This window comes from Vicugna pacos, chromosome 8 (assembly GCF_048564905.1).
Source record: "Vicugna pacos chromosome 8, VicPac4, whole genome shotgun sequence".
Classification (NCBI taxonomy): domain Eukaryota; kingdom Metazoa; phylum Chordata; class Mammalia; order Artiodactyla; family Camelidae; genus Vicugna; species Vicugna pacos.
This window is the reverse complement of record NC_132994.1, coordinates 51,478,985-51,551,073: the sequence shown is the minus strand read 5'-3', so window position 1 is coordinate 51,551,073 and position 72,089 is coordinate 51,478,985. Positions and strand designations below refer to the sequence as shown.

General features: G+C 38.5%; 2 protein-coding genes across 3 annotated transcripts; one reads left to right on the top strand and one right to left on the bottom strand.

Moving 5' to 3' along the window:
- Positions 1-1,447: 1,447 nt before the first annotated feature.
- TAAR9 (trace amine associated receptor 9) lies at positions 1,448-2,507 on the bottom strand. The gene has a single exon (XM_006200124.2). It carries the CDS (start codon positions 2,492-2,494, stop codon positions 1,448-1,450), a length of 1,047 nt encoding a protein of 348 aa, XP_006200186.1. The 5' UTR covers positions 2,495-2,507.
- A 27,036-nt stretch (positions 2,508-29,543) lies between these two features.
- Positions 29,544-70,334, top strand: STX7 (syntaxin 7). Of its 2 annotated transcripts, none has more exons than XM_006200057.4 (10): positions 29,544-29,667; positions 36,296-36,445; positions 58,929-58,998; positions 60,967-61,060; positions 61,742-61,879; positions 62,652-62,704; positions 63,246-63,342; positions 64,570-64,642; positions 66,359-66,441; positions 68,970-70,334. In XM_006200057.4, the coding sequence occupies exons 2-10, from the start codon at positions 36,361-36,363 to the stop codon at positions 69,060-69,062; spliced, it is 786 nt and encodes a 261-aa protein (XP_006200119.1). In that variant the 5' UTR covers positions 29,544-29,667; positions 36,296-36,360; the 3' UTR covers positions 69,063-70,334. The 2 variants fall into 2 exon arrangements, with proteins under 2 accessions (XP_006200119.1, XP_072821986.1); XM_072965885.1 differs by having other exon boundaries at positions 29,568-29,661.
- Positions 70,335-72,089: the final 1,755 nt, after the last annotated feature.

Below are 72,089 nucleotides of genomic sequence, written 5' to 3'. Positions count from 1 at the left end.
ATGCAACAACACTACTGACTCACCATTAAAGGAACACAAGCGTCGAGCTCTTCTTAGAGAGTGAGAGTGAGGGACCTTAATTTTCATCATTTGAAAGGTGGTCCATAGACCTGCTCTGTGACATGATGGTCTGAACCACACAGTTATTCTGCTGTGAAGACTTCCATATTCCTTTCATGCTCTTTTATCTTTAGATTTGTTTCCCTCCTAAATACTATCAGCTCTACTTGAAAGATGTTAATGTACAAATGTTAAACAGCTTACTCTCATGTAAACTATTTTTAAACTGGTCCATTTATAAAACATATAACAAGTAATGTTTACGTAACTCTATTTACTTAGTTATTTCTTCTTTTCATTTCATAAAACAAATTTGTTCCAGAATAGTCTGTGAAAAATCTGCTACCTAAACAAAGATTTGAGGCTGTGATTAAAGACTTGAGAAGGCAAATCACCCTATTATTAGTTTTTTTTCAAATGTTTACTCTATCTTAAAACATTCAATGTATATTTTAATTAAAATGAATTAAAATTCAGGTGACTAATAAGATATATTATCAGAGAGAAAACTGAATCTATTTCTAGAGTGTATTATACCAGCTTGGGTATTTGTTATTTTGAAATAATCCTTGATTATATTTGGGTTATTCAGCTTTATATTTGCAATGCCCAATACAGTGTCTAGTACATACAGCAAACTTAAAAATGAAAAAAATGTTAATTTGAATTAGCTTTTATACAAAATTCGTATTTTACTTCAAATTACTAAAAAAAAGTACAGAAACCATCTTTTTGTAGATGTGTTCATTTGACTGTGATAAATTATGTTCTCCAACAGTAAAATGTAGTGTAATCATGTAACTTTGTGGACACAGTGTCTGTAAACTGGAGAGGAGGCAGAGCCAGGGTTTTGGAAAACACAGAGCGTTAGTATTTTTCAGTTTTTAATTCACTAGGAAGGTTCACATTGCAGCTTTTTAAAAAGTCCCTTTAGGTTAACAAAAACTTCCAGAATTTATAATGCTGTATTTACTCTTCAAACAAAATATAGTTTAAAGATTTTTGTCCCAAAGAATCTAATTGCAAGTTGGGCAGGAGTTTTTTTTTCCCGTCTCTAATATTTTGGACTACTGAACATTGATAATAAGTGTAGAAGAAACTAAAAAATTCAAATTATTTGGAGAAACAAGGAGAAATTTCAGAGACAAAGAAAAGCAGAGAATCAGAAAAGCATTAAAAAATACTAAATGGGAAGTAATCAGCAAATCTTATTCATCTATCGCTAAAGTCTTAAAAAATGCCAAAATATAGGAAGACGACAAATACTTTAGAACAACTAACTGTTGAATGTAACGTCATGATCACACTTGCCTCTCTAGATCCAAGTGCTTAATTTTGCGCTTGACCTTAATCCCACGTTAGTTTTAAAATCCCTGTGGTAATTGCGTCAACCGATGTCCGCTTCCTCAGAAAACAAATTAATTGTTGATGAATCCCTTCTTAAGACTTTGCCACTCACGATAAGTTTGATTGCCTTCCTAAACCATGGATAAAAGAAAGCATATATCAAGGGGTTCATAGCTGAATTGTAGTACACACACCACACTAAAATCTCATAAACATAAGGAGGAGTTATAAAATTCATGTAAGCATCAACCACAGCATCAATAATGTACGGGAGCCAAGAGACCAGGAAAGCAGCCATAGCGATGCCCAGAGTTTTAGCAGCTTTTCTCTCTCTCTTTGCTACTCTTTCCGTGTAACTCTCTAAGGAGGACTGAGCTTGGCTGGCTGTGCTTTCTATCTTCCTGGCCTGATGTTTAGCCACCAAAAATATCTTCCCGTATAAAAACACCATGGCAACAGTGGGTATAAAGAAGAGAAGAAAGCAAAGCAGAACCCAATTTTGATTCAGAGGAGCCTGACAGCCTCCTACACAGGTGAGAGCAACGACTAGTTCCTCAATCCCTTCCTCATTGGCCCCCGTGTAAAAGATAGAAAAGCTGTACGTGACAGAGAAGAACCAAGAGAGAACAATGCATGTTCCTGACACAGAGACAGTAAACTTGGTTGGATAGGTCAGAGGGTCGGTAACAGCAATATATCTATCGATAGAGATACAGCATAAATGAAATAAAGAAGCAAAACAGAAGGAAGTATCGAAACATGTGTGAAATTTACAGTAACTCTCCCCAAAGTACCAGCAGCTCTCCACAGACCTCACCGTGCTGAAGGGCATCACAGTCACTCCCACCAAGAAGTCCGCACAGGCTAGCGATGCGATCAGAAGGTTTGTAGGTGTGTGCAGCTGTCTGAAGTGAAGAATAGCAATAATGACCAGTAAGTTTCCAAACACGGCCAGCACGGCCCCGAAACCAAGGACCGCATACAGAACTGCTCGAGGACCTGGGGAGTAAGGAGTTTTAACACAGGATCCATTCACGTTCTCATAGCAGAGCGCCACAGCTTCAGCTTGGGAGAAACTGTTCACCATTGCCCTCTTATTTGAATTAAAGTTCTCAGATTCCTTATTTCAAGCAATTTAAAACAAGGAGATGGCAATTTCAAAAGCTTCTGGAAGAGAAAAAAAAATCTAGTTAAAAATGAAAGATGGTAACTTTTCTACCATTTTAGGGGGACATATTAACTACTATCGCTGGGTCTTTCCAAAAGTGTTCCCAAGCTTTTAATATATTTAGAGTGGGAACTTGTTGCAGAAAGTCATTAAAATTATAGTCAAATTTAGTGTTAGATAAATGGCTGACAATATACTTAGTCCAATGATATATTTTATAGAATGTAATTAGCTAATTACTAGAAAAATCCCTTTTTTGTGTTACTGTACTTTTTGAAACCTTCACCTGTAACCACCTGAGTTGAGAACTAACTAGGCTACCAAAGGCTGAGTTTTATTTACTAAGTGATCTCCCTCGAGTAGTCCCTTCCACAGTAATGACAAACGGCACTTTATTTTTTCAAGAAGGGAGAAATAAATTACATCTCCTTCAAATTATAGCCTCAAAAATCCCTACAGTATAGAGTGTAAAGACTGAGGAAACATTTACTCATTATAACCTGCCAAACTTATTTGGGGAATATATTTCTCCTATTGCTTGTATTCTCAGAGTTTCTAGGGTTTCTTTTTCCTCCTGTATTTCTTCATGTTGGATAACTTGAGATGATTTAGAGAACTATTCTTACCAAATTGATAATAATATATAATCAGTGTGTAAGTCTTTTCCTGGCTAATAGCCAGATGTCTTAAATGTCTCAAATTGATGATGGGTTAAAATAAGCAACAACTTACCTCCCTCACCTTCCCATCCTTAAAAAAAAAAAACCACAAAGTACATTTTTAAATCTACCAGAGAGGAACAAGCGACGCTTAGGATGGTCTTGGGGGTGGTGTTGGGAGCGGGGTGTGTTTCTAGATTAGTCATGTCTCCTGTGGGAATGGTTTCACACTAAGTCATCCAAAGTTCAAGTAGACACCAAGCTGATTTCTCCAGGTTTTTGTTTTTGTTTTTGTTTATTTCTTTCTTTTTATAGTGGGGATACAGTCTTCAGACAGTTTGCAGAGTTCACCAACAATAGTTAGTTACTAATTATTTTCCTACTTCATTTAACCATGGAAAGGTGCAGCCTTGCAACCAAATCTTAATTGAGCTATTGACTAGACTACTTTTATTGCCATTTATCTCACATCATAGGTCTGGCCTCTGTTGAAAGTGCAGGATGCTAAAAGAAAAGCTACGTACATACACATGTGTATCTTTTATCTAAATATCTGTACTCTCTAGTTAATAGGCTTCACTAGCCTGAATTTTAAATGTTTATGTATGCGTGTATAAAACACCCATGGTATTTTCAGGATTCTCTAGTCTGTGAGTTTTAAATCAATTCATTTTTACTTTTATTTCTCAAATTTATAGTTAACTTAAGCCCTTACTGGTTTAATGGCCTAAATCCAAGTCTCCTTACTTACTCTAGGGATTCCCCAGATGGGTGTGTCCATGTGCTCACAAGTCAGCCTTTTGACATCCCCCATGGTTTCTATTTCTGCCCCCGCTCTCCTGATAATGTCCACTACATTCCTTGGTTTACTCCCGAGCTGGCTCAAGGAATTTCACTGCCATCATCGATGGTGCCCTGCCTCAGAGTCTGAGTGTCTATGTAAGGGGTGCCATCTCCCCTCAAGCTCTAGATGCCCCACTTTGCTGGTGCCCAAGTAAAGCTGCTGCTGTGCAAAAGGAGAGTGACCCCTTTCTCAGGTCTTTATACGTAGGCCCTAAAATAGCAGCCTTCAGTCTTACAGACTGTCTTAAAACTTGCCCTTCACTAGAAGCAAAGACACTTGAGCAGTAATGAACACTCCTAAGACCCACATCTTGGTGCTTAATACTTTACACCAGCAAAAGGAGCTAGAGTTTCTCAAAGAAATGATTCATCCAACCCATGGACAGGGAAAGTACAGGAAGAAGCTGGAACATATTTTTATATCAGAAACTGAGGGAGAGAATTTTTTCTTTCATGTTAGAGCATTTCATAAGGACACTGTTACAACATGAATAGGATCCCACTGGCCAAATGTGGGACAATTTGAGTGCTAAAATAATTAGAGAGAGTAAAAAAAAAATTATAAGTCATTAGAAGAAAATGGGAATCTGTGACGCTACACTGATTAGAGAAAAAGGTACAATGATGATGGATAGACAGACAGACAGATATAGATAAAGGGCTCTTTATTACAGTAGAAAACCAAGTGCCAGCTGATACATATGGAGAGAGCGCTACAGCGGAAACATCATCATTTTGGAACCATCACATTAGTATTGATTTGGGCGAGAATCATCCATGGATACAAAATCTGGTGGGATGGGAAGGGAACTTTGATGAGTATCAGGTATTTATGTGGTTTAAAGTGTTCTCTCCCAGAGATTACTTATTCAAAGAAAGAAAAAATAATAGCTACACAGGGGATAAATCAAACAAGACCTTGACATACAATCCAAATCCGCATCACCAATGAAGGTAAGCTGGCCAAGCACGCCTCTGGATAGATACCCTGAGAGGCAGACAGTATTCTAGCCAGGAATGCATAACTGGAATCTAGTCGTGAAGAAATTTTAGACAAACTTAAATTGAGAAACATTCTGTTTTTAAAAGGTGGGAAGGTTATAGTCTTTCAAAAATGTCTATGTCATAAAAGACTGAAGATTCCAAGAATAAAGGAGAATAAAGGGCAAGAAAATGAAAGGAAATATGCAACTCTACAATGGAATAAGTTATCAGGTCAACTGATAAAATAGTAGTTGCTAAAATATTGTATTGATGTTGAGTTACTGAAATATTTAGGGCCATGATATATTCAGCTTACCCGCAGATGGTTCAAAAAAAATCATACATACACAGATAGAGAGAGAAAAAAAAGTCAAAGCGAACACAGAGAAAAATTTTAATAGGTGAATCTGGGTAAAGAGTATAAAATCGTGGTTTTTCACGTTTTTTTTTCTGTTCTATAATCTTATTCCTCTTTTCCTAGAGCTGCAATTACACAATGTTAAACCATGGGATATTATCTAACAATTCTCTGAGTTCTTTTTTTTCAATCTTCTTATCCCTGTATGTTCTTAATATTGGATAATTTCTCATGATTTATCTCCAACTTCAACTACTTGTTTTCTCTGTAACTTCCCTTTGGCTAAGTCCATCTAGCAATCTTTTATTTCAAATACTATACTTTTGTCTGTTCTAGAATTTTCACTTGGCGTTTTACTGCTTTCAATTCTCTGCTGAGATTCCCCACGTCTCATTTGTGGGTGGCATATTTTGTTTTACTTCACTGAGGGTAATTAAAAACAACTGCCTTAAAATCCTTGTCTCCTAGTTCATGTTTGTCATCTCAGGGTTGGTCTCAATTGATTTTCTTCTTTCTTGAGAACATTGTCCCATGTTCCTGGATTTTTGTTTGTTGGATAATTTTGGATTGTATTCTAGACATTTAGAATATTACGTTCTGGAGACTCGTTAAAAGTTTAGAAATAGCAGAAGTAAAGCCAACAAATTATCAAAGCAGTGATTAGGAAAAGTTTCTTGTGCACACACCAAAAGACATTTCATAAACAAAAGGCACTCAGATCAAAACTTGGCATAAAGCTCAGGAGTATATTTTTATAAAGCCCCTTATTGAGAAGGCAGTGACTTTATTCTTCACAGTGATTGTTATAATAGAATGTCCTTAAATGATAAGGGAATTGGTTAGTGGTTACTTCACATGAATTTTGGAAATAGTTCAAGTTTTGCTTATTATTTCTACAGGCATAGGGAAGAAAGACCCAGGTCAGGTTAGTCTTGCAAAATAAGCTAAATTAAGCTTTGTTTGTGTGACTAAACTGGTTTTATCTGCTCGGGGAATTTTCAAGGCTGGTCTCCATTTGGTTCTGAGTTACTTTCTCTGATAAGGATTATCTCTTTTTATTTTAGTAGACTATATTTCCTGGATGGTAGCTCCTCTTAACTTAGGTCCATTGCCTTTATGTAAACTATTTCAGTCTGCTTGGCATATGTGTCATTCAGGAGTCAATCAGAGCTGTAGGTGGACAGAATTTAGGGATCCCCCAATCTGGCTCTTTTCTTTCTGATGTTCCCACACTCTCCCCAGTGACCACAATTACCCTGGATTTCCAGGCCAAAAGGACTGAGTTTTCCCACGAGTACCCCAGCCAACCCATATCCTTCATGCATGTTCTTCCTACCACAATCTGTCTGCTTCTGTTCACCCTCCACTGCCTTCAGGTAGTTGCCTTTTGATTATGTCCAAAATTTATAGTTGTTTTATGTGAAGCAGTCAGACCTGTTGGATCTTGCCCAGTAACTAGAAGCACGGCAGTCACGTGTTAATTTCAAAGCACGTGCCCACACTACCCAATTTTACCTTTATTATTGCAGCTCACTCTTGTTCTATTTATGCAGTTCACACTGGACTCTCCCTAGGACCACAAATAAAAATTACATGAAGATCTTATGTTCTTATATTCTGTATGCTATTTGTGCTCTTCCTTGGTTTAGCTGCCCTGTTTGCTCACCTTGTTCATTTTCTTTCCTTTTATTAACTCCTCAGTGATCTAGGATCACACAACCAGAATTTATATTCAGCTCTGTCACATGCATAACATGCTCTCTAGTCTGGACTGCCTTCTGTACTGGATGTGGAATCCCCCACATATCTGCTGTTAGTCATCTTTGGAGAGGGTAGAAAAGAAGATAAAACTTCAAACACAAAGACATGAATTAAAATCATGCAAAAAGTATAGGAAAAAGGAACACAGTTAACAGCTGAAAGAGCAAACATTTCAAGAACAATATGACCACAAACTATTGTTACCTACCATCTTACTCCTTTTTATTTTCTTGGATTTTGTGGGACCCAAGCAACCTTCTTATGCTTCCTGGTTTCCTTCAGCTGAGAAAAGGTGACACAGTGAAGTGATGAGGAGAATATTTGGGTCACATTGAAGAGGAACTCCTCACTGTAAATGTATTTGCCCCACCTCCTGTGCAATGTGAAGTCTGCAGCTTGACCCTGGCTGGCTGACTTGGAGCATGGAAGGGTCTGTGAAAAGGAAGAGCCTGTAGGATGAATAACAAGTCCCAGGTAAGAGTAAGTCAGAAGAGCAAGGAAAGATCAAAGCATAAAGGCCAAACTGTAGGCTAAGAGTAAGCATTAGAATGAAAGCGAAGTGCTGGTAGACCACACTGGAGGTGAACAGGTCGGGGCAGATGAAGAGGGGGCTGGTGGAAGAACAATGCAGATGCCAGCGCTCTGCACGGAGAACTGTTTCCTGTGTCAGATTCATGCATCCTCATCATATGGTGCCTGAGAGGCTGAGCTGTGAATCACAGGGGAACTTAGGAAGCCAGAAAAAGGGAAATAGTGATTGTGTCTTTGCCCCAAATTAATTAACTCAGAAGTGGTTTGGGGGTGCCCAGAGTATATCCTACACCTACAGAACCAGAATCTCATGTAAGGAGCCCAAGTGGTATTGGCTTGTTCAGTGACCATAGAGAAAGCCATAAGCAATTGCCAAAATTCAAACAAATGTCATTTTAATATCTATAAAATTTGAGACAATACCAGAAAAGAAAAGAACACATGAAGAAGGCAGAATGAGGTTCAAAGATGTAAAAATCTAGATGAGACATTCACGGTCAGGATCTTTCTTTAGGAAAAAGATCTGAAATTACAAAAACAAAATTAGTTATGTACATGAAGTTGAGAAAAGAAATCACAAGTTTCTCAGTGTCTAGTTAAGAAACTAGGCAGACTTGAGCCTGAGGATCTATCTTATTATCAAGCATCTGATGGGTGAGAGACCTCCTGTAACTATGCACTTGAAAAATTTTCCTTTCTGTAATAGTAACTGTGGCCTCTGTTGGTTTAGAGATTTATCATCCAGTAGAAAAATGCTTCCATATTGATTTCAAAGAAATTGATGAACAATTTCATTGAATTTGAAGCTGATATTATCTGGGCATTTTGAGCTGCAAATGCTATTGGGAAAAATAGGCATAAAAGGAGGTTAGGATATTTACTGCTTCAACAGTAATCCTGGATTGCTGCTAGAGGATGTGGCTAGAACCCCTTGATCGGTGCTAAAGGAATTTAACAATCCATTAAAGGTAGGATTTCTAAAGGCTCTGTTTTCTCAGAAATGGGACACCCTGCCCAGTAGCCTAATGGCTGAGGTGCCGGCTGAAGGCAAAAGGAAGATGGAATAGGTAGTAGGAAAGAAAAGACAAGCATTAGCTCCCAGCCCACCTAGAGAAAGAGGAGTGTTTCATTTAACCTAATTTTCCCTATTTTCTAAATTTAACATTTGAATAGTAAAATTACTTTTTCCATTGCTCTTGTATCCCTCTATTTCACTACTTTATACAGGGTGTATTAGTGGCATTTAACTTTAGAGTTTAGTCTGTAAGTTACTGAATATTTACAGAGGATTGAATATCACCCAGAAATCGTGAACTTGGAGCTGGCAGCAATAATTGGGAGGACTGAGCTGCCCCTTGGTGTGAATGTGTTTGGGGCTATATAAAAAATATTATACAAAGAGAAAAAGAGGCACTTCGAAGTTGAAGCATGGGGCAGACTGTTGACTGCTGGGGACATGTATTACTTGGAGTGCCCAATATTCAAATGTTCTCATTGTGAAGAATACCACGCAAGAGGAAATCTGGACCCATATTATGACCCTCTCCCTGCGCCTTTTCTCCCCAGTGTCCAAAGCATGAATGCACCTGCCCATTCATTATTTGAGCTGAAGATTCTCCAGCTGCAGAGGAGTCTGAAGAGCTTCAGTGATGCTGTCCCATGTTCAGGGTGACAGAGGTTAGGGAGGAATAAAAGTTCATGTCGTGGTTTCTAGGTAAACCACTCTGTGGTGAAATCTTCTTTTGGTTTCTTTCTGACCCTGGTTCTCTTGCCTTTCTGTAGATTTGGGGATCTATTTTAAACCTTTCTAATAAGTTAAATTTCTGCATAAAACAACCTACAAATGGATTCAATGTTGTGAATGAGAAAGAAAAAATTCCAGGATGCTTCCTTGCTTTCTGGCCTCAATAACCAGATGGAGGGAAAAGTTTGGGTACAGTGTGGAGAGGGGAGTGGATTTCCAGGTGGGACATGTTGAATTTGAGATGTTTAGGAACAATCAAACTGGGAACCATCCAGTGAACAAATGGATAAATCTGTGTAGAGCTCAAAAGACTAGAAAGAGTTATTCGGGGGCCATCATCATATGTCACAATCATCCAGGGAACTAATAGTGTTAAGGGAATGATTATTTATCATGAATGTATGTCAGGTACCTACTAATAGCCACTATAACACAATAAAATTGCTTTTCTCAGGTCACATGCAAGTTATTAATGACTTTACAATTCTAGACTATGGCCTGAATAAAATTTTCCAAAATGCTAGATTTATTTTACAAAGCACAGAATAAATTAGGTATATTAATGGTTCTGAAATTTCTATTATTAATTCTTTCTTAACTAAAATTTATTGATACAATATTCTCCATCACGTACTTTAAATGATGCAGTTTTTTTCCCCAACAATTTAAAAAATTTCCACTGCTTGACATGCCAGTGTCAGAACACAGCTTCAATTGGGATAGTTTCTTTGGTTTTAAGGAAAAATGTCAGGGAAGGGTAATAGCTAAGTGGTAGAGTGTATGCTCAGCATGAACGAGGTTCTAGGTTCAATCCTCAGTACCTTCATAAAAAAAAAGAAAACGAAAAATGTGTTCTAAACACTATTTTCTTGGTCTTGAGGGGACTTAATTCATAACTGAGAAATCATTTACTTAACAAAAATATAAATTATGATGTTGAAAATAAAATGTCTAAAATAGTAGGTAAAAGTATGAAGGGGATCGGGGCATCTTAACTACTATTTCTGGGCATGTCTTTCTTACTGATCTATTTCAGAGGTAAAATGTCCCCATTCTGTTTTCCCAGACCCTTTCATTTTCCCCCCGTACTCTGCTGCCCCCTCGTGGTCACTCTAAACAACACTGGGCTGACCACACACAAGCTAATTAGGTAAAAGCTCAGAAATGAAGTGTCTGTTCAAAAATGAGCCACCACCACCACCTCCCCCAAAATGAGCATCGATCATTTGAAAGCACACCAATTAAGTAACTATATACTCTCTCCCTTCCAAGCTACCCCTCCATACAAACAACTCAAAGAAAGATTTTTGAACTTCATTAGAATCACATGAGGTGCTTAAGATTTTCAGGCCCTGCCCCAGCAGTTCTAATCTCTAGCTAGGACTGAAATGAAATGTGCTTTTCTAAATCAAGCACCTCAAATGATTCTGGCATTCCACAGAACACTTTTTGAGAAGCACTGCCCTAGGGGAAGTAGCACTGTTATGGTGGAAAGTGCTTTGAACTTAGAAAAATAGAGTCCATTCATTCCACTCACACTTGGTAAGCACATTCTAGTGCCAGGCATCCATGCTGGTGCTAAGAATACAGATAAAACCAAAATCTCCCAAACTAGACTATGAGTAAGTTCATAGTCTAGTTTGGGAGAGGCCGAGTAAACACTTACAGTGCCCTGAGATAAGAACTCTGGAAAGAAAGTGGAGAGGGCTCTGGGGGATGAGGAGGGGGTGAGGGACCAGCCTTGGGAGAGCCAAGTTGATGGTATTTATTGTAGAAAGTTCTCCAAAGAAACTCTGAAGTGAGTTAGGAGGGACAAGATTGCATTCAAATTCTGAACACACCTTAAAACTCTCCGAGTTTCATTATTGGTATAAGAAAGACAGATTACACACATGTGGGTTTATACATTTGGTTATATCCATGTTGGGCTATTCCTGGTGCCTTTCACTTTTACTTGGCAGAGGGCTTACAGATCACACGAGTTACAGTGTTTGCAATAGTCAAAATAACTGACCTCAAGATGTTATTCAGTGACTCCAAACAGCTCCCACCCGATGTTTTATGGTCCTATTTATATATGTTATTTAGATAAAGAACAGTTGGCTGTTCTTCCAGCTAAAACAGGTGAGGTCCTAACTGCTCATTGAATTTCATTAATAATTCACAATAATCTATCAAACAGAAATTTATCATGGTTTTTATTTAGTCTTGTCATTGATCGTGGAACTTCAGTTAAACCCAAGAAAGGTCCAAATGGAAAAATAGGATCAGATAACCTGAGAGGAAAGGAGATGGGATCAACAGATAGAGGTAGAGAGAAAGGCAAAGGACAGACAGACAAAGGAAAGGATGGAAGGAAACTGAGAAAGAGAGAAGTGATTCCCATACCCCCTCCACATTTCAGTAATTCTCCTTTTCACAGCCCAGCATCACAAAAACCTCCTCCTTCCGGGGTCCTTCCCGAAGTAAGTCACCATCTATGCATGGTGATTTCATCCTGCCCATGACTCCTATAATAGTGAGAACTAACACTTGGTTGGGGAGGTGGGGGTGCAGCTTAGTGGTGGGGATACAGCTCAGTGATAGAGCGCATGCTTAGCATTCACAAGGTCCTGGATTCAATCCCCAGTACCTCCATTAAAAAATAAATAAGTAAATAAATAAGCCTAATTACCCCCTCAACCCCCCAAAACAAAAGAAAAACATTTAATGAGCACTTACCCTGTGCTAGGTACTGTTACCAATGTTTTACATCATTAATTCATTTAATCATCGCAACTGTATGAGGGAATATTGTAATTTCTACTTGACATGTTAAAACTGAGTGTCACAGACTTTGAGTAACTTTCTCAAATTCACAGAAGTGGCAGAACTAGGATTTGAACAAAACTGTCTTTGTCTTCTACTCTTTCTGTAAGCTATTTGAAGACAGATTTTAAGTTCCCTCTTTTCTCCAGCTTCCTCAATTCAGTGGCTTGTGAAAAGTGAGGAACCAAAATTATACTGATGAATTTAAGAATGAAAAAAATAACTTGGAGGGGGAGTGGTTTAGCAAGTTTTAAGGAGAACACCGATTGAAAGTCATAACTAGGAATATTCAAAGCCAAGGCTCAGCTGATTACCTCTTAAATTGTAGATTAGCTGATTAACTGTTGTAGGGAGCTCTTCAATATTTTTAATACTTACACTTTTTTTGCACTCTTCGATAATCTTCAACTCCAATTAACACCAGATTTTTAAATGGATATAATTACCATGTAACATTTTTAGTTTTACATGTAGAACATAATGGTTTGGTATATATATATATACTGTGAAATAATTAACAGAAGTTTGGTTAACATTCATCATTACACACAGTTGCATTATTTTTCCTGCAATGAGAACTTTTAAGACCAACTCACAGCAATTTTCAAATATACAGTATAGTATTGTTAACAATAGTCAGCGTGCTGTACATTACACTTCCAGGACTTTATTTTATAACTGGAAGTTTGTAGCTTTTGACACCTTCACCCATTTTGCTCAATCCCCATCCCCTGCCTCTGGCAACCACCAATCTGTTTTCTGTATCTATGAGTTGTTCTTATTAAATTTAATTTATTTTCATTTTTTGAGGGGGAGGGAGGTAATTAGGTTTATTTATTTCTTTATTTTTAGAGGAGGTACTGGGGATTGGACCCAGGACCTCGTGCATGATAAGCATGCCTTCTACTACTTGAGCTGTACCCTCCCCCTTTGGTTGTTGTTTTTAGATTCCACATATAAGTGGGATAACACATTATTTGTCTTTCTTTATCTGATTTATTTTATTTAGTATAATGCTCTCATGATCTACCCATGTTGTTGCAAATGACAAGACTTCCTTCTTTTTTGGGGTGGGGGGTGAGGTGGTAATTAGGTTTCTTTATTTCTTTACTTTCAGAGGAGGTACAGGGGATTGAACCCAGGACCTCATGCATGCTAAGCATGCTCTCTACCACTTGAGCTACACCCTGCCCCTAAGACTTCCTTCTTTTCTACGACTGAATTAATATCCTATAGTATACGTATACCACAGTTCTTTATACATTCATCTGTCAATAGACACTTAGGTCATTTCTGTGTCTTGGCTATTATAAAGCATATTGAAATGAACATAAGAGTATAAATATCTTTTTGAGACAGTAATTTTTTTCCTTTGGAGAAATAACTGGAAGTGGAATTCTGGATCATATGGAAGTCCTATATTTAATAGTCTGAGGAACCGCCACATGGTTTTCCATAGTGGCTGCACCAATGCACATTCCCACCAACATGCACATGGGTTGCCTTTAGTCCACTTCCTCCCCAATACTTGTTATTTTTTGTCTTTTTGATAATAGCTATGCTGACATGTATAAGGTGATATCTCATTGTGATTTTGACTATCATTTCCATGGTGATTAATGATGTTGAACACTTTTTCATGTACCTGCATCATTACCTTTATGTCTTCTTTGAAAAAAATGTGTATTCAGATTTTCTGATTGTATTCTAATTGGATTATTTTTTGCTATTGAGTTGCATGAGTTCTTTATCTATTTTGGATATTAACCCCTTATCTGATATGTGATTTACAAATATTTTTCTCCCATTCCATAGGTTACCTTTTTATTTTACTCATGGTTTTCTTTGCTTTACAGAAGCGTTTTTGTTTGATTTGGTCCCACTTGTTTCTTTTTGCCTTTGGTGACTGCTTCATGTGTGAAGTCCAAAAGTCATTGCTAAGGCTGATGTCAGGGAGCTTACTTTGTTTTCTTCTAGATATTTTTGGGTTTTAGGTCTTAGGCTTAATCTTGTGGGGGTAGTGATACAGTTTTCCCAACACTGTTTATTACAGAAACTATCCTTTTCTCATTGTATATTCTTGACTCTTTTGTTGTAAATTAATTGACCTTATATGGATGGGTTTATTTCTGGGCTGTCTGTCTCTTCCACTGATCTATGTGTCTGGTTTTATGACAATACCATACTGTTTTGATTATTATAACTTTGTAATAGAATCTGACATTTAAAATTTTAAAGACTGTATTGTAGAGAAATAGACTTTGTTAAAAGAAAACATTGAACAGCTCAGAAGTATATAAAGTAAAAATTTAAAAAGTTAAAGTCTGCGTGTATATTCTTCCAGATATTATTATTTCTTTCTCTTCCTTTCTTGCTATATCTATACTTTTAAAATGGTATTGTAGCACCTATTTCACTTTATAAGTGGATTTTTATATTTAATAAGTGGCAGACACCTTTGGATGTCAATAATAGAGATTTAGTAATACTAGCTATACTATTACATTTATATTACAATATGGGCACTACATGCCATCATGTATTAATTCATTTAATCCTCCCAACAATCCTTTGAGGTAGAAATATCTTTATTTTCCAGGTGAGAAAACTGAGCCACTGAGAGGTTAACTCCATTGCCCATGATTACACATCTGTAAGTGTGAGAGCTGGGGTTTGAACCCTGTGGAGCCCTCCTTGGTACAAATCCTTTCCCTGTCCTGTATTTCTTGTTTGTAGAAAATAGACTTCATTTAACCTCCTTGACCTTCCTTGAATTCCAAAGGGCAGATTCAAACAGTTGCTTATCAGTGAAAGGAGGGAATGCAGGAAAAAAGGAGGAGCAGTCAAGAAACAATCATGCAACCTCGAGGCAGGGTCCTGGTTTCTCTTCAAGGACTAGCAGTATCTTTGAGTTCTTTTGCAGGAACTAAGCCCCTACCCAGGTAGAAGATGGTAACTTTAGGATGAGCACAGGATTACTGGAACACCACCCTGTTACCTCACCACCAGCCAATCAGAAGAAAGTCACACATTCTACAGCTCTCCCCCCAAATTTTGCTTATAAAAACTTCTCTCTGAAAACCACTGGGGAGTTTGTTTTTGTTTGTTTGAGCATGAGCCAACCTTTCTCCCAAACATTTCGATTTGTTTGCCCTCACAGTGCATTGGGCACACAAACTTGTGTTCTGTAACAATTCTGATGAGCCATTCTAGGAATTTGTGCCCATGGCCAGTCCCCAGCAGCTGCTGGAGCTCAATTCCCTCTGGGGAACTGGGAAGGATTCTGCCTGACAGGTGCCGGCCGCCATGAGGCTGTCTGGGGCCAAGAAATGTCCTGAGGCACAGTCTACATTTATTGTTCCTTGGGGAGTTGGTCCTGCTTGCTCAGGCTGGGAATTCTCTCCACTCCATCTGGGCTCATTCCCTTGTGGGAAGAGAGCTGCGCTGGGTCCATTCTCTTTCAGGAGCTGGACCAATCTGTTTAGAGGCCTCTTTCTGGGGGTGGAAATGGACTTTTAGACTACATCTCCTTTGATTTTTCTGTCTATGCGACTGTAGCTTATTTGTTGTATTTGTGTGTGTGTGTGTGTGTATCATTTTGGGGTGAGTCACTCTGGCTTGTGCAGGATGGGAAAACTCTACCCATTCTGTCTGGGCTACTTCCCTTTCAGGGAGTGGACCATTCTGGGCTCATTGTGAGCCACTCTGGGTCCATTGTCTTCTGGGAGCCAGGCCACTCTGGAAGCCTCCATCTGGGAGTGGAGGTGAAATTTGGGGGCTACACCTTGTCTGGTCTTTTATTTGTGGGACCATGTTTGTGCATGTGTATCAGTACCCACATTGGATGGTTGAGAGGGTATCTGGTCTCTGAGCTCTGATGACACAAGAGTACTCTTCTCCACTGCGTTTCCTTCACCTATGGTGGAACATTGGTTGGAAATTTCCTTTTCCAGGGGAACTACAACCCTGAGGTACTGTTCTGTGTTGTGTTGGTTTGCTGTTTGGCAGCAAATAATTAAGTATGGGTGACCAGAGCTCTGTTCCATCTTATAGTTCCCTTAAGGGTATTTTTGCAAAACTGGCAGATCTTCAGCTATGCTCCCGTGAATGAAAGGGCTTGGTATTTCTCTTGCCCTGTGCCTTAAGATATAAATGTTCTACCTGGTTCTCACAGTGCTTATCTACACCATCTCTAATTCCTGAGACCAAAGGAAAAAAAAGAGGGGAGGGCCTTTTTAAACTCAAGTGGAATAATTATGAGATCTTTGGTTCTGTTTTTATGTAACAATTAACTTATAAGTGAGCTCTATTTAGTTGACTTAAAAGTAAGTGCTTACAAATTAAATACTTCTAATTATTTAGAAAATTGGCCAGAATGAATTTTAGATCCACGTGATCTGGGAAATGTTCAGTACTAAATCAATATCTGGTTTTGAAGCTAGCTTAAGTTTATTGGTTTGATTAATGTAGACAAGTCTTTAGAGTCATCAATGTTAAGTATAATACTTCTGTTGTACCTAGGTTTACTAGAGTTCAAATAAGATCTATTCTGTGTCTGTTGCAAATTTGTCAGCAAGAGAACTAACTTGATATGATGAAACTAAGTAAATGTAAGTGATGTAAGAGGGGTTTTAATTAGGTGAGCTTGTCAGGAGTGATTGTGTTTGGGGAATGTCTGCTTTAAGAACAGTCTCTCCAGATTTTGATAACTTGAAGCTAAACTAAGTTAAATGAAGAGAATTAATTGACTATCTGGGTCATTTCAAATAGGATAAAATATTGGAACATTGGTTGCTGGGCAGGTCTGGGTTTGCCTGCCTTAGCCTTCTTAAGAGAGGAAGACTGAAGCATATGTTTTCCAAGCAGGAAATACTCGTATGACAGTTCACAATTACTGGCTCCTTGGTTTTTAAGGGTTAAAATTGTAACATGTGTAATTAAAGCTACTAAAATAATAAGGGAAACATTCCAGTGTGCTAGGAAAGTAAGACGTGTGTTTTCAGCAAAACAAGGTGTGAGGAATGGAAATGGATTTTGTTAAAGGGGAAGGGGATAGTTTTGCCCTAGCGCTGGTTGTTTCTGAATGGGAAAAAAGCAGGGGCACAAAATACGGATACAGAAAGTTGTAGAAGATTCATAGGGAGGACTTTTTGACAAGTACATGTCTCTGGTAAATTTCAGATTATACCACTGAACTGGTTGAGAAACTAAAGAATCTTAATGGAAAACCTGATGGTTTTATTAGCAGAAAGTAGATTCTTGTCTCACACAGGAAAGAATTCAAGAGCAAGCCATAATAAAGTGAAAGTAGATTTATTCAGGGAGATACACACTCCATAGACAAAGTGCAAATAGTGCTAACAAATGGGAGGAGTATTCCAACTATTTTGGGGAAGGAGTGGGGATTTCCAGGAATTGAGCCTCTGCCCAGTTTTGGCCTTCTCTGGTCAGCCTGGGAACTATCATGGCACCTATGAGTATATCATTTAGCATGCTAATGTATTACAATGAGCCTATAATGAGGCTTAAGGTCTACTGGAAGTTGAATCTTCCAGCATCTTGGTTCTAACCAGTTTATCTTCTATCCTAAATTATTGTGTAATTCATTTAATGGTTGTGCCCTGACCCCTTCCCTCCTGTCTCAGTTTCATGAAAAGTTAACAAAAGGATTGGTTATTGAGTGAGCTTGTGAATGTGGTTATAATGTTTATGGGTTTTGTCTGGAATATTACTAGTTTTGATCTGTGTTTTCCAAATTTAAGGAAGCCCTTCCCCTCAATTTACTTATGACTTACAGGAATTTGGTAAATTTTACCTCTGTGGATAGAATTGAAATATTTTTATTTCCTCTCTGCCTGATCACTCAAGAAATTGAAGACTCTTGGGTTCTGAGCAGCCTTATCAGGTGAATGAGAAAGATTGCCTCCTGGCATGTGCAGGAATCTTGATATTTTCGGGACCTCCAGAAGAAAGTAATCCACCAAGCAGAGCCTGATGGCAGGCCTTCAGACGGATTTCCCTCGCCTTGAGAGGTGTTTTGAAAATTCAGTCTGAGACTCCTTCTGAAGTGATCCACCACAGCCAGTTTGGAGGAATCTCTGTGATCAATTGACCAGACTTAGTTTGCAGACAAACTTGTCTTGATTTGGCATGTTTCTGGAAATGATAATTTTAGACAGAAAAAGATTATGTTTCAATGGATATTAAATTCTAGTCCTGTTAATTAAAGTCTGTATTTATGAAAGTTATTGTGTTAGCCACACTTTTACCCTGGTGTCAAGAGGAAAAGAAAATTATCTAGTGAAGTTATCACAGAGTAACTACTCATGACGTATCATGCTTGCTTTAAGTCTACTGCTAAAAGCACATGTACAATGCTTGTGTAATAATTCGGTATAAGTGACAAAATGCATAGCTTATAAAATGTTTCCCCCTTGACAAATACCTCTGAGCTTGTTCAAAATATCTGATCAGTTTTCCCCCAACGTGGATAACTAGGCAAACATGAAAGAGGTCTAGCACCAAGGGACATGATCTTGACCCAGGCCAGGCAGTGGACAACCATCCTGACTTCATGGGATGTGTTTTGGTCTGTTAAAGGATTTGCAGTCAAAAAAGGAAATGATGGAAAAAATTGCATATATCGAGGTATGGGGAATTCATTCTGGCTTATAAATAATTTAACTTAAACTTAATTGACCAGAGATGCCTGTTTTGTGGCCTTTCAGACATACATTGTACATATGCTTTAGCCACTGAGGAGAAGAATGCATTTGAAAGTCAAAATGGATTCCTCAAAAAACTGAAAATAGACTCACCATATGATCCAGCAATTGCATTCCTAGGCATATATCCAGAGGGATCTCTCATTCAAAAAAAAAAAACAGTCACCTCAATGTTCGTAGAAGCATTATCTACAATAATCAAGACATGGAAGCAACCTAGATGTCCATCAACAGATGATTTGACAAAAAAGTGTGGTATATTTATACAATGGAATACTATTCGGCCATGAAAAAGAATAAGATAATGCCATTTCCAGCAACATGGATGGACCTGGATATCATCATCCTAAGTGAAGTAAGCCAGAAAGAGAAAGAAAAATACCATATAGTATCACTCTTATATGGAATCTTATTAAAAAAAAGACACATATGAACTTATTTACAAAACAGAAGCAGACTCACAGACATAGAAAACAAACTTATGGTACCAGCAGAAAAGAGGATGGGAAAGGACAAATTGGGAGTTTGAGTTTGCAGATACTAACTGCTATACATAAAATAGATACACAAGTTTCTTCTGTATAACACAGGGAACTATTTTCAATATTTTTGTAGAAACCTATAACAAAAAAGAATATGAAAATAAATATATGCCTGTATATGTATGACTGAAACATTATGCTGTACACCAGAAATTGACACAACATTGTAAACTGACTATACTGCAATTAAAAAAAAAACAGTGGCATAAATTTAAATAAATAAAGTCAAGATGGAGTAGCTGTGGTTTAGACATCCAAGGTAAAACTAGGTGGCCATCATGGACATGATTTCAGACAAGTTCCTGTATTGCTGAGATCTGCATTTTCAAAGTGGTGTCTGATGCCAGCTGGTAGACACAACCTTATGGTTTCAAGGTTGCATTTTCTAACTATTAAATTTTTAGACAATTTTAGATCAGATGTTAGCAGATAAAAGGGACATGTGTGTAGTGGCCAATAGCTTCTGTTATGTATAGATTAATATCGCATCAGAAGTTACAATCTGCTTAGATAAACTAGACAACTGGCTACCTGGCTATAAGAAGTCTCCCCTGAACTGCCACGTCAAGACTGGGTTTCAGGGTTGTTATCCTGAATTCCTTATAAACTGAGATCTATTTTGTCTATTAAAGTTTGAGTTGTCACTGCTACTTCTAACTAGATCAGTTGCAGCAAAATATGGATCAAGGGACTGAGACCTTAATCCTGCAAGACTATCATCCAAGACTTGGAACACAAGAGTGTTTCCAGTTTGGTGTCCATGCCCCAGACTGAGGCAGGGCTATGCCTCATTTCAGCAGGAAGTAGCCAGAGCAGTCTTTGCCTCACTCCCTGAAAGATTTAGGGGAGGTTAAAACAGAAGTGGGGACTGAAACTGAGTGCCCCAAAAGCAAGTTCCTCTGCTGAATTTATGATTAACCTCTATCCGAAATGTTATTCCCTTTTTTGTCCAAAACCTGTTCTCTTCAAGATTGAGGCATATCAAGGAAAAGAGGGCATTGAAATGGAGCAGGATCCTGTGGGGTCCTCCCTGGTACAAATCCTTTCTCTGTCCTCTACTTCTTATTTGTATAAAATAGACATCATTCAACCTCGTTGACCTTCCCTGAGTTCCAAAGGGCAGATTCAAACAGTTGCTTATCAGTGAAAGGAGGGAATGCAGAAAGATGGAAGGAGTAGTTAAGAAACAATCGTGCAGCCTTGGAGCAGGGTCCTGGTTCCTTCTGAAGGGATATACGTAACAGTATCTTTGAGTTCTTCTGCGGGAACTAAGGACCCCACCCAGGCTGATCACAAGATTCCTGAAACACTGTCCTATTACCTCAGCACCAACCAATCAGAAGAAAGTCACACACCGTGCAGCCCCCACCCCAAATTTTTTTGCCTATAAAACCTCCTCACTGAAAACCACTGGGAAATTTGCGGGCTTTTTGAGCCTGAGCTGCTGGTTCTCCTTGTTTGGCCCTTTCTCTGCTCCAAACTCCACTGATGTTTCTGCTTGTTTGGCCTCACTATGCATTGGCAACAACTCCAGAGAGCATAAAAAAATTTAACAAATTTTGCCATGTGAAAGACACTGTCAGGAAAATCTAAAAATAAGCTACACAATGGGAGAAATATTTGCAGATGAAATATCTGATAAAACACCAGAATATATAAAACTCTTAAAACTCAATAATAGGCAAACAGTCTAACAAAAAGAAAAATGGGCAAAAGATCTGTACAAACATTTCAGTAAAGAAGACATGTGAATTTCAAAAAGCATATAAAAAAGATGTTCAACATTATTAGGAAAATAAAATTAAAACCACAGTAAGATACCACTACACACCTATTAATATGGATAAAAATTAAAAAGGAAAATCTAATAATATTAGATGTTTACAAGGATTTAGAGCAGTAGAAATCCTCCTTCAATGCTGGTGGGGATGCAAAATGATATAATCATTTTAGAAAACAATTTGGCAACTTCTTATAAAATTAAACATATACAACCCAACAATCCCACTTGCAGACATTTACCTAAATGAATTGAATAGTTATACTTGTATCAAAACCTGCATGCAAATATTTATAGACTCTTTATTCGAAATTTCCCCAAATTGGAAACAACCAATAGGTGAATGGACAAATAAATGGTGTGCATCCTGACAATGGAAAGCTACTCAGCCATAGAAAAGAACAAAGTATGAATTCATACAATGATGTGAATGTATCTTATATGCATGCTGCTAAATGAAAAAAGTTAAACCCAAAATGTTCCTCATTGCATGATTCAATTTTTATGACATTCTGGAAAAGGCAAAAACCTAGAGGGACAGAAAACATAAGTGATTGCCAAGGGTTGAGGGGGTTGTTGAATGAAAGTTCCTGCAAAAGGAAATTTTGGGGAAGATGAAACTTTTCTATATGATATTGGGTTGATGGATACATGACTCCTTTAATTTGTCAAAAATCCATACAACTGTACAAAAAAAGAGTGAATTTTACTCAGATGAAAAAAAATCAATCAGTATGTTTGGTGAATACCAGATGGAGTGTAGGCACATGACAAATGAATCAAAGTGCAATACAAACATATAACATACTTTCACTGAAGGGGTGGGGGAAAAGAGCTGATCTTGGTAATTTTGGGAAACATTGTTTTGACTCAGTACTGAAAGGCTAAAGACAAAAAGAATTGTCCTTAACCCTGTACTTAAGTTTTTCCCTCCCAAGAGTATGAGTTAGCAGCTCTGAAACTACTTTACATGGTCTGAATAAGTAATTGAATGACAGATAATGAGAGCTAGGTTCCCCACTGTCAGAGAAATAAGTTAACAATAAAGAAACAGAGAAGGCTAGAATGAACCCAATGATGCTGTATTAGAGCTGGAAATATCTATGTGATTCACGTGTGTGTGTATATACAGAAAAAGCCAGATAAAATTATAAATATGTGTGTATGCATGAGTCAATATACAGACATTTATTTCCTAGTTCTTTCCACTTAGAGCGTACAGAAGCAGTGACACCCCAGGAGCAATGAGAAAGCTAGCATCCAGATCTTGGTTTCTAAATACCATTTTTTGGTAAAAGGAACAATGCCTCCATAGTAAAATGACTGATTTTAGAGCCAAAACAAGGAATATACAAGATAAGCCCGGGACATTTTGCTGTACTAACAAGTAAAGAAATGTTAGGGGGGGAAAATGGGTCCTGTCAAATGGGGGCACAGGAACCAATCTGAAAAAATTCCCAATGGTGGAGAGGTAACAATTATAACCTAAAAAAAAAAATCTATAAATCCATACTGATATAAATAAATGATGAAAGAAGTTGATAAATTTGGGAGAAGTGACAACTACTCCTTACAGAAGAATTGAAAGAAATAGAAAATGACCTTTACAACACAAGAGTACTAACTGCAGTAGGCAGAACATACCGATGAACACTAAAATTCGTGGGCAAAACTTTAAGGAAAAGTAGGATATGAACATAGCCTCAAAATCTCTCTCTCCAAATATTTATTAGTTACTGAGATAGTTTCAGCATACATCCATAAATTTTTAATGCTCCTCCTTTCTGGAGGTAGATAGAGCTCAATTCTTCTCCTCTTGATTGTGGACTGGACTTAGTGATTCTCTTCTAATGGATATAGTACGAAAATGGACAGCACCTTAACCAAGCTATAAAGATTAACGACATCGGTAAACAGATCATCCTTATATCATGCGCCATCTGAAATAATACGATGGGAACACTTCACCTCCAAGGTATTCTTTCCAAAAATCTGTAACTCAGTCTAATCCTGTGAAAACATCAGACAAACCTGCATTGAGGACATTCTACAAAATGCTTACCTAGCACTCTCAAAGTGTCAAGGTTATGACAAAAAAAAGAAAAAAGAAAAAACAGAAAACTGTCACAGATTGAAGAAGACAAAGGAAGCATGCTATGTAAATACAATGTGGGATTGGATCTGGAACAGAAAACAAACATCAGTGGAAAACTAATGAAATCCATATCAAGTCAATAGCTGAGTCAAAAGCACTATAGCAATGATAATTTCCTAGATTTGATGTATCCATGATGACTATGTAAGATGTTAACATTAGGAGAATCTGGGTGAGGTGTATATGAGAACTCTGTTCTATCTTGACAACTCTTCTATAAGTCTACAATTACACTAAAATAGAGCTTACTTTTAAAATGAAGAGGAAGAGAGAACATATCCTCGTTGAAGGGAACTTACTGAGCAAAGCACAGAAATAAGAAAACCCCTGGTGTGTGGTTGGAGAGCTGGTGGGTGGGAGGGAAGTGGAAGCAGAAGGAGATGGAAAATTCTCTAAACTAGAATATTCCAAAGCATAAATTTTGATACAGGGAAAGGCAGACTCCAAATCCTGTAGGTCCTTATATATAAGGTAACCATATAATGTATCACCTGAGCTGGGACATTTTTGAGAAGGAAAGGAGGTGCTTAACAGACAGGAGGCTGAAACAACAAACTTAAACTGGGATTATCCTGGGCAAACTGGACATATGATCACTCTATTTATATGCCAATGTTTTCCATAATAGATACTATGAAAGTCTTTACAGCCATTGAATATAAAAAAAGATCTACAGTCAAAAACATTCTGAGTTAAAGAAAATACTGAGTTAAAGAAAGTTAGACTTGTTTCTTTACCGAATTACTTCTCAGAGCCTTTAATTTATAAACGTCCACTGAATTTTCATGGATGTATTATCAAAAGATTTCTCAGATGTTTCTCCATCGACACCTTTCTATGATTTCTTCCCCTAACCTGTGCAACCCCTCACCCCCGCCCAGCCCAAGCAATTTTATTTGTAAGAAGTACATCTGGGGGCATGCTGCAATCAAGGGGGGTGGCATGATGCTTGGAGTGACGGTTTCAGATTCATGCTTAAATGCACAGTGGTGGCTTGGAGCATAATAACACTGAGTAGACTGGAGGTACAGATGCCAATGAGGAAGCTGTTACAGTGGATTGGGACACAGACAGTGAGAGGCAGAGAGAAGAGGGCACATATCGACAATATTTAGGAATAAAATGAGAAATGAACATACCAATCGTCATGCTGTAATCATCCATGTAAAATTTCTATCGGATGTCTATTACCTCTTTGTTTAAAAGTAAGAGCAAACTCTGCTCTGTGCTTGGCGTATAACTAAGCATTGAGTGGTCTTAGATTAACAAGCAGACTGCAGCGGCAGATGAGAGGTGACCTAGAGATTGTCATACTACATGAAGTAAGTCAGAAAGAGAAATACCATATGATATCACTTATATGTGGACTCTAAAAAAAAATGACACAAATGAACTTATTTACAAAACAGAAATAGACTCACAGACGTAGAAAGCAAATTTATGGTTACCAGAGGGGAAAGGGGGGCATGGAGGGATAAATTAGGAGTTCGAGATTTTCACATACAACAACTATATATAAAATTGATAAACCACAAGGTCCCACTGTATAGCACAGGGAACTATGTATTCAATATCTTGTAGTAGTCTATAATGAAAAACAATATGAAAAGGAATATATATGTGTATTTATGTATAACTGAATCACTATGCTGTACACCAGAAATTAACACCTTGTAAACCGGCTATACTTCAATAATAATAATTTTTAAAAGGCACACTGGAACAAACTATTGTTTATTAGATATTAAATTAAGCTGCCTTTTAATCTAGCACAGATTTCTTAAAAGAGCTGTGGATTTCCCACTGTATTAAAATTTTTAAAAAAAACAAGCTTTCACAAGCATACTTGTACCTCTCATTAATCAATAAATTCCTTGTCTTGCTATATTTTCCTTTTTGTGTCTTTTCCTTCTCTGTCCGACAATATCATATGATGGTCTTCTAACAAGTGTTTTTAGTTCAGGGACTATTTCATGAACGGACAATTATCTCCTTCCATTCGCTAGAGTTGCTATTCCAAACAGTGGAGATACAGCAGTGAAGCGTATACACCGTAGCCTACGTGACAGGGGTTATTTGGGTGGTATTTATAGTAATAAGGACACAAGTGTGCAGATAACAGAAGATTCCCACTCAAAGACTTACTTCTGGTTGCCCTTCAAAAATCTTTCCAAGAAGACCCAAATTCCTAGAGTTACTAGCACTGAAAAATCCAAATCACAAGCCTTCAGACGTAGGTAATTCCTACAAGTGTAAGGGTTTGTTAGGGCAGAAGTGAAAAGAATTGCAATCAGTAAAATGTTTGAGCCCTACTGGGTTCGAGGCACCTAGCTAAATTTCACTAAGAAGCAGGAAGGCGCTCGATGGGATGCTATAAATACCAGGATTTCTTTTAGAAGTCATTCATCTTCTGTACCTGTAAATATTTCAGGTTTAACTAAACTGTACTTATTTTTTCACTTGAATACAAAGGGGTGAGATCTTATTCTTAGTTTTCAAAAGACCTGAAAGGAATCCACTCATAACATGTTTTAAAACATGGAAAATTGGAAGAAGCCCAAGAGGAGGATTCAGACACCTGAGCTTTGGTCCTTGTTCAGTTGGGAACTAGCAGGGTGACCTGAGGACACCACCTAGCCTTCAGTTCTCCTACAGCACTTCGTGATTTCCCCTCCCACAGTCCAGGATTCTAGCAAAGGTAACACAAAGGGATGTTTGGAAAATGCAGCATACCTTATATAGATGTAAATTCTTTGCATGACTGTGGGTTCTCTCCAGCAGAAGTCCCATCGAGACAGAATGAGTTACTTGAGACTCTGTGGAAAGTCAAGAGAGTGAGAGGGAGTCGGGGACCAACTCTCCGAGCCTCTCAAACATTCTCATATTTATTGTATACAATCAAAGAAAAGATCACAAACAATTGTGTCACAGAAAGCAGGTGCTTAAGGAAAAACAGGATCGGATAGAGATCATAAATTCCACAATGAGTACAAAGGTTTAATTTATCTTCTCAGGGCAGTCATGGAGGGAGAGGAACAAGGTACATTCTTCAGACATAAGATGTTGATTACAAAACAGACCATCAGACCAGCCAGTTCATTGTCTTGGGGGTTATAGACTATCTAAACAGCAGAAAGCATGCCCAGCGTTTATAGCTGAGGGCATGCGGTTGTCGCTTTGCAACTAGAAGAGTAAACCCTGGACTATGGACCTATTCTTAAAACAAGCTGTGTCCTGCTTTTATAGCGAGGGACACACAATGACTTTGCCACTGGAAGCAGCCCCAGGCTAAAATCTCAACTATGCAAGCAAGGCATTGTCTCTGCTTTTTACCGGAAGGAGACAGGAGTGTGGATGCACAGATGCCTGCTAGCAAAGCACATTTATTCTTCCTAAAGGTCACAAGCAACTGGGGTCTGTTACAATTTATTAACCCAGTCATGGGCTCCCACACATGACAGCTCCTTGACTGATTGAAATATTTCTTCCTAAATCACCAACCACTTCTTAATTCCCAAGTCTAATGCACAATGTTTGGTTCTTAATTTACTTGAACTTCCTGTGATATGTGATATCATGGACCATTCCTTCTTTTTTGAAATGTCTTCCTTCATTCTCTACATCTTTTCTGGCTTACTTCCTATTGCTCTGATTACTCCTTTTCAGAGTTTTTCTTTCTCTGCTCTCCCTTAAACACAGAAAGTTGATAACATCCCATCCTTAGAATTAGAGAGATCATCTCTTCCCATAGCTCCAATCAGAACTCTATCCTGAACTCCAGCTCCCATTCTCAGGTACCTGTAGGAGCTGGACATCTCGAACTGAATATCACTTCTCCAGAATCTTAAACACAATATGTCCCAAGCTAAACATATTGTCACTTTGTTCCCTCATTTCACTACCTCCATCCTCAAACTGCAATTGCTTGATCAGCAATCTTAGATCTCGGCTACACCATGTTCTGCTCAGTTGTGTGTGTCTTAAAAATAGAAATTATGTCTTTAATTCTCCATTTCTAACTGATTTCCAAGTCTCAAATATTTCTCAAAGTAGTCCTCACCACCTCTTCTTCAATATATTGCCTTACTATAGTCCTTCAATACCTCTGATGTTGAGGAAATTCTTAATTGGGGGATGTTACTATTGCAACAGCCTTCTAAGTGGTCAAAATCAGACTCTCTCTCTTTGTCTCTGTTATTTTCCTTTAATTTCCCCTGCTTCTCCAGAGTTTTCTCTGTATGGAATTATGAATACATCATCTCTTTGCTTTAATAGTTTAACACCTATTTGATACTCATTTAACGTGACAGAGAGGTTTTTCATTGTATAAACTCCACTTGATTTTCCAGTCTTATGTCCCTTCAGTCCACCCACTCTGCTTTATCTAATTAAAATTATGAGAGATCCCTGAGAATTTACACTTGCCTATGATTTTATGAAGTTCTATGTGCTCTTCATTTTGGCTGGAACATCCTTTCCCATCTTGTCTTCCCAGTGAACTCTTACACATTTTTCAAGATTCTAGTAACACTTCCCTTTTGGAGTGGTTCCTGACCCCACAGTGAGTCAACCTTATCTCTGGGCTCCCTCTGTGCTATGAACAAATCTTTATCACAGCATCTCTTGCAGTGGTCTGGAAAGGTTCTCACTCCTCAAGCAACATGAGGGGAAATACTCTATCCTACTCATCTTGATATCTGCAGTGCTTGGCACAGAATCTGGCACAGGGTGGATTCTCAATGAATATTTGCTGAGTGAATTTTGTGGTAGGAAGAACTCAAGATTCTGAACTAGGTCATCTGGACCTGTGCTGCTTGTAATTATTTGTGTGGTTTTGATGATGTCTCTGTGGGTTTCAGATTTTTTAATCTGTGAAATGAGGAAGTGGGGCTACATTTTTTGTTAGGCTTTCTCCAGCTTTAGCACTCTATGGCTAAAACTACTGCCTATTACAGAGGGTGAAACACATATTTTATTTGATTGCAGAACATTTTACAACAACTTAAGAATACTGAAAAAAATATTTCACATAAAAATCAGAATTTCCAATATATCTTGACAAAGCAGATCATCTGACTATATTGGGCTATTATTCCTAAAAGTCCACAATGGGGTCTAGCTGAAGAATGCTATACCTTTAGATGGGACACATGCCTTCTGCTTGACCAGTATAATGGTCTCTATTGCCCCCTCTTCGCAGAAGCAGAGTATAAGTTGCTGCTTATTAACACACTTGGATTATAGCTTCCTTCAGGAGAGATGAGAAATAGAAAATAGTTCTTGTTCCCATTTCTCTGTTGAAAGAAGAGAATGAAAAACAAACTTCTGTTTCTTTTCCCTGGTGGACCTCACTCACTTATGTACATGTGTATGTATAATTCAAAACAACCTAGAATTTGCTCAGGTGGTTTGTCTTTTCCCACCTTAGACCATCTGGACTTTCAATGTCCTGATATCCTTTCAGAAAATATTGTTGCCTTAATAGACAAAGGCCAAGCCAATCTATCTTCTAATTAATTTGGTATTTCTTTCACCTGAAGCAATTAATGCTTTTTCTCTAACAATTACATTATATTTGAATATTTATCGTAAGACCACTCTCTGCGCTTCTCAACTCCTGTGAAAATTACTTCCTGCCCTTCAGAGATGCTTAGAGTAATTTGTGTGTGCTATGAAAACTTGTCTACTAAGTGAGCACACGGAAATGAGTTCACTTATTCCTTCGTTGTTCCTGCTAGCATTGCTTATTTGCATTCACAATTTTTAATGCAGCTGCGAATGCGCTCTACTGCAGAGTTAAGGGTTAGGAAACAAGATAGGCATGAGCTGATAGGACGAGCTGAAGACAGGAATCTAGGGGGGCCAGCATCACCGGATAAAAGAAGACAGCTGCTCTCTATTCCCTGCACAAAGGCTAAGGCGTTCACCACCTGCAGGTCAGGCCTCAAGGAACACCTCCCTTGCAATTTTGCTGGAACCCTCATTCTCAAACTTAAAACTAGAGGGGGCGGGGAAGGGCCGCTGTCACTCCACCCAGCTGGCCAATGGGAGGGGAGCGAGCCCCGCCTCCTTTCCAGGGAGGAATTGCAGGCATGCGCATTGGGTGCCCCAACGCCGCCACCCATCAGCTGAAAATTGTAGCTCGGGGTCTGGGGCCCCTGGGTGCCCGCGGCCAAAGAAGAAGGAAGCCGAGGAGGTCAGGGTAAGAGGAGCCTCGGGAGGGGGTGTCCCTGTACGGGCGTCCCGAAGGCCCGTGTCCCCGTGGCTGCCGCGGCACCTTGTTTGTGCGCGTCGTCAGGTGGCCGCCGCCCTGCACTTTGCGGCAGGCGCTCGGGAGTCGGAGGGCCGGCGCCGTCTCAGCCCTGCGAGCGCGCGGCTCCCTAAGCTCCCCGGCCGGCGCGGGTGCGCGGCGCGGTCAGGCAGGCCCTCCAGCCCGGCCGGCCCCGCCAGCGCGGCCCGCCCGGCGCCCACCCGCCGCAGCCTCGCCGCCTCCCCCGGCCGCCCCGGGCCGCGCTCGCTCAGGAGCACCGGGCGGGCTGCGCGCTCCCGGGCGGGGCTGGCGCCCCAGCCGCTCCAGCCGCTCCAGCCCAGCTCAGGAATCCAGCTTCTGCCTCGGGCTGGACGCGAATTGACCTCTTCCTCTTTTTAACCCGTGGATTTAGAAAACGCGCTTTCAAGTTCTCTTCCCAATACAGAAGAACTCAAAATACATATGGCTATAGTAAAGGAACCATATACGTTTATTCAGAGCTTCATTGTAGATGGTTTTCTGTTTGGCTTGGAGACTTTGACATGCTTTCTTTCATCTTTTCAATACATGTCCTTAATTGGTTTGTAAAAGCTCTTTAAAAAATACATAAACTATTTCAAGATGCCTCCTCACTTCACCCCTGTTGTTTTTTAGGTTGTTACTTTATTTAAATACAGACAAAAAGAAAAGAAAATTGCCTTTCCAATCAAACGCTGTATTTTTTTCTCTCAAGTTTCTTGCATTTGTTTGTCGCTTGTAGACATAACGTCAGTTTTTGTTTAATTCTGATCAACATATTCTGACCATAATTGTGTATAATTTAAAACTTGCATGGACTCTGGAAGAAAAGGAAATGATTTTGAAATGCTGTGCTGTTTAGTAATATCGGAGGTGGACGCTTCTCCTGGGGTTGGCCTAATCACTCCCCCAGGACAGAAACTGAGCAGTGTTAAACTGTGTCTTGTGGTGTGGGCAGGCCCCTGCTTTGCAGGCCACTTTGAGAAGTTTGCTTCAGACTTGTGACTAGTTGAGAATTACGATCTAGTTTCAAAGTTTCTGTAGAAGTTAATATGGTACCATGTTAACTCGTTAACCTCTACGGGTTTTCTTCAGCTATTTTACTTCTGCTGCTCCCAATAACAAAGTCAGTCTTAATTTTGGTTATGATCTCAAACTTAAGCCAAGTACTGCTGGTTGAAAAAAAATTATAAAAAGTCTGCAGTAAGTCTGAGTAAAGTTTGCTGTAATTCCATGTAATTTTAAAGTTTAGTGTGTGAAAAGGTGAAAAATAATCCTTGGTATTGTGAACTAAACCCAAATCGTGTAACAGTTTAATGGATGGAGGAGCTGAGCTAAAGAATGCAGTTAATATAGTTTATGTAGAGAATGCTCATGTCTGTAGTTGAGTGATCACCCTCACATTCATGGAACATCTTCTACTCACCCAATACCGTGGATTCCACAAGGTGCAGCCTTGTCTTTCTCATGTTTATATTCCAGAGGTAGGGATAGATAATAAACGATACACTTACTAGATCATTTTAAATGGTGATTAGCACTATGATGTGGTAAGAGATCGGAGAGTGGTGGGGTGGGAATCTCACTTCAGATCCAAGTGGTTATGGAGTGCTTCTCTAGCACGTGATGAGACTTTGCTGGGAAAAAGGAGTCAGTCACATGGAGATCATGGGAAGATCCCTCCAGGAAAAGGAAATGGCACGCAGCAATGGCCCAAGACGGTGATAAGCCTGGGACATCCAGGCACCAGAATTCACTGTCTTAGAAATAGCAACATTTACCCTTAGACTGGGTGTGCTTAGGAAATAGGTGCATTTATTCATTTACTCTTCAAATAGTTATTAAGCACTTATTATATATCCAGGTACTGAAAATAGAGCAGTCCACAAAATAGACAAAAAACAAACAAATTAAAAACAAAACAAAACAAACAAAAAAACCCTGCCCCTCTGGGAACTTATCATTTTGGAGCATCAGGTAGAGGAAAGTCTGGTACTGTATCCTGGTGCTCACCATTAAGAAAGTGAAACTATTTCCGTTGCTTTATCTACACTGAATTTATGGAACACGAGACTTACGCTTAATGGGAATCTTAAGAATTCTCCTTGGTGTCCAGTAGTAACTAGGGATAGTGTTTGACCCTCAAGATTTCTTTTTAAAATTCCCTTTGTTCTTTTATTTGTGCTCTTTAGAAAGCCTTGAGAAGATTCTCATTATAATTATTGCACTTTGATCCTCTCTTCCTTTCTTTCCCTTTGTAGTGTTTACAATCCTCATAGAAAGCTAATTATTGAGATATGTGGTGAGCCCTGTTCAGTAAACTTTCTGCTTTGATGGAAATCTTCCATGCATGAGCCGTCCAAGCCACTGATCACACATGTGACATTTGAACACTTGATAGTACATGTATAGAAAATGAGTTACTGCTTTTCTAAGCCATAAAACTAGGGATTCTGAATGGGCTTTCAGAAGTATACAGCAAGAGTACTTTAGTGCATATTAGCACTGGCCAAGGTGCTAGAGACTGATGCGGAAAACAAACATCAGAACACTTGGTTGATTTAGCCCATATGCACAGATCATAAACTTGTAAGTCAGTTTATAGTCAGCTATCTATCCGTTTATATGTTTTTTATGGTAAAGTTAGTCATTTGGATCCTTTATGTCTCATGTCATCATCAGAAGAGCCAACCATTGTGTTTTAGATATCACTGTTAGCAGAATAAGAGAGAATACGCGTAAGCTATTCAGCCGCATTACTTTGATCTGCTTGTGTGATCATCCCAAGCCTGTTTCCTCATCCTGAGAGTGAGTTTGGCAGAACTTCATACAGAGTCTGCAAAAATGGGGTAAATTTGGTTTTTCTAATTGAGTGGGCTCACCTGTCCCTAATTTTGTTATACAGGGAAGCAACAATATGGTTTTGTGTTTTAAAAATATAGACACTGAAGATTTAGTTTCAAATTCTAGCTTTTTTCTTCCATTAAGCAAGTTGCTTTTCTCATTATGCCTCAGTTTCTTCATGTGAAAAATCATAATAGTTATTGTACCCATCTCATAGGCTTGGTGGAAGAAGCACCTAAGAAAATAAATGGAAGAGTCCTAAGCACAATGCTTAGGAAATGGTACCCACCTTAGCCATTGTTAATCTTGTTGATTTTTTTACGTATCTTTTCCATCATTCACAGATTTCATTCTTCACTCAGCACTGAACTGACGGGATCATTGCTGTGCCCTTTCTCTCAGGATATGCCAGGCAGTCCAACAGTAGCAGCTCTTTGAATGAATGAAGCTTAGTTGTCTCACCAGCAGGACCTTTCTCAAATCTAGTTGCTTAAGTAAAGGGATGAGGAAAGCTAGTAGTGTTTATGGCTGATGGATTGATTCTTTGAAGAAGGAAAAAGGAGGCCGTAGAAGAGAACAGTGAGAAGGCTTAGACCAGGCTTTCTGAGTGTTGAGGGTTAAGGGAAATACTACAATACTAAGCTGGAATCGAGGGGACTTAGTAATTTTATGCCTTCTTTTGGGGAGAGTAGCCTCAGCCAATAATGTGGTTGTGTAGTTCTGATGCAGGCGAGGTTGTCATGATCTGTTGTTGATGCTGGTCCAGCAGATGCAAGAGCAGGTCATACCTTTCCTCTGTGTAGAGCAGAAAAGCTCTTGGTCCCTGGACATGTATTGTCTCATTTGGATCCTGGCAGTAAGCCCAAATACTGAGTATTTTCTCCAAAGTAGAGATTTTTCGTTGCCAGTAACACTGGCAACTGGGTTCCCATGGCTTCAAAGATACATAGACACTAAAGAGTATGACTTGGAAACATGGATGTGAGACTCATTTGTGTGTAGGTGTATTTAGTGGATGGAGGAACACCCTTAAGAGAGTACATAAATAAGAAGGAGGAACATTTCCTTGTTCAGTTTGTGTTGGCTGTGAGCGAGTTTTTCTTTTTTCTTTTCTTTTTTTTAAGAGATCTAGTTGATAGAGGGAAAGGAGAAAGATATCATTAAGCCAGGAGAAAATTGTCCTTGTCTGTACAGTGGAATATTATTTGGCAATGAAAAAGAACACACTATTGATACATCCTACAACATGGATGGATCTTGAAAAGCATGCTAAGAGAAAGAAGTTGGTCACAAAAGAACACATAATGTGTGATTCCTTTCATATGAAATGTACAGAATAGGCAAGCTTTTAAAGAAAAAAAGTGGATCAGTGGTGACCTATAGCTGGGGAGGTTGGAGAAAAATAGGATGTCACTACTAACAGATATGGGCTTTATTTGAGGATAAGAATATGTTCTAAAAGTGAGGTGATGGTGGCACAACTTTGTGAATATTTAAAAACACCATTGGATTCTGTACTTTAAATAGGTGAATCGTATGGTATGTGAATTATAACTCAGTAAAGCTCTTAATGGAAAAAAAAAAAAGATACAGAATTTAAAGATCCAGCTGGTGGTTTGTGGGACACTTGGGATAGTGCTGGTCTCATTGGATCCCAGATCCAGTCTTGTTTTGGGCCCCAACTCTTCAGATGGCTGCAGGCCCAAGTCCAAGGCCACCTGGAAGGAATTTTATTCCTGCTGCCCTGCTCTAATGGTTCTGCTGTCAGAGTTGAGGTTTGAATTTACCCTTTTATGAAGTTAGTTTTGGAGCTATCTTAACGACTTAGTGAGGTCCAAAGGGCCCAGAATAGATAAACTGGACCTGTGGATCAGTGAGGGAGCAGGGAGAGCATCTAAAAGCTCCCAGGGGTTCCAGGGTGGCCAGGCACATTCCCTGATGTGCCAGAGTTTCAGGCATGACACCAGTACTGTTCTACCCAGCTCAGCAGTTCCACTGTTGTACTTCTTGCCAGCACTGACCCTTAGAACACAGTATTTCCTTGTGGCCTTTTCTTCCCTACCAGAAATCTCCAGTGGGTTCTCACAACATACTCAAAGGAAACCTTGCATCTTAGGCCCGCCCTCTTCTGTGATGTGAGTTTTGTGTGGTAGCAAGGATGGGTAGCCTTGGAACCAGATCCCTGAGGTTAAATCCCATCTCTGCCTGCTAGGTGGGTTGGGGTACCTTTCCAGTTATTTAATCTTTATAAACTAGTTTGCTCATTGTTAAAGCAAAGTTTATTTGCTACTACCTACTTCAAAGGGGAGATTTTGAAAATAAAACTAGCCTATGTGAAATGCTTTTCATTTCACAGATGTGCAATAAATGTTAGGACATTCCTCTCCTGCCCTTTCTGTGTTGTCTCCTACTTATCCCAGCCATGAGTCATCTGATGCCGGGTTGACCAGGAACCTCCTGTTCCTTTGGTAAATGACACTGCATTTGTACTGTCCACGTGGTCTGAGTCTGTCTGCCCCCGGCTTCGTGTCTTTGCCTTTGTTGTTTTCCATGCCAGTCATACCCAGATATCCAAACCTTATATCCAAGTTGCATACATTTTTTTAGATAAAGGTGATCGTGATATTTTATTTCCTTTTTGTCCTTCCTACGACTCTTGCCTGTCACATGATCTGATTGCTAATTTGTACTGCTTTTGTTGTTTTACATTATTAACTTTATCCTTTATTCTAAATGGCAATCTCAATTTGAGCAGATGCTTTATCTTGGTTGTTTTGTTTGTTGCTTGCAGCTCCCCAGTGCTCAGTTTAATGCTGGGCATGTAGCAGACTTGCAGCAGACTCAGAGTTAGCCTACAAATTACCCACATCTTTGCAATATTCAGTGCACACTCAATGAAAAGATGGTGTAGGAGTAGTTGAAATTCTTTGCTGCGCAGAGTCCTGTCCTCAGGGACACCCATTTTCCAAGCCCTGAGTGGTATGGCATGGATTGAAGAAGAACAGAACTTCATCTTACCTCCTTCTTATGGCAAGGTCCCAGCTTAGCTTCGTATTGTAAGACACTGGCATCTGCCAGAGGAGGGTTGTTCTTGCTCTGTCAGGAAGGTGTGTGTTTGGTGAGCATTTTACAAGACATTTCTTTTTTTCTTATGGGTCAACTCTGCTCTTTCAAATTTGACCTTCTTTCCTATTAAAATTAGAGGCCTGTTAGTCACTTTGTTCCTGAGCTGTTCTGTGTAAGTTACATTAGATATAATGAAATTTCTGGGGATAGCCTGAAATCAGTGTGTCATATAAGTAATATTTAAATTCCTCTTCAGTGCAGGGAATTACCTTAAATGTTGGAGAAAGAAAGATAAATGGTGTGGGGGCCCTGCCTTATAGTTGCACACAGTTAGTTAAGGAGAAGACATATGAACAATTGAAATCATACACAGAAAAGGGACTTACTGTTACTTAGAGAGACTAAAGCTGTTTCCAAAAGGAATGGACAATTTGAACCTTATTTTGTTTAACATGTTTAACTCAGTTCTGTCCTATACCCCCCCGCCCCTTTTTTAATAGACCTGAGAGTTTTACCCTTTGATGTATTCCTTTCTTATATTTCGACCCTGTTAGGTTTGTCAAATTTGTACTTGTAACCTCCCAGATTGAAAACTGTAAGCCAGTAACTTTAAAAATGCAATTGTGTGACTTTTTTCTTTTTTGTCATTTAGGTGACTGCTTAGAAAATTGACAGTCCAGCAACAGCTGATGAAATTAGTGACTAAGCAAATCAGCCATGTCTTACACTCCAGGAGTTGGTGGTGACCCCGCCCAGGTGGCACAGCGAATCTCTTCCAACATCCAGAAGATCACACAATGTTGTAAGTTGAGTTTTAAATTGACTTCACTGTTTGTTTTCAGTTCTTAAGTGAACTTGGTGGAGACTGATTAAAGGACAGCTAGTGGTTGAGAGAGGGAGGAGCATTCCTCTAAGAGCAGATTTTAAAAGGCTAGACCTCTTTAGAATGAGTATAAGGAATAATTATATTAGAGGAGATAATGTCTAACTGCATTTTTCTACAGTGTCAGGGACCTAATCAACATTCAGTAATGAGAGAAAGATTTAAAAGAATAGATACTTAAGTTTGCTTTGAAACTATCTGATCCTAGTTGAAATTAATGAGATTGGACTATTTGGAACTAGGGGCCACTGTCAAGAGTTTAAGGAACATATGATTATTAAAAGTAAAATCTGACCAGATACGGTTTAGGTTCATTGTGTAAAGGCTGAATATATGGCACGTTATTAAGGAGCAGGGACAAACTAAGGAGGGGACATTTTTATCTTCTGAGGCAGATAAAGAAGATAACTATCTGGATTCCCCACAAATTACTCTTTGTTTCACCTGTCAAAGACAGACTACTGGAAGACTGGTCTAATGTGGCATTTTAGAAATTATTACCTCTTGGAATATATATATAAGAATTAAAAAAAGTCACTGTAGCAGATTTGAGCCTATAGATTTTGTTTTTGTTTTTGTTTCTGAATCACAGCTAATCTCATATCTGGATTATTGTAGTCATCTTGCAGTTGGTATTTTGGCCCTCTGGGCATTGCCTAAATGCTTTCAAGAGTGTGTTACTATACAGTTTCATTCTTCTGCCTCCTTCATTAAGGCTACTGTCATTAACTCAGAGAGCTCACACTCTGTGGAACACCTGAAATATTTTCCGATGACCAGACTGTGTCTCCTTAATCAGTACCTTCCCCCCCAGTTATTTCTCTACCTGAATGATTGAAATGAGTAGTCAGTGTGTTTGGGAGGCAAAGGGAGTACAATTAGATTGCAGATGGTTATAAAAAAGTGCTGCTGTGCGCAGTGGTGTAAGATAATCGTAATTCTGATTTGGGGTAATTCTTGTTTTCTTTGGCTGTTCTTGGAGGAACAAGGAAGTGAATAGCATGGAGGTCTCACGTTGTCCTCTGCAGGATCTGCAGGACTGGTACATCAAGGATTATTTCAGTTTGTCCGGGGGCACCAGCCTTGGCTCCCCCTTGCTCTTCCAGCTTCCGATCCATTTTGATGGTAGCCCAAAGGCCTCTCCTTTTTTGTGGTTCCGTTGCTGCTGGTGGAAATTGTGCTGGTCTACCTCAGGCCATCTGTGTAAAAATTAAAGAGTGTTTATAATTTTAATTTACATGTTTGGAAAATCAGGACCTTCATGCAAGAAAGGAGAGGCCAGGAGGTCTTTTTCCATAGGATAGGGCAGGTATCCTGTGTTGGGTGCTAGGAATTCTGGGAAGAGGACGAGGAGCGACCATAGAGCACTGAGATTACAGAAGCCATGAGCACTTAGTGGTATGAAAGATCCATGGAGTTGGAGATGGAGTGTGAGCCTGAACTAGAAGGAAGAAGAGTTAACTTAAGTAAGGTTGCACTCCCTCAGAAAGAGACCAGGTCATGAGCCCGGCCAATGAGTTGTGGCAGATTGGACCACAGCTGCGTGCTCTGGCATAGTTGATAGCAAGTAGGTGACTGCATTGCAGTTCCAGGCAGTTGTGGAGAGTGTGGGAGGGTGATGATAAGACCCAAAACTCTTGTTCTTAACAGCCTTCTGAAGACCTGTTAAGACTAGGACTGCTCAGCCATGGGAAGGTATAGTCACTGCCTTCAGCTATTGAAGCACTGTCTTGTGTAAAACATGACAGACGGATTCTACTTGATCATAAAGGCCTCCCCAGATGAACAGAAGCAGCGCTAGTCAGACTTCAGCTTGAGAAGAAATGGGGCTTGAGTAACCTTAGTTGTTCAGGGATAGAGTCGTGTGCCTCAGGAGCAATCCCTGTTAGTGAGCAGCATGGGGTGGTCACCTAGTTCTCAGATCTGTTATTAAAAGAGTATTAGACCCTGGAATAATGGTTCAGGCTGAGTGACTTTTAATTTTGAGGTTGAGTCTTTATTCATTCAACTGATAATTTATTGAGCACCAACTGCTTGCTCATCACTGTTCCAGACCCTGGGAACCTAGCAGTAAACAAGGTCTACAGGACCCTATTCTCCTGTAGTTTCTTTGTAAAGAGAAATTGATGGTTTAAAAAAATAATAATAAACAATATAATTCCCTATGAAAAAAATAAAATGAGTCACTTGAGAGCAGGTGATTAGGGAGAAGCTACCTTAGCTTAGACGCCCCCCCCAAATGAGGATGGGAAAAGCTGGTAGTGAGAAGATCCTGAGAAAGAACATTTAGATAGAGGCCACAGCTGCTGTTTTTAAAAAAGCAGTCCAAAGCTTGGAGTGTTCAGAAAATAGGGAAAAAAAGAAAAGAAAAGAAACGTCCAGTGAAGCATAGCACTTGAGGCAAGAGTAGCAGGAAATGAAATCAGAGAGAGACCGATCGGGTCACCTGCAGCCTTGGAGGGCATGTGGAGCTTAGATTTCAGTCTGAGAGGCGGAGAAGAGACACAATCAGTTCTGCAGTTTGAAAGATTACTTTGGCTGCTGCTTAGAAAACAGACTCTGAGGAAATAGGAGGACACACTGGCCATTGCAGGGCTCTGATGAGAGAGACGTTGGGTTGCACCAGTGTGGTAGCAGGGGAGGTGGAGAGAGTGATGGATGTGTGGAGACTTGCTGATGTATGGGGTGGGGTGAGAGGGAGATAGTTCAGGATGACCCTGTGGTCTTTGCATTGAGCAACCTAGTAGATGGTGGTATGTACCAAGATGGGAAGAACTACAGTTCAGGGGAAGTGGAAAGAGTTTTGTTTTGACCAAGTAAATTTTGAGATGCTTTTTACACATCTAAGTGGAGATGTCAGACATCTAGTTTAGATATATGAATTTGGAGATCAGGATGTCATTAGAATTTGAATGGTATTTAAAATCATAGGTCTCAGATAATCCATTTACAGTTGCATCAGAAAGGAGTAAATTTAACCAGGGATATGAAAGACCTATATACTGAAAACTACCAGACATTAAGGAAAAAAATTGAAGACACAAATAAATGGAAAGATATTTCATGCTCATGGATTGGAAGAATTAATACTATGTCCATACTACCCAAAGCAATCCACAGGTTCAGTGCAATTGTTATCAAAATTACAATATTTTTTCACAGAAATAGAACAATCTTAAAATTTGTATGGAACCACAAAAGACCTGAATTGTCAAAGCAATCTTGAGAGATAAGAGCAAAGATGGAGTCATCATGTTCCTTGATTTCAAACTCTATTACAAAGCAGCAGTGATTAAAACAGTATGTAGTGGTGTGAAATCAAATACATTGTTCAATGGAACAGAATAGAGGGCCCAGAAATAAGCCCACGCGTATATCGTCAATTAATTTACAGCAAAGCCAAAGATATGCAATGAAGAAAGGACAGTCTGTTCAATAAATGGTTCTGGGAACACTCGATAACTACATTCAAAAGAATGAAACTGGATCACTGTCTAATACTATACCCAGAAATTAGCTCTGAATGGATTAGACTGAATGTAAGCTGAAACCGTACAACTTCTAGAAGAAAACATAGGTGGTAAGCTCCTTGACATAGATTTTGCTGATGATTTTTTGAATCTGACAACAAAAGTAAAAGTGACAAAAGCAAAAATAAACAAGAAGAACTACACCAAACTGAAAAGCTTCTGCACAGCAAAGGAAACCATCAGTAAAATAAAAAGATAACCTACTGAATGGGAGAAAATACTTGCCATGAATGGGAGAAAATACTTGCTAATCATGTATTTGATAAGGGGCTAATAGAAAATAAAGAACTCTATACAACTAAATAGCGAAGAAAAAGTCTGATTGAAAATGGGCAGAAGATTTAAATGTCATTTTTTCAAAGAAGACATGCAAATAGCCAAAATTACTTGAAAATATGTCCAACATTTTTCATCAGAGAAACACAAATCAAAACTCTAATGACATGCCACCTTACACCTGTTAGAATGTCTGTTATCAAGAAGACAAGAAATAACAAGCATTGGTGAGGATGTGGTGAGAAGGGAACCCTCGTGCACTGTTGGTGGGAATGTAAATTGGTGCAGCCACTGTGGAAAACCATATGGAGGTTCCTCAAAAAGTTTTAAAAAATTAAAAATAGAATTACTGTATGATCCAGCAATCCCACTTCTGAGTATTTATCCAAAGAAAATGAAAACACTAACTTGAAAATGTATTTGCACTCCTATGTTCATTGCAGCATTATTTACAACAGCCAAGATATGGAAGCAACCTAAGTGTCCATGGATGGATGAATTAGCAGAGAAGATGTAGTATATTTATACAATGGAATATTATTCAGCTGTAAAAAGAACGAAGTCTTGCCATTTGCAACAACATGGATGGACCTTAAGGGCATTATATATGTTAAGTCAGACAGAGAGGCAAATATAGTATGATCTCTCTTATATGTGGAATCTAAAAACCAAAAAAAAACCCCAAAACCAAGCTTGTGGATATGGAGAACAGATTGGTGGTTGTCAGAGAGTCAGAGGTAGGGGGTGAGGAAAATGGATGAAGGGGGTCACAAAGTAAAAAAAAAAAAAAAGGTTTCCAGATTTTGATAGTTAAAAAAAAAAAAGTGGTCTTGTACTCATATTCCAAGTGTAGATGGAGAAAAGAAGGTAGAACTGACCTTTTCCATTTAAAGAGACTTCCCAGAATCCTCCTCACCTCTGCATATATTACTGACCAGAGTTTAGACATAGTCAGATGGCTACCCCACTGCTTGGAAGGCTGAAAAACATCTTTTAGCTGGATTGCAATGTGCTCACTAAGATTGGGGATAGCTCCATTCTAGAGAGAAGGGAGGAATCAATGTTTAGGAGGCAACTAGTAGATTCTACCATGGAGGTAGAAAAAGGGTCAAAGAAAAGGTGCATTTTTCCACTACAAGAGAGATTCTAGAGAGAATATAATTGCAAAAGAAATGTCTTTGAAGGTGAGAGGAGTTGGGGAATGGACCTCTAACGAGTGGTTCATCTTTTATCCAGTGTACAGAGTTGAGGCAGAGTGTGGTGTGGACTTGAAGTGTGGTGAATGAAGATGGAGAGTTTGAGTGTTTTTAAACAAAATAGGAGGCAAAAGCGTCAGAGAATGGGAGGGAAGGCTGTTAGTAGTTTATGGAAGGAGTAAACTGCTTGTAGTTTTGACAGGTGAGATTATGGACATACCAGGGAAGCAGAGAAGGGTTGTGTGGCAGGTTGAGTACTCATCTGAGATCTAGGGTCATGAATTTAGTGAAACCAGTCATTACGGTGTATTTTTTTCTAATTCTGAGATTCATCGTTTAAATGAGGGGAAGCTTAGATTTCTGTACAGTAAGTTATTGCTAAAAAGCTAACCTACCATCCAGTGTGCATTACTGATAAGGGTGTGCAGAAATCACGTGGAAGTGAAAGGGAGAAGTGTGAAATTTCAGTTCACTTTTCCCCCATCTGGTAATGCTAATAATACTGGATGTGATTGAATAAAACGGTAACTTTGCATCACATTAGTTGCCTCTCTTCACATCGCATTTGCATCTGTTGAATTTGTGTCAGTACAAATTACCTGATTTTATAAATCTGAAGAGAAGGTGCTGTAAGTAAGCTAATACTCCTGTAGTTAGAATATGTGCATCTGTTCAACTACAGCTAAGTCTCCCTGAGTACTGCTGTGGGAATAGTTTATTTTCATATTAGTTTTGATTAAGATCAATGAAAATTTGTAAAATATTGAGTTGTATGGTTTCATTTATACCTCCCAAAAGAAAAAAGCAATCAAAGAACTTGATTTTTGGAGGAACCCAAGAATAATATTTAGTAAGGTTGGAATTTTGTGAGTTTTTTTTAATGGTATTATATCCTGGCAATTTTATTTTGCAAAGAATAGGATAGATGAAACAAAATGTTTTTAAACTTAAATGTTTTTTTCTTGTTAAATTACTTTTTGTTAAAAGTAATCTATAGCCATTGATTTGATTTACTAGTGAAGTATTTAAACCATATTACAATAATATAATCTATATTAAACATAAAATATTTAAGTATTGTAAATACTTAAATATAAAATATATTAGACAGAAATAGAATTATATTAAAGTAATATCACTTTCTAAGTGTAAGTAATGAATAGGTAGTAGCAAACTAGAACTTTATGAGGGATTTCTCTGTGGAGCATTTAAAATGATTAAGAAACGGTTTTTATCCTATGGAAGAAAGTGTTCTGTTGACTCTAGTAGAGTCAGCAAGGTATTTGTGCTCCATCCTTTGCCCATGGCATTGACAGTGTTCTCTGTCACTGGCCCTACCATGGCACCAAGTCTTTCTCAACCCAGTGCTCCAGGCAACCATTCCCAGTAGACTGGAGTCAGCATGCAAACAAAACTGATTGCTGTCCCAGATCTAGAAAATCATAATGCATCAAAGAAATATGTAGATTTAGTGCTCAAGCTTTAGATTTAGTTCTCAAGCTTTAAAAAAAATTACATTTTTATTAGAAGTATCTAGAAATGAGATACACTCATTCACCCTTTATTATCTGCATTTTCTTTGAGACAGGCTACTACTTGTGCTGTGTAGGATGAGGATAAGCAAGCCTCTGTCGGCTGAAATGGCTGAGCCTCTGTTATACTAGGTGAGCCAGAGTAGGGTATTTCACAGGGACCCTTCCTCCTGGCACAGACACAAGCAATAGAGAAAATGGACTCAGGACACGCAGAGTACACAGAAAGAATTCATATTTTTGAAAGAAGCAGGTAAATAGACTGGCATCCATCATATAATTAAAGATTTTTTTTAACTTTTATGTAATAGAAGTATAATATATAGAGAATAGTAGACCAATTATTAGTGTATAGCACAATGAATTATGTCACAACACCGCAAATGTCAAAAAATACAACATTATCAGCTCCCTGAAGGCCTTCTCCTGCTTATAACGCCCTCTATATTCTCCAGAGATAACTAATGTCCTGACTTCTGACATCACTGATTAATGGTCCTAGTTTTTAACTTAATGTAATAGAATCAAGTAGTATGTTTTATGTTAGACTTCTTTCTCCCATTAGGTTTGCATGGTTCCTCAGGTAGCTGTTGGCCATTTGTTTTCATTACTGTGCAGTATTCCAAATTGAGGCATACCACATCTATTTATTCTTTCTACTGTTGGTGGACATTTGGAGTGTCTCTGTATTTTTGGTTTGTTTGGTTTTGTTTGTTGCTTTTATGAACAATGCTGAACATTCTTCTACATTCCATTGTTTCATGTATGCATCTAAAAATTGGGTTGCTGGTTCATAGAGTATGTGTGTGTTCATCTGTAGTAGATACAGCTAATCAGTTACTTAAAGTGGTTGTTCCGGGTTGTACACCAACTAGCCAGTGTATTAAAGTTTGTGTTGCTCCAAATCCTTGCTAACATTTGGCACTGGAGTCTTAAATTTTACCCATTTAGCCACAGTTGTACCTCAATGTGATTTATATTGCCATTCCCTGATTTCAGAATGTAGCTGAGTTAGGAGAATCAATGAGACAACAGAAAGAGTTTCTAACTGGGCAAAAAGCTATGTGTGCCTGCGTGCACGTGTCCTGAAATCAGGTCCAGATACCAGCGTGGCCTGAATAAGTTCTTTTACCTTCCAAGACATGATTTTCTTAGGTATATTTTCTGTGAGCTGGATTATGATCTCTTCCAACTTTAAGAGGCTGTAATTTTAATCAAGTTAAAAGTTGTGAAGAATCCTGAAAGCTCTTCTAACCTGCAGAATTATTCTCTTTGTTATTAATAAACCAATTGCCTTATCTAGACCCATCATGCATGCTTTTAAACTCCCATTAATAGAAACAGTCCTTCACAAGTTATTCACAAGTAGGGTTCTACTAAGTCCTACGTATTACTTCTAAGTATTAGGAGATGGAAGAGTTGCAGTCACAAGGGATTGTGGTGTGAATTGTGTCGGAAATAACTAGGTTATGAATTGAAGGAAACTGATAAATAGAATTAATGACAGTTGACTGTGAAACAATTGTTGAGAGATAAAATTTTCCCATATGTACATATTAAAGTAAGTCTTAACAGCACTAATGAGAATTCTGGCATTTAAGTTGTTGTTTTTGTATTTTTAATAATCTAAAAGAGGAAGATAGAGAGTGACTAAAAGTGTGCCTTTGGAAAATGAACAAAATAAATCCATTGGTAACATAAAATATACTCAGCTGATGTATAAGTGCAGAAGTTTCCTGCTTTTTAGCAAAATACACATAATGTATTTTATGTGCTTGTGTGTGTGTGTGCGAAGATTTGAGAAGTCAGAACTTTCTAGGGAGGTGTAAAATGTGTAAACTTAAGCCCATGTTTTGAAGGTTAACAGAAATTGACTGAAAAAGGTTTCTGTTGAATCTTCATTGTTTTATTTTTTATCATTTATCTCCTATAGATTGAAGCCGTTAGTCCAACACAGACTTGTTTAGATTTGAAAAAAATATTATTGGTTTTTCTGTGTTGTAGTTAGCTTCTCATTCTATGTGCATACTTTGTTTATTATGAAGAATCAGTGTTTGGCTCTTGTCCCCATAAGGTTCTTATGACTTTTGAGATGAAACATAATGTCTCTATAAAAGCGTGAGCCCTTTTATTACTTTTGAGAATGAATACAGTTCTTTTCATTAGAGTCTGGGGAAGGGGACACTTGTTTTGCACCTTAACACATGACTGCAGAAAAGGGAAGCTAATATCATCGACTTCTCCTTTTTGGTTGCCAAGGCAGACTTTTCTTTAAAAAAGAACTTCAGTCCTGAGAAGTTAATAATTGACTGAAACTGTGAACCCAGATACTGGAGATGTTTCTTTTTTCCTGTGGTGGTCTGTTGGTGGATGTTGGTGGGTGGGAATTCAGTTTATAGAGAAGAGGGAGTTGAAATGTGTTCTCTTTCTCTCCCTCCCTCCTTCCCCTAAAATGCTGTTTGTTACATCTACTTCTGAGGTCACAAGTCACACATCTGAAAATACTTGTTTGAATTTTTTTCCCCTTGAGGAGAAAAGCTTCAGTAGCTTTGATTTCATTGTTGTGATTTTCTTCATGCCTGAGGTGTTGACATAGAACAGAGCTAGGGGTGGAAATTAAGGTCTTATCCAAGGGAATTTGAACAAAGCAAACCACCCTTTCTTCTCTCCAGGGACTTTTTCTACGTGACCAGACACAAGTGCTGTTTGTGACTGACTGTGAGTGAACGCTTTCTGTTTTATGAGCTGAATCTTTAAGACATGGCTCCAGGGAGTTCCATCACTCACTGCTCCTATGTGTGAGCCATCTACATGTCTCTGTCCTGAACATGAACTTTCTTACCCTTGGTTCCAAGGCCGAACCCTAGTACTGTGTGTCTTTGCTCCCATTTGCAGTCTAAGTGCAGATCCTGTTAGTCCTACCTGCCAGCTTTGTCCATTTCTCTCTGTGTCTGCTGTCACCACTCAGGTTCCAGCCACTGCTCTTTCTTCTCAACATGACTGCAGTCTCCGAGTTGTTCTCTCTGCCTCCATCCCCGCTGGTCTACAGTCTGTTTTCCATACTGTAGCCAAGGTGAACTATAAGTCAGACCATGTCATCTCACAGCTGAGAACTCAGCAGTGATTCCCATGGCACTCACCATCTGATGTGAATCCCCCTGCCACGCCCCCAGCATCCTCCAGATCTGATCCTGCCCCCCATTTACCGACTCTTAGCACGCTCCCCCTTGCAGCTGTAAGATTTCAGCCACATTGGCTGCCTTTCTGCTGCTTGAACAGTAAAGCTCCTTCTTACCTCAGGGCCTTTGCACTTGCTTTTCCTCTGCTTCAAACATCTCAAATCTTCACACAGTTGGCTCCTTTTTGGCATTCAGGTCCCAGCCTTAGAGTTGTCTTCCCTGGCCTATCATTTTACTTCCTCCAATCATTCTTCTCATTAACCAGTTTTGTTTTTATAATGCCTTTTGTAAATAAACTCAACTACTATAATTATCTACTTATTTTCTTCATTCCCTGCTAGAATGGCAGCTCCCAGAGAGAAAGGGCTTAATGTGTCTGTACTATAAGAACGGTGCCTGGCAATGTGTCAGCCCTCAGTAAAGTAGGAATGAATGAACTCAAGTAGGTTACTCCATATATTTAAACTACATTTATCTATTTTCAAGAAGTTGGGGGTAAGTGTGCCTGGCATGTAGTAGTCATTATAAATGTTTATTGCTTTTATTTCCTTTGACCTCATGGCAACAGTCTCCTCTTACTCATTTGTTAATGAGAAGCTGGGTTGTGAATTTTTTTGTATTTCATATTTAAAATTTTTTCCTAAACTGCCAACATGTTTTTCCTTAACCACTAGGGTCTGTAATCTCTGTGACAGGGGATCATGTCTTTAAGCAGAATTACATCCCCCGAGAGCTTTCATAAAGAGTCTCTTAAGGATTTATTGGATGACAAAGGATAGAACATGAAGGATAGAATAGAAAATTTCGAAAAAGAGGGTGTTGTGATTCCAAGATGTGACACTAGAAGAGGGGAAGACAGTTTGATAAGTTGCAAAGCTCTCAGAAGTCCTGACTGCAATGTACAGTCACCTTAATGCGGAAGAAACAAGTTATATAAAGAAATCTTAAAGAAAAGGCACATTGCCTTCCTGTGAGCTCAGTTCTGAAAAAGAAACAGTTGTTGAATGTGAATAACAGAAAGAGAGAGGAATGAGAAGGACACAAAAGTCACACTATGATACACTGATACACGAACACTTCATCTAGAGGGAGCTAGGACTGCTGCTTCAGATAGTTGAAGGGGTGTCAGGTGGCTGAGGGGCTCTCTTCTTTCTGTATGATTTTAAGGAGGGCAATTAAGAGATGAATGGAAGGAAGTTGTGTCTCCCAAAATTCATATGTGAAGTAGTAACCCCCAATATGACTGAATTTTGGAGATAGGGCCTTTAAAGAGGTAATTACGGTTAAATGAGGTCATAAAGATGGTGCCCTAATCCAATATGACCGGTGTCCTTATAAGACTAGGGGGTGACAAGGCACAGAGAAAAGGCCACATGAGGACACAGCAAGAGGAGGCCATCTCCGAGCCAAGAAGAGAAGCCTCGGGAGAATCAAACCCACAGGCACTTTGACCTTAGATTTCCAGCCTCCACCCAGAACTGTGAGAAATAAAATTCTGTTGTTTAAGCCACCAGTCTGTGCTGCTTTGTTATGGCAGGCCTGGCAAACTAAACACAGGCCGGCATTCCTTGGCAAGTTGCACTGGGGTTTAAAGTTGTGGGAAACCCAGATAACACTGAAGTTCACTTTTGAATCCCAAGACTCTACACTTTAACTTACTGTATTCCAAAAAATGATGTGCGTTAATGTGCTTAGGAAGATATTGAGCACATAGTGTAGAATGAGAGACAAGATATTTATATTAACTTCTTTTGACTTTTATGAAAAGCTCAAGATTCTGAAAGATACTTTTAAATAGCAAGTGTAGTTAATGGATAATAATATAGAAATACCTGTATTAAACATGCATTCATTGTAAGATTTGCTTCTACTTGAAGCCATTAGTGATAATGATCACAAAGATGAGCCCAGACCGATAATGCAACATCAGTTGATTTTTCAGCACTTGTCTGCCAAAGTCACTTGCCTGTCAGAGTGTTTTTCTTCAATGGCAACCTTAGGGAAACAGCTTTAAAGTGAACTTGCATGCTCTTTTATTTATCCAAAGGGCTCCAGAAGTATTTATATGTAGTTAGCATTCTTTTTTTATGAAAATGAGATCATACTCTCTTTCTTTCTTCTTTTTTTTTTTTTTTTTTGCTGCTTACTTTTTGTCTCTTCTGTGTTGGTTGTATAATTTGTTATAATACATATGTGCTGTACATCACTTGATCAAATCTCTGTTAATGGACATTTTATCCTAAAATTATATGTTTAAAAGTTAAAGAGTAAGCTCTGCCTGCCAAACGAGTCCTTCTGAGTTCTATGTACTGACTATATGGTAAAACTTTTTTTGCCACACTCTTATTTAGTAATGAATCTATTATTAGATCTTTTCACTATAAATACATTTAATATGCTCAGTAATTATATCACAGGGTAGCTTCTCTTTTTAAAATAAAATTTGCGATTAGTTGTGTAATGGCCACTCAGCTGCCCTGTGAAGCTGCCTATCTTTATAGTTTAGTTGGCCCGGTGCTGGTGTGAGAGCCGGACAGCAGAACTCAGGCTGGGCTGTTTAGTTTGGGTTTCCTGTAATGGTTTTGACAATTCCTGTCCTCATCTCTTTATCTCTTTCTTGTTTTTCACCAATTACTGAGCAATAGTTTTCCTTAAAGAGTAATTGTCTTTTATGCTGACTCCAGACTGGGTTTTTTCTTAAAGCAGTTATTAATTGGTTTGCCTATTAATTGATTTGGAAGGATCCAAAGCTCATACAAAATAGTGTCCTGTTAAGTCTTGGTATGTTTCCTTTTTCCAGTCTTCTTTCTTGTTATAGTGTCATTATCGTGGTCATGATTTGAAGACACCATTGTTGCAGTACTGATATTACTGAGTCTGGTGACTGACTTCTCCATCCCATTAACGTCCAAGAGAATGCCCACAGACATCACCAAGATTCTCTTATAGCCTGTGGATTACTGTTTTCCTGCTGGGGAACATGGAAGCCTTTAGCTAAAGATCCAGCTCAGTCTTGCTGATTTAGGAGTGCCCAGAGCCCTGCTTTGCTGCTGGGGTGTGGGAGGAGGGCTGGGCAGGATGGCCCAGATACCTCCAGTGATTTTAGTTGTATAGACTTGCCTGTTGGCCCTGGTTTTGGCATGTAGGCAGTCCTGTTCATCTCTTTCTGGAAGATAGGTAAATTAGTATCTTTTAGCTCTCTTATTAAATGTTTACTGTATGCCTCCTGTTTGATATTTTGAATCTGTTTTTTGGGCATTGTTATTTGATCTTCTAGCCAACTCTGTCAGGTGAGAATATTTAGATTTGAAGTGTTTAGGTCACTTGTTCAAGTTCATTCATAAAACTATTATGGGAAAGGTGGTACTTGAACCTAGGATGATCCGATTCACATAACAGTACGCATTTGAATCAGGTTTTATATTGTAACAGGTCATTACTTGTGCAATTATGTGCATTCATTCATTCCATGAGTATTTATTAAGCATCTGTGATGTGCTGCGCACTGTCTGGATGCCAGAGATGTCAGTAAATAAAACAGACAAGATACCTGCCTTTATGTAGTTGACCTTTAGTGAGACAAGACAGACAGAAAATAAATAAGTAAATTGTATATTGGAAGGAGATGTTAAGTGTTATGAAAAGCAACCTGACAAAAACATACCAGTGGGAATCAGGTATCCTGGAGAGGGTACTGCATTTATAGATGGGGTACACGGAGAGCCAGGATAGACCTCACCGAGGAGATGATATTTGTGCAAATATTTAAAGGAAGTAAGGGAAATGCATCCTTCAGTATCTGAGGAAAGAATGTTTTAGATAGGGGAATAGCAGGTCCAAGGGCCCTGAGCTAGAAGTGTGCCTGCGTGTCGGAGGGGTAGTGAGGAGGCCTGTGTGCACAGAGCACAGAGAGAGGGAATAGTAGGAGCTGGGGTTGGGGTGGTGGGGTCTTCTAGGCCATTGGAGGGACTCCAGGCTTTTTCTCTGGGTAGAACCAGGCTTTTGAGCATGTAAGTGAGTGGAATGTGGAGACACAGATTGGAATCTTCTTATATAACCAGCATCACACCTTATTTTATCTGTATAGAACTCAGAAGGATTCATTTGTGGAGGCAGCATAAGTGGTAAGTTCCCCAACATTTAAACATGTGGTCTTAGGATAAAATGTCCATTAACAAAGGTCTGGTTAAGTGATGTGTGGCACGTTCATATAATAGAGGCATCACAGTGTTGAGCTCAACTCGAGTTTTGACTTTGTCAGGTGGTTACTATGAATGGAGAGAGGGGCTTGAGGATACAAGCAAGAGCGTGAAGATGACATTTAATTTAAGCTGACTGTGGAGTTTAGGTTGGGTCCCAAGGCAAGTGAAAACATCGGGGGGTGGGAGGGGAGATTGTGTGAGGGACAGCGCCAGGACCAGAGGATGCCAGGCCCCGGGTAGGGGAGGGAGTCAGAGGCTTGTTGGGGTCAGGGTACCAGTGAGCTAGACCTACAGGAGGTGGTGTTTGTAAGTGATATGTATGAAACTAAGGTTATGAAGAGATACAGTTACTGGTAATGAGAAAGCATTTGATGAGATCTTAAGAGTGTGTGACTACGGCAGGATGGAGGCCAAGATTCTTTGGGGAGAGGCCTGCAAAGAACTGAGGCCAGGATGGTAGAAGGATCATTGACATCTGTATCAAAGTCACCAAGAATTGAGACAGGAATGGAGAGTGCCAGTGAGCCAGGAGCTAAAATCATCAGGAAGAGAGGTGTGTCTCCTGAGCATCCCCAAAACGATGTCACTGCACCGGTCAGTTGAGGGGTGGGTGAGGGGCGGCGGGCTCGTGCTTGCTGCGCATCTAATCCTTCCAGTCACTTAGTCTTCCTTTCCGAATTTATCTTTCCCTTTCGTCCCCGAGTTCCTCTAGTTTCTGCATTCACCAGTGCCTATTATCTGGCCATCTCGTCTATGAGTTCTTTTGTGATCTTCCTTTAAAACTGTAATTGCCTCATTGAATTAAAAAAAAAATGTGGTACTATTTTGGGTTATAATTTTCACCTTACCCACTTTCGTGACATTTTTCCTGTTGTGTTTTCTTTGCCAGAAGTTTTGCTGTTCTTTTCCACAATTTTTTATAGTCTTTTGCGTGGTTGCTATGATCTATCCCCCTCCCCTCAACCCCGCCACCGTTATTTGGTGGAATGAGTTTGCTTTTTCTGGCAGGAGATGCTGTGAAGGGAGAGGGGGGTGCCCAGCCTCTGCTAGGGCTCCTTTCTGGCTGAGGCACTATTTCTTTCCCCTTCTGCCTCTCAGAGCCTAGCCTGGTATAGGAGGGCTCCCCCTCCAGTCCACTCGGGGTGTGACCATCATCTTCTGGTGGTGGATTCTTGCTGGTGACACTTGGAGCTCTGCCCCCCTATTCTCCTCTGCAGCCCCCCTCATTCCCTACCCCACCCACATGGCTTCCCACCCAGGATCTGCTCTTTTTCTGTTGCTTTTCATCACATGTACATATTTTTGAGAATTTTTTTTATTGTCCTAATTTCTCTGAAAATGTAACTTGTGTGGATTTTCTTTTTAATCCTCTCTATTCTATATGGCTTGAGGTGGGAAGAAGAGGGAAGATTCAGGAGCAGACCTCTGCCATGTTCCTATACAAAGCAGAAATCCATTTGCAGTGCTTTGGCAAAAACGTCTGAGTAACAAGGTGTTGCAAATAGAATGGGTCAGAAATTCAGACTGAGATAAACAGTTGAGGAATCACTGCCATGTAAACTGGAGGTGAACTTTGTGGCATAGCTAATATGTGGGGTGCTTTTGAAGCAGAAGGAGGGCTATTGGACCATCCAGTGGAAGGAAATTCACGGAGGAGGCGGGCCAAGGCGGGGTCAGGGAACTTGAAGAACTGGAGGGAGTGAGGCCTTACCGCTGGCAAGTCCCTCGGTGTTTGCTGCTTCCACAGATCACCTTCTCAAGGGCCCGTGTCCTCCTCTGGCCTTTGTTACTCCCAGTTCTAGACCCTCTCAGAGCAGGTCAGCTGAGCAGGTCCCCGTGATGAGATGTTAGGACCGAACATCTTTGCTAAGACCAAGCTTGCAGTGTTCCCACCATCTTAGATATCCACAGTGTTGTTTACATACAGTTTTCAAATGACTTACTTTTGTGCTTTGTTCGTTTTTAAGACCGTGACTTCAGACTTAACCCTTTGTAAATCTACAGTAGCTTTAAAATGCCCTAAATTTCCACTTTGTTAACCTGTGTACTTTTCTCCCTTTAAGTATCTGGGAGGAGAAACTAATGAGAAATTCAAAATTACGTGTGTTCTAAGTATCGAGATTGCTTCGTGGAAACAGGGCAGGTGTTAGAGTGTGGGAAGGAGAGCGCAGGAAACCCAGGGGCGTGGCCCTGGGTCGCAGGCTCCGTGGTGAGCATCTCACTTCAGGACTCATCCTCTGGAAGGTCCTGCATCTTCCCCCCACCCCTTCTCCTCTCCGCTGTTCACATCAGTTCTTTCACCCACAATGAAGGTAAGTTCCCTGCTCAGGTCACGAGACAGAGCATGAGATAGAGAGCATGTTGGAAAAAAGGCCCATAATTATTTTAGTAGCTTTCTTTCAGATTCTCTGCAGAGTTTTCCCACTTGCCATGTGCTTTTAGAATTATTACACACTTTTTCTTGGTTTTTCCTAATAGAGGAAATAGACCAAGTTCACTTGATTTTTTTCTTAGACCCTTTTTGTGTTACTTTCAATCAGCTGATATATTTTCTTAGGAGATATTATCCCATTCACCTTGTATCTGTAATGAGCCCAACCTAATGATTCTAAGAGATCTATGCCATTTAAAAAACGTTGTTATATAATTGTCTTCCATAATACTCTAAACCACCCTTTAAAACAGGGTGTTTCTATTAATAATATTGTTTCTGTTAATATTTAGTTGTTTTTTTTCCAATTCAGTTTCAGTTATAGCATTTGTATATTACTGTCAGATGCGTGTCGCTGTCAGGTAGTATCTGACTCTTTCCTCCTAATTACAGGATATAAACTGTCTCGTGTCCGTTGATCTTTACAATTGTCATAACTGTCTCAGAGATTATCAAGTTTCAACACCTTCCTACAACGTGGTTTACATTAGTTGCGTTATTAAGAATATTCTTACTGTTCATTTCTTTCAGGTGAAAAAAAAACAACACACCATACTGTTCACTCTCATTTATTGAACTCCTGTTTCCGGTACGAGATACTTACAGTCATTGTCCTCAGTTGAAGTTCATGATAGCTGAGGAAGAGGTGATTTTTCTTTCTGCTCAACTGGTGAGGCAGTTGTAACTTGGAGAGATGAGGTCAGTCGCCACAGGTCAGCAGTCAGGAAGAAGTGAGGTCGGGTTTCCAAACGAAGCTTGCTAGTCAGCGTTTTAAACTCAACTTCTCCTTCCTTAGTCTGATGTAGATGAGACTGAGTCAGAATCTTAAACCACTTGTCCCAGGGTTTTAATAATCTTTTTTTTTTCTCTATGATTGTCAGTTTCAACTCTGAGTTATTTTGGGTTGAACACTGTTTTGTCTTAAAAGAGAATGATGTATTCTGTTCTCCATTATCTGGAGACACTTCTTTGAAGGCATTCTGTGTGCCTGTTAGGGCTGGCCCAGGGTGCCCCCAGGGCCCGGCCACTCACTGGTCAGACAGCGTCCTCCCTGTTCACCAGGGAACTCTGACAGGTGGGCATTTTTACAGTCCCATACCAACTACTGCCTAGTTTTATGACAAAAAAATACCCTTTGCTATGAAGTATTTTTTCTTACATCATCCACTAGATGGCAGCAGACCCCCATGGAACAGAATGGGTGTTCGGCACCGCATAATGAAGAGCCTGAAAGGGGACTGTTTTGGTTTTAAGGAAATGATGTACCTTTTTGGGTGTGTAGTTAATAGTATTCCCTTTATGTTACAAAAAATGCAATCTGTTCTTTTAAGTCACCTTTCTAGAAGTGACAGTGCAAATAGTTGCAGATTGTGGGTAATACAAACATAATTTGTTCATTGATTCTCATAGAGGTGCATCTTAATTTAATCCTATCTCCATGTATTAGGTGTGTTTTTCTTCAGGTAACTGTATGGTTATATAAAAGATTTGTTCCTTAATTTTCATGTTTCATGAGGATTTTTTTTTCCTTTAAAGTAGGACATATGCCAATTAAAAATGAATATGACTGTTCCATAAATTCATAATACTCCAGGGTAAGTAATGAAATGAACCCAACAGACATGACTTGGGGCAACTAGAAATGATTATCAGTTTTTCCAGATCACCATCCTTTTGCCGTCTGCCTAGTAACCTCTTTAATAGAGGTGACGATGTAGCAGTTTCTCTACAAAAGTGTTCATTAAGTACAGTGAAAAAGTAATCATAATTCTGTTTCTAAATTAATGTGAGAAGAGCAGCAGTTAAACTTTCTGCCTGTAAGTTGAATATCTTGATCAGAAGCATTGGTGTGTAATTGTTACTAATGCATGGATTCAGAGGCTGATAGAACCATGGAAGGAGGGCAGTAGAGGAGGAATCATAACAAAATCTGTAGTCCTATTTCACTGAATATAAAATTCTGCTTCCACCAACATGGAGTGCAGTCACCTTGCCACTGGGCGATTGGCTGATACCCCCAAGCGTGCGCCACATCACATACTTACTTTGGATGGCGGTTGCTGCAGACTGGTACATGGCATTGCCAGTAATCATGTTAGTCTGAGAAAGGGGAAGTCCATGATGGTGAACCTATATGTGGCTTTTATTCTTAAAATAATTGCTGGTTTATTATTCCATTGAACGAGTGATGTAGGAGTTGGGGTGACAGGCAGGCAGACTAACATACAGAACAAAATCAAGAAAGAGATATACCAACAAGATAACATAACACCTAGTGGGCAGCTCGGGTGAGTGGGTCACCTAGTATACCATTGTTCACTTTCTATCCAGGGCTCAGTAGCAAGACCAGAACTGTTCCTCAAAAGATAACATTGGTTTGCAAAGAGAGCATGATTTTGCTCCAAGGTTCTCAGGGGCTCCTTTTTTCCTATTAGGACTTGCGACTCGTTTAATGCAGCATCCAGATGTTGCACAGTTACTTGAGTTACCATTGGATCACCCGGGTCTTTAAAGCCAAGTTGTAGAGTTGCTTGTACCATCACTTGAACTAGCCCAATAGCCTTTTCTGTTGGGGAGTTGAAGCCAGAGCTGACAACCTTTGGGGCCTTTAGTAAAATGAGTTGTAGCAACTTAAGAAGTCTCATGAAGCACCATTCCCTATTTTTATTTGTGACTGCAGAGAAAAACAGTCTGTCGTTTACTTTGTAGGAGTATGTCCGTGATCCATACAGACTAACAGACCAAGATTCTTCATTGAGGAAACAGGGCCCTGTATTTTCATAGAAACTATCTTCTATCTGCCGGCATACTTCTTTCTTTCCAAGGCACTAAGAGTATGCATTGCTTCTTGCTTTTCAGATCCTGAAAGCAGATGTAAGCAGTGTGTTGGACTAGTGTCATGTCCTATAGGAGGAGATGATCAATAACCTTGATGACTAACTTGTAGTACTGAGATAGTGTGTATAACCCTAACATAAGACTGTGAAGGCTCACTGCCATCCACCCAGTTGAGAGCAAATTCCTCCTCATGTTTTCTGGTTTTCAGGATGGAGAAGAAAATATTTACTGTATCAGCAGGTTTATACAAGGTGCCAGGGAGTGTGATGATCTGTTCTAGTAAATAGATCACATTTAGAGGAACACTGAAATTGGAGTCACCATTTGAATGAGCTTCCACTAGCCGTGGTAACTGTTTGCCTTCGGCATCCTTCAGACCCACCAATTAAATGGGAGTAGGAGAGGCTTCACCACTCACGCTGTCAGGTGTTTGTGGCATTTCCGAGCAGTGCACAAGATAGGTGTTGCTCCTGGTTTTCTGTTTTGTTGCGGCATAGAGCCCCCAGGGGCTTCCAATTACCTGTTCCTTCACATATGAGCCCTTGCTCAAGGAGAAAGGGTGAAGACTGGGGTTGCTGACTATTATCTGTTTACCCAAACTAGCGAAATAACCACTTGATGGATTTAGGCTCCCAGAGGCCTATCAGAAGCATGTCTACTTAATTCTTTTTTAATGGCCAATTTTATATAGCATTCGTACGTGAAAGTTACTTATCCTTTCCAGGACTGATAGACTTTTCATTTTTTCAGTGAATATTATTCAAGTTCTTCTTCATGGCCCATTTTTGTCCTGGCTTGGCTGACCTTTTTTCAGTGATTTCTGATTCTTTATACATGATGCGTATTGTTCCTTCTTATCTATGTCTTTACTTTTTTTGAAGTCTTTTGATTGTAATTCTATTCCTATCTGCGAATTTTTCTTACCAGATTTTTACCAGTCTGATATATGAAAAGTGATTATCAGTGAAGTTGAGTTTCTCATATTTTTATTTGCTTATTACAAATTGTAAGAGGATATCTTTTACCCATTTTTCACTAGACTACTTTTATATTTCCAGTTTATAGGAGTTTTTTCTCTATTAGGGAAGTCTCATATACCACAGGTATTTTCTCCCATGTACACACACACATACACATATATATATGTAATGTAGATACATACTTTTCATAAAGCACTTTAAAATTTTGTGTATGTTTTGTCAATTTGTCATATTTTCCTTCATGGTTTTTAGTTTCGTTTCATGCTTGGATAGTGTTTTATACCTCATGCCAAGATCATAAATAAGATGGTGTAATACGTACATTTTTATAGTTTTATGTAGCAGTTTAATGGTTTTAATTTTTAATATGTAAATAATTTATGACAGATTTGTTTTGCTACATGAGGTCAGATAGAGTTGTCTAACACTCAGTTTTCCTCATGTTATTTATTGTACAATCTATTTTTTTCTCACTTAATATGACCTTTGTAAAAAAGAACCTTCCAAAAATGTGATAAGTGCCCACTTCTGTCTCATAGAGGCCCACACTACAGTTTGTCTTACCTATATACTTTTTTTGAAAGTAAAAGCTTTAAACCCCTATAAGGTGGCCCTAGAAAATCTGTTGAGGTTGAGAAGGAAATATATAACTAATTGGAAGCAGCCATAAGTTAAAAACAGCAAAGTTTCTTCACCTCCCAAAAGAAAATCTATTAACAGCCAAAAAAAAAAAAAAAGAAAAAAAGAAAAATGCAAAAATAAACCCTTTGTAACTAGCTGAATGGATAGCTCTTGCTATATGCTATATGATTCCTCTTCCAGTATTTATATTTTTCATCTTTGACTTGAAAGCAGTATTCATTACATCATCTTCAGTGAACAAAAGTTATCCTGTGTTTTGGAATACAGTCATTCCCTTGATCCCATAAATAAATAATGACTGTTTAAAAGCATTTAAGCTATATAAATAAACCACTTATTTTAAATGAAAAGAATGGATCATTTTTCTTTAGTTCTTGGAAATGGGAAAGTTCTTTACTTTGAGCTGGATTTCAACTTATCTCTACTTAACGTTTTATTTTTGTATATTAGTGTATAAAACTAGGACCTCCCCTTTTGTTAAGGGCTTTTTTTTTTTTTGGAGTGGTCATAGATTTCTGGATATGAGTTAGCATGATTTTTAAATATTTTAAACCTACAATAAAATAGAAGTATAATACAGTGAACTTTTTATATATTCTTTAGCTGGTTTCACCTGTTGTTGACATTTTTCAACTTTTGTTTAATCTTTCCAAATTCAAATTTCCGATTTAAATGCAAGTTTCTCAACTACCTTCACAATTTTTTATAGTATTTTTTTCCTGATTCAGAATCCAGTCAAAAATCATACGTTGGCTTTTGGATGTTTTAGTATTTTGTGTTTTTTAGTTCTTTAATTTAGAAAAACTCTGCTTTCATATTTTTTTTCTTTTGTCTCATTGACATTTTTAAAAGTCTAGGCTAGTTGTTTTGTAGATTATCCAATAATCTAGATTGGTCTGATTTCTTTCTCATGATGAGGTTCAGGTTAAATACTTTGGTGAGAAAAATATGTAGGTCATATTGTGACTTTCTTATTGCATCATGTCAGGAGACTTATCATGCCAGTTTGACCAGTGGTGGCACTAAATTTGATGATTTGTTTTAAGCAACAAATTTATCTTTGATAAAGTTAACTCAAATTAATGACATCTATGTGGTGATAATTTGAGGCCATATGAATACCCCCTTGGTTTTAATGTCCTTCAATCCTTGCTTGAATTACTTACTACATAGATAATCAAAAAATAATTTTTCTAATTTTGTTGTACTCCTTTATTAACTATAATTCATTCACTTTATATAGGAATGAATCATGTAATTATAACAGTTACTTTCCTCCCAATTTTTATATCAGTAGAATTATGTGAGAGTCCATGTGCCATTGTACTAAATGCTCCGATGGAATAGGGAAGAAGATAATATTTTTGGATCGAAATTGCAGTTTCAGATGTTAATGTCTCCAGACAGTCCTCTTGAAAGTTAATCCATTGTCACTGATTAGATTTGAATAAACCATTTCTTTTTTTCTCAACTAATGTCTTCTGTATTTATCTCTTTGTTTTTCTTTTTCTAACTGTCCTATTGCGTGTATTTCTAACTTAATTTCTCTTGTCTTAACATTTGTAACAATTCTACATTTATTTTCTATCGTAATAGCTGTGGAAATACAGAGGACTCTGAATCAACTTGGAACACCTCAGGATTCACCTGAATTAAGACAACAGCTGTAAGTATTTAATTAAACAACAAAAAGAAGTAAATAAAGAGGAATAACCACCTACTGTTACATTCCTATGAGAGTTCGTGGTGTTACGTTTATTGTCGAAAACAATAGAAAATTAATAGGGTTTTTCTGCTGCCTTACTTGTACTAAACTTTTTAGTACATTTCTTTTCTGTCCAGAGTAGGCAGATGTTTTTCTTTATTTTTAAGATCTGGCTTACTCTGTCAAAGCAAAACTTTTTAAATTGCCTTTCTTATACTTTTTAATAGGTTGTTTTCAATGGCTTTTGAAAAATGGTATTCCAAGCTTGTCTATTTGTGTGGTTACTTCCCATAGCTAACAGTCCTTACAATGACCAGATTTTTATTTGGTTTAGAGCCAATACATATCCGATATGAACTGTGCCCCGCAAAAGCTTGTATTTACATCCTTTAATTTCAGAAAGCATTAGCCTCTGTTTATTTTTTTAATAATGAAGTTATATAGTACGTATTTCAGTAAATTAATATGGTGTTACGAAAACAGTGTTAATACTTTGTGGTATAGATTTGCAGAGTGTTTTTACACATTTTCTCATCTGAACCTTACAAAATTGGAGTGAGCTAGATGGATCAAAAGAACTATTTCCATTTTGCTTATAAGGCAAACATGTCTGTTGGGAGTTTGATAATTTGCCCAACGTTATTCAGAACCTGAATCTTAAATCTTAGTTCAGCACTGTTACAGCTACAGGTTTCAAGTAATGTGCATGTAATAAGTGATATGCCAAATATTAGCTATAGAAGGGAAAATTTCAAAGAGGAAGAAATTAACAGGTAATAGCAACCCATATTTTTTGTGAGGTACAATTTGAGGAATTTACAGTTATCTCTAATTTATATTGCATTTTTCTGCAGTGGATAGATATCAGGGTGGTAAAAATGCCCCAAGTCTAAATAATAAATCAAGGTAAAATGGAATAGAAACCACAGTTCTTAATAGTTAACAATATTTTGCTAAGGTTAATAGCGGAGGTTCTGAATATATAGACGTTATTAAAGTCTTTTTAGACTTTTAATTATATTACTTTTTCTAAAAATTTTTAAAAGGCATATTAAAGATAGGGGACTTGGTAAATATATGTAAGTAGATTATAATTCTTCCTTATCTGTCAAATACAGGTATCTATTCTAAAACATATGCTTATATAGTGTCATCTTATTCTAAAGGATCCTAAATGAGACCAATATGTGTTTAAAATGAGAGATAATATGTATGAGAGGTATTGCTATTGTAACTTATAAAGCATTGCATTAATATAAGCTTTTTTTGTGTGTCAGTTTCTTTAGTTAGAGATCTCACTTTTTACTTTATAAGCTAGCTAGCAGGACACAGATACCAATATAATTTACCTTATTGTGTTCTGCTGTTTTTACAGAGAAATGCTATTTTTCTTCCTGCAGGAGACTTAAATAATAATAAATTTGTACTGTTACTAATTACTTCTTCCACTCTTATTTTTTTTTAAGTATTTATAGAATTTAAATGTTCAGGTAGAGAGATACAAGGGACTAGCCCTAGTACCCTGAGACCTGGGAACTGGGCAGAGTTGAAGGCAACAAATCCTCTTTACTTATTCAGCTAATCTCCCGATTCTGGGATGCACATAAAAGGCTCCCACACCCCCAGAAGCTCACACACCAGACCTCTCACAGTCGTGTGTTGGCTTGACTCATCTTCCTTTCTAAATAGCTGCAGATACTTGTTTCTCAAAGCTTGGTTTCCCTCAGGTGTGAGTAAAGAAGCTTCCATGTAATATTTGCTCAATATTTATAAAAGAATAGAACCTGAAAATTTTCTTTTCATAGAGAAAATTTGGAGCCAGTCTGTAAAAAAGTGATTTTCATAAAACTATTCATCGGAGTTGAATCAAGTTGTAGCTTAAAGCAATAGATTAGTTCTTTGGCTATAATGTGTGTTTTCTCACTTTAGGCAGCAGAAGCAGCAGTACACCAACCAGCTTGCCAAAGAAACAGATAAGTACATTAAAGAGTTTGGATCTCTGCCCACCACCCCCAGTGAACAGGTATCACGCTTTCAGACACGTTGACGTATCAAACGTGCTAGAAATCAGATGCATCATGGGATCTTTGAACTGTTGTACTAGAAAAGAAATTAGGGGGGAAAATCTATTTGAGATTAGTTCACAGAACACAAAACTATATTTAATTGCCCAGGTAATATCCTGTGGTTCAATAAAGCAAAAATTATTTCCATGCAGTTGCTCTGACCCATAATTAAGTAAGTGCTCAGAAAATGCTTCCTGAGTAATTGTTTCCTGGCCTTCCAGAACTGACTTCATGCAGCATGCTTGCTCATTCAAATTGGGTTTCCTAAGGGCACACATATTTATTACCTTGCTTACTTAGTGGAAGTTATTACTCAGGTAAGAGTCAGAGGTTTTATTAAAAAATAATAATAATAGAAGGATTCCTTTAAAATAAACTCAGAATCATGACCCAGTGTTTAGGATGAAAACTTGAGGTGAGAAATCCATCATTATGGGCCTTTTACCTTGAGGTAACTATGCACAGTATCTGAATATATTGTCAAAATGTTACTGAGAGTTAATAAGGCCCTGTAATAGGAGAGTGAGTGAAATTTTCAGAATTAAGTAAAGAGCCAGCTACTGGCAAAATAACTTTCGCAAACTCTGTAGAATTTCCGAGCTTGATTCTAGCAGATTTTCCCCTCCTCTTTCCTCTAGCGTCAAAGGAAAATACAGAAGGACCGCTTAGTGGCTGAATTCACAACATCACTGACAAACTTTCAGAAAGTGCAGAGGCAGGCAGCTGAGAAAGAGAAAGAATTTGTTGCTCGAGTAAGAGCCAGTTCCAGAGTATCTGTAAGTATTTAAAACGGCATTGCAGAAATGAGCGCGCGCCCCTCGGGATCCCGCACAAGAGGACATTGGCGTGTTTTTTAAAATCGTAAAGGCCTGTGAATGTATTGGAAATCAGTATTTGAGTATTTACTTTCAAGTATTTCTGCTCAATTTTTAAGAAGAATGGTAATTATGTATTACTGTGTTGTGGAACAAAAGATTACACATTATCTAAAAATATAGAAACGTTCCTTCAGAAACGATTAGGGGTCAGATCCTAAGTAGTATTCTCACATTAAGTTGAGCATGAGGCTGTTACTTTGTGTTTGTGCTGGTGTACAGAGCACTTTACTCCTGGGTTATGTGAAGTTGATGGAAATGAACAGAGTGAATATATTGTGTGAATATTTAAAATGAAGATACACCTTGAGAAATATAAAATGTTCAGGTAGAGTGGAATTTTGACTTAATCTAATTTTAAATTCCCCTAGAAACTATCACAAGTTATTTCCTTGTTCCTTAATGGAGAGGTTCCAAGACTACATTATGTTTTAATCAAATATTTATTATTTGGCCCTTGAGAATACTTAATTATTTCCTTGTCAGCTTAGGATACGATTTTATTATTATTTGAAGTAGTTGACCTTCAGTAGTAGAATAAGGACTTTTCTCTCTCTTTCCTTACACTCCAGTGTGTACATAAGTCAGTTTAGATTTATTATAAAGGGAAATGTGAGTGTTGTGTGTTTTTTCTTTGTGCCTTCTCAATCCATTCTGTTACTAAATTATTCAGGGTGGTTTTCCTGAGGAGAGCACAAAAGAAAGAAATCTCGTATCCTGGGAAAGGTAAGAAGTATAAAACAGTATAAAGATCAAAAGATAATTTTTCAAATACATTTTTAACATCATGGTCCCTGGGCAGAGTTAAAGCTTTCAGGATATTATATTATGACTATCCTAAGTTATTTATAAATAGAAAACAATAAATTTGAAAGCTTTTCAAAATAAAGGATAAATATATAAAATATTCCAATATAGCAGTAATGCTTTATAAATAATTATTTATCCAAATAAATATTATTGACAATTATTATCTGATATAGATTTATTCCCATGTATGAGGTTTAAGTCAACCAAGAAGAAATACTCACTTGCCAAATACAATAGCTTCCAATAACTATGTAATAACTCTAAAAAACACTATCAGTGAACTGAAACATGAATAAAATTTGGTTAACATTTATATTATATTCTTAGAATTTAAGTAAGTAATTCTCTGACTTTGAAGAACAAATATTCTGTTTAATAAATATTTCTTAAAGAGGAAGGACGTCCCATTATTTTCGTACTCATCTTTCTTTTTTCCATATTCTCTTGTTTTTAACAGCCAAACTCAACCTCAAGTGCAGGTGCAGGATGAGGAAATTACAGAGGATGACCTCCGCCTTATTCAGGAGAGAGAGTCTTCCATTAGGCAACTTGAAGTAAGCTTTACATTGTAGAGTTGAACCACTGCTCTGTTCTTAGTGAGTTTGTCCTCACGATGCTTAGATAATGCTGGGAGAGGGGTCGAGAAAGAAAACTAAATAAGTATATCAATTTGGTGGCATTTCTCATATAAATTAGAATCATTCCTTTAAAAAAAGACAATAATCTCTTTAGAATGTGTGCTAAGATGAGAAAATATACTTCTCTCTACTCCAACTTTTTTTTTTTTTAATTCTATTAAGTCATCTCAAGGCACCTGAGCATTGAGAAAATACCCATCTAGAGATAAATGTCTATTCAGAAAGTCTGGATGGCTTCGTTGGCATGTGATACACGTCACACCTGCATAAATAAGACTTTTTACAAGGTCTTTAAAAAGTATTTTATTGCCCGTTAGTATGTGTAGGAGATCAAAGAGATCTAAAAGGTTTAGTAGCCTTAGTACTTAGGGAACCTACCTGATCCCTAGAAAGTGGGCTAATAGTAGCTAACGATAGCTACCATTTATCAGGGGCTCCACACACCAAGCACTGTGTGATAAATTCTTTGTACGTTGTCTCATTTCTCATAAAAACTCTGAAGTAAGCAATCGTGTTGTTATCACTGTCATTTTACACATGGGGAAGCTAAGACATAGGATGAATCTGTAAATCGCCCAACTCCTCCTAAATAAAGTATTTAAACTTTACTCTCTAATCACACAAAAAAATAGTTACCATATATTGAAGAAAAGTAAATTTATAACTTACTTATTCATCACTATTCCATTGCATATTCAAACTTACTAATGTGAGACTTTGATTTTACACCTAATATTTTATTCCTTTAATTGTCAAATTGGCAAGTAAGTTTTTACTAGAAATACAATATTTCGTACTTTTGTGAGGGAATACTGCTTGTGATTATAAAACTGATCAGAGCGCATGACGTAAATTCAGTGAACCCATGGCACTTCTCTAGATCCTTCATTTCCATCCTGACTCCCTTGACGTTTTTAGCATCACAAGCTTATTTTAGAGCACTGGTTACTGTTATTCAAAGTCTACTTCTATGGGATTGCCTATAGTAAAATAGTCTCCTGATATTCCCAAAATGTGTGTTATTAAGTCCAGATGCATGCTCACCTATGTATGAGTGGTGGTTTGGGTTTTTTCAATTTTCCCGTTTTGTGGATTGGAAACTGAATTTCTGATTATAATAATAATGTGATTTTTTTCTTTTAGGCTGATATTATGGATATTAATGAAATATTTAAAGATTTGGGAATGATGATTCATGAGCAAGGAGATGTAATAGGTAAGCCCTACTCATTAGATTTCATGAGGTGGGAGCAAGCTATATGCAGTTTACCTGTGGTAACTTCTCAAGCCAGAGTAACTCCTTCCTCTCTCTTTCGGTCCTTCTGGAATCAGAAGCACCGTCTCTACAACAGACAAAACATCACCCTTCGCGTTATCTAAAACAGATCTCTGTTTTGGCTCCTACTGGTTGAAATGACCAGCTTCATTTATTTAAGAAGTCCCAAATTTAATCAGGGTCTACTGCTGCTGAGATCATGGAAGGTACCATGTAACATCATTCTAGCTTATTTCCAGGACCTCTGGTTTCCCGTCTTACCCAATTTAATTATCATCACACCAAGGACTTTGGGGAAATTTCTGTTTGTAATTGTACACGCTGTCTTGCTTTTTAGACTAGAGGGAATAGGTAGCCATTTGTCTAATCTTTCATTCTTATAGCTTTTGGGGGTAGATTAATTTAGTAGTATTACTTAAATACTGAGGATCCTTTTTTAAAAAATTCTTTAAAAAATATTAGTGCCTAAGACTTAAGGTGAGAAGAGAAAGCATGACTTACTTTTCCGCGAGTTAGGGAAATAAGGCAAGCGTGCTCAGTCCTGAATTTAAAGGGAAATAAGTCAGCACAGATGATTCTTTTTTTCATCCACGCTCAGCTGCAGGGATCAAGTTGGGGTTTTGTCACATAAGCATGACTACAGTAGGGGGCGAGGGAGCTGAGGACAAATGCAAGAAAGCAACTACAGATGAGTGCCCTTGGAGTCTATGCTAGGAAGAGGGAAGTGAGGACATGAAGTATGTGACAGGTGGTGAGAAAATTGTAGGATCACACAAGTGGGGGCCTTAGAGGGAGTGCCCTCTGAAGATCGCAGGTGGTGATCAGAGGGTGAGACCTGGAATTGAGGTTATGGAGAGCGGCAGTTACAGATGATGATAGATTTGGGATGTGACCATGGAGGTGGGTGGCTGAGAAAGGGTCACAGGCAAAGTCTTTGAAAAACGTGTGCTCAAGGAATTGAGAGGCCGGGGAATTAGAGGGTCAGCAATTGGATGTTGAAATTGCCAGTATGTATAATAGGAGAAGCACTGAAGAGAACATCAGGGGCTAAATGGTCACGGAGTGAGAAGAAAAGACTGAGAGGTCTCTAGATGTCTGCAGCCGGGGCAGCACGAGCTCTAAAACGCAGAGTCAGCGGGGGAGAGGAGACTGGCTGCTGCAGGGGACACCCGTTCCAGCCCCCAGGTCAGAGGAGGGTGGGAAGGAAAACTGTCACCGCTTGAGAAGGCTGCAGGGGCCCTCAGGGAGGCTAGGTTTCAGCCCAGAAGCGGGTTGATGCTGGCTACCGAGCAGATGCCGGGTTTCCGTTCTCTGTGTTTACCCTGAGTAACAGTTCAGACACTTCGTACCGAGTTGGCTGTCGCACAGTGCAAACGCTGTGACGGTACTTTTTACGGCTGCCAGGAAGAACTGGAGTGCACTGTAATGAAGGTGGTCAAGTTTCTTTTCTTTAAGTTGTTACATATTATTTGAATCACCTGAGAAACAGTAGAGCTAAAAAAAAAAAATTCAGCCTTGCCCATATACTATTAATATTAGCCTTTGAATAGTGAACATGTTTAATCTTACCTGGAACTAAAATCTGGTGATTTGTGCAGCTCTGTTACTGGAGCATCAGCACCTGTTTGACAGTTTTGTGTGTGTTTTGCTTTACAGACAGCATAGAAGCCAACGTGGAAAATGCAGAGGTGCACGTTCAGCAAGCAAACCAGCAGCTGTCAAGGGCAGCCGATCATCAGGTAGTACTGACTGTGCTAAACGGTCTTATCACTTAGACTATGAACTGTGCGTGCGTGTGCGTGCGCGCGCATGTGTGTGCAGTCAGGTTTAAAGACGCTGGAGATGTGTTAAAATTTAAAATCCCATGGAAGATAGGTTAGAAATATGCCAGTCATCTTAAAACTGGGTTTAGCCTGTCTGTTCTCAGGGTTGAACCAGTCTTGAGAGCCACAGAGAGAGGAATTTCAGTGTTCAGAGTCTTGGGGGAAGCGTCACACAACTCCAGTCTTCTCTGACAGCTGCTGGTCTCCCATGTCGTTTTGACATTCCACCCGGAAGCCTCTTGACAGCAGTTTCCCTCTGTTTCTTGTCGTTCCCTTCTACCTTTCTTTTTTGTCAGTGATACTCAGGACCAAAGAGGCAATGATCTTTGTTCTAGAAAGATCTCTTCAGGTCCTATAGAAATTTTATTAGCTTGGACTGTTCTGTCAGCATTCAGCAGACCCTTCACTGGGAATGAACTGATTTCTTAAGTGAATCATGTTAATACAGGGAATCCATGTATATGAGTCAAATATAAAGATGTATAAAGCACTACAAATATTAGGACCATAAACTATTAATGCATCATTTAATATGTAAACCTTTGTTGTTTAACAAAGATAAGGGCAGCCTCTTAGGGAACCCTTAAATATGACCCTAGCATTAGAGTTCCCTTTTAAAACTTAATTTTTTTGCTGTTGTTAATAATTATTTTCTCAGATCCTTGTTACCTTCTTATAAAATACCTAAGATATTATCACTATCCTAGGTATTTTCAATTACTGTTCACTTGTCTCACTAACTGTAGAAATGGCCTTTAGTTTCAGTGCCACTTTTTCACTGGACAAATCAGTGCATATTCAGTGATATATTAAGAACGGTGAAGCCGTACAGAGAATGCTGAATTACAGCCATCGTACTCACTGACAGAGTATCTCATGTTTGCCATCTTTGTGTGTGAGATTCAGATACGCAGCTCAGCAGACTTAATGTCACCATGTCATAGACTATAGGTAGCACTCATGAGAGTTGAATACACACGCACACATGCACGCACACACGCACACATGCATGCACACACACACACACACACACGTCTCTAAATGCCAGCAGTTACAGCTGCCCAGACATAGTGTTATTAGGATTCATCAGTGACTGGGCATCTATGTAACTTCGTTTTGCTTTTGGATTTTAGAGGGATGTAGATACATCCCCAAGTTTTACTTTTCCTCTTCCTTGTGGAAGGGAAAGCCTACAGCCATGCTGGGGAAAAGGAACACATCTTCCCAAGCGGGACCTCCAGAGCTAGAGCTGCCCCCATCCTTAATCCCACAGGCCCTGGAGGGATGAGGAAAGAGCCGTGCAACCCAGTTGCTGGGAAGAGAACAGCTTCCCAAAAGTCCCACTTGGTGGCCTTGATTAACTTACACCTCTGCAAACTACATGCCTCTGAATAGTTTGGGTGAACCGTGATCACAAAGGAAGGTAGTAAATGCTTTTATCACCATGGCATCCCAGGGCCTCACTTTCCCCCACTGGGGAGGGCGCCGCAGGCAAAAAAGATAAGCTGTCATTGTTAATGAAGGCACTTGACACGTACATGTGCAGTAACTAGTTGGGAAAATAACGTGGGCGTGAAGAGATTGAAATAGGAGAGGAATTGTGTTTAATATGTGCGGAGTGTGCATTTGAAACCTTAGATGACTGTGGAGTATTGAAAAGTATGAATAGTTTTCAGGATGATTTCAGAGTCAAAAGCATGGTTTTTTTTTGTAAGTTTTATGCTCCTTCTAGTTGTCACTAAGTAAATTTACAAATTTTTCTACTTTGTAAGAAAAAGGATTCCTGCATGTTGCTGTGAGATACACAAGCCATTAGCGAAATATAGAAATCTGCAACAATGAAGAATGGAGCAAAACTCTTAACTTTCATATTTTAAAAGACTATTAGAATTTTTTTAGCTCTTTGTTTTTGACTTGTGTGTTGAGATTTCGAATGCAGTTTCTGTTACATTAAGGGACAGGGATGATTTGGGGAACTAATAAATCTACTTTTGGAAAAATTAACAAACATTTACACTTGCTGATATTTTCAGAGAACCCATTTTGAAGAGCAATTTTATGATTAAAGCTGAAGAATCAATAGGTTTTTAAGCTGGTTTTTTTTGTTTTGTTTTCATACATAACTAAACTCTGTCAGTTGCTTGAGTCAGTAAATTTTATTTTTCTGTGTCTTCTTTTTTAAGCCCAACCACACACCCAGAAAAATTACCAACAAAAGTTGAATAGTTACCCTGTGAATTATACCATTAATTCAAGAATATTTTTTTGAAAACAGTGCTATATATGTATTGAAGAGATTTTTGAGAAGCAAAAAATACAGCCAAAAATTTGAGGACAATAAAGTACTATTGATTTTACTCTAGGAATGAACCAGATGATTTTCACTTGTTATAGAGATGCTCCACTACATCGATAAACATGTTTTTTTGTTTTTGCATCTGCAGCGCAAATCCAGAAAAACCCTGTGCATCATCATTTTTATCCTTGTTATCGGAGTTATAATTATCGGTCTCATCATATGGGGAGTGAAAGGCTAAGATTATAAAGGAGCACACTCATGCACTACATTATGTAAATTATGTAGGAAGATTCCTTTAATCATGGTGGATTTTTTTTATTATTATTTTAAAGTTGTTGCATAAAGGATGGTTCCCATACTTTGTTATTTTTATTTGAGGGGGTTAGTTTTCTTTGGATTAAATCTGATATTTTCTAATACTGAAAATTTTTTCTAAATGTCACTGCTGGCATAATTTTCATGCTTTTCGACCTAGCAACTGTTAGGTTTTTGTCCACGTTGTATATGCCTTTCATTTATAATTTATTTATCCCATTGACTTAGTTTTTGGAATTCGTAAATTTAAAGGTGTGTGTGTTCTGTGTGCCTCTCTCTCTCTCTCTGTCGCAGTGTAACATGCACCCACATTTGTGTTACTTCAGTTTCAAATCTCTAATTTTGATTTGGGCCAGCAGAGAAATTCTCAATAACTTAAAAAAATTAACATATATGTTTGTGTTTGGTTGTTTGTTTTTTTTTTTCCCCTGGTTCACAGCAGCACAAATTATCTATTTAACTTTTATTGTTGTTTTTCTCTTAAAGACTCTTTATTAACTCTGAATGAAATCAGTGAATAAATTCCCAGTGTGTCTCACACTCCTAATGTATATATATTAAGCATTGGCTGTAGATTGCCTAGTAAAATGCTAAGGATAGGTTGTTTTTCCATGGGCTCTGTTTAAGTCTGATGTTCTTTTACTGGGGATTGTGTAGTCACTATAAATGTTTAATGTAATTTGGAAGAAGAGTATGATAAATCAATACCTATTGTGTTAGAATTCTAAACATCCCAACTTGTTACTCAGCTGTGTATGTCCACAGCTGTTGGAAAATTAATTATCTTCCCTTATGTCCTCTAGAGTAATGGCTACATTTGTATCCTTGGATCAAAATTACTTTGGGGAAGTAACTTTCCCACAGTTACTGTTTTTGAGCACCTAACACTTAAAATTCTGTGTTTCCCTTACGTACCATTTTGTACCATCCTTCACCAAAAACGGAATGGGAAGTTTGCCAATTAACTCACTTGCCTTTTTTTAATCAGTGTTGTTTTAATGCACTAATCTGAATATTGTAAAGAAGATTATCTTAGTTTATAGTTTGTATTTTATAATGTTCTTATATAGCAGTTTGATAGTGAAGGCAGTGTTTTACATGGCAAGCTATGAGACTTCAAATGGGAACAAATAAAATATTAAGTAACCAAGTAAACTGTATCTTTGCAGCCAAAATAAAGATGATTTCAAAAGTGTCTGGATAGTTTTATTTCATGAGAACTCTGCTAACAGGGGACTTGACACTTACCTCACACTTTGCCACTCTGCCACCTGAAATTTCAGCAGAGGAGCTGGAGCCACGTGGCCGCATTCTGCATCTTGCTGGAGTACCGGTTTACTCAGAGTTCTCATTCTGGCAGTCTTCAAAGGTTTTGCCACTAATAGGTAGAAGCTACTTTGCATGCCATCAAAACTCAAATTTTTCCATGAAAAAGACTAGAAAATTATTTTGTGAGTGAATGATTAGAAACTTTGAGACTTCATGTTCACCAGAATCAGCTTGCTTTAGTGAACAGGATGGGTGCAGGGAAGAGAATTCATACAAATACTGCCCGTCCTGAAGTCAGTGCAAGCCCGTCAGGCCGGCGGCTGGAACATGGTCTTTCTGGGTAAGTGCACAGAGATGTGTGCTGTCTCATGTGAGAAGCCAGTATCTCAAAGTTATATAAATGTCCCAGTGGCTTCCACAAATCAGTTCAGTTTTCTGCCACAGTTGTACTTGATAAAAATGTTTATTCGCAAATAGGCAAATGCATCTACTTCTGTTTATTTCATGGTGAGTTCCCAATAACAGCAAAAGCACTTAATTCAGAGGGCATGATTTTAGTGCCTTAAAGTGTCATCTTTTATAAATGTTTGATCAAGACACAGATCAGTGATTACAAACAGGAACTTTAGTGATTAAAAAACATTAGTGAATAAAAAACATTAATTTTGAGGAAAAAGTTTACACAGAATATTTGGAACACAAAGAGCAGTCTTGATGAGAAAAAAAAAGGAAAAACAGTACAATAACCAAATTTTAAAGATTCTTAAATTCTTTTGGGTTAGTTTTAGAATTGCTTTGAAAAGTGAACATTATGGAAAATAAAATTAGAGTTGCTTCCCTGACTGTCAACATACCTGAATCTGTTCAAGTCAAACTGAATCTCAAATTGAAGAAATTTTCTTACCAAGTGACACATAGTGTTCATTTTTAGTGTGTTCTGAAAACATACTTGAACGACACAGATTGAGAGGAACCGGCCTGTTTAAATTGATTGACAATGTGGCATGAAGTGTTTGGCCAATGTACTGGTCATTAATATTATGAAAATATTTTGGTTTTACAGAAGAGTTAGTGGTAGAAGAATTGGAACCATTTTGACAGAGTGCAGCTTGTTTTCAGTAGGTTTGGAATCAACCTAAAAAGAATACAGATATGGACACAGATGGAGCTTGATCTGGGACAGCAAACCATGGAGGCAGCTCCTGGGGTCAGGCCCCCTGAGCACACCGGGTGCCCGGCAGTAGCATCTGCCTTGTTGGCTGAGAACACCACGCCTCCAAGAGGCCGCAGCTGGGTCTTTCTCAGGGTCTTCCCTGCTCCCTGCTTTTGTTAAAGAATAGTAAAATCTTGTACACACGAAAATCATGTTCTGAATACCAATCTAGACAAATTTGTAATGAAAAAAGAGATGACTTTTGAAGGCTTCTTGTTCTCCCAAAATCACTGTGTGGTTTAAGCCAGGAAAACGCAGGATAGTTTTTCTATTTTGTGTGATTTTTCTGCGTCTTCATGTAGAAAGAGGAATGTCACAATAAAAGGTAAAACCTGTATAAAGGGGAAAAAAATGTCATTGCCTTAATATTGAAGAGCAGTTCACAAGGGTAACTTACTCAACTTTTTTTTTTGGAAAGGCAAAATTGACTTTTTTTTTACACGTCATCAGGTTAGTGAAATAAAAACT

Bases quoted from the DNA above. Each gene is read 5' to 3' on its own strand.
- TAAR9 (XM_006200124.2), bottom strand. From the start codon at position 2,494: ATGGTGAACAGTTTCTCCCAAGCTGAAGCTGTGGCGCTCTGCTATGAG.
- STX7 (XM_006200057.4), top strand. From the start codon at position 36,361: ATGTCTTACACTCCAGGAGTTGGTGGTGACCCCGCCCAGGTGGCACAG. The intron at 63,343-64,569 runs GTAAGCTTTACA...TTTTTCTTTTAG, and splicing joins CTTCCATTAGGCAACTTGAA to GCTGATATTATGGATATTAA. The intron at 66,442-68,969 runs GTAGTACTGACT...TTGCATCTGCAG, and splicing joins CAAGGGCAGCCGATCATCAG to CGCAAATCCAGAAAAACCCT.